The sequence below is a fragment of the Hemicordylus capensis genome, chromosome 7, assembly GCF_027244095.1.
Source record: "Hemicordylus capensis ecotype Gifberg chromosome 7, rHemCap1.1.pri, whole genome shotgun sequence".
In the NCBI taxonomy this organism is placed as follows: domain Eukaryota; kingdom Metazoa; phylum Chordata; class Lepidosauria; order Squamata; family Cordylidae; genus Hemicordylus; species Hemicordylus capensis.
This window is the reverse complement of record NC_069663.1, coordinates 27,159,600-27,229,266: the sequence shown is the minus strand read 5'-3', so window position 1 is coordinate 27,229,266 and position 69,667 is coordinate 27,159,600. Positions and strand designations below refer to the sequence as shown.

Genomic DNA, 69,667 nt, shown 5'->3' with positions numbered 1-69,667 from the left:
TTTAGAGGGCGTCTAATCCAGCCCCCGACTCAGTGCTGGAAATGGTGACCCCCCTCTCTTCGTCCACTGCACTTGCAGCCCACGTGGTCAGGTGTTGCTTTAGGAGCTTGACAAAAGGGCGGTGATGTTTTCAAGGCACCTGCGTGTTCATGCTTTCATGCGCTTCCAGAGGGGTGGGGGGTTGCAGGTGCCCAGCTTAGAACAGAGTGTGCTTTCTTTCCTCCTCCCTGCTCTTAAAAAGAGAGAGAGACTATTTTATTGTATTGTGCCAATTCCTAAAAGCTGATCTCAAAGCTTCAGGTCGGGATGCAGCTGTTGTGGAGCTAATAATAATTATATATATATTTATTTTTTTAAAAAAATGCAAATATCTTCTGTAATTAAGAAATTTTAAAAGACACACTGAGGAGGAGGTGGGGAGCTTTGTGGGAGATGCTTGAGTGCTCAGGGGAAGCTGACTTTAAATGCAGCCAGGGCAAGAAGGGGAACAAAAAACCCTGTCTCTGGTGTGTAACGGTCTGACTAGCAACTGGGTTTTATCTGCCTCTGGATGACGGTTAGTCCAAGGGATGGGGATGGCTCCGTGCCAGGAGAACAGCTTAGAGGTCCTGCTGCAGCCGCGCTTTTCTTAAATGGTATTTATTTAGAATTCTCCAGCAGTAAAGAACAGGAAGTGTGTTTGGATTCCAAAACATTTGACAAAGGGAAAATGTCCTGAGCGCAGCCTCTAGCTTCTCCCTTCCCCCAGTAGCCTTATAGGAATGTAGTGCATCTAATATTGACATGGAAGTCAGCCCCCCCCCGCCGCGCCCCTTTTCACAATAGGTGCCTTATCGAGTCTTACTGGAGGGGTGTGAGTGGCCCAGTGGCACAGCCCCCCTGCTTTGCAAACACAAGTCTCTGGCTCAGTCCCCCTGGCAGCATCTCCAGGTAGGAAGGCTCCTGCCTGAAACCCTGGAGAAGCTGCTGCCAGTCAGAGTAGACTCTAGTTAGATGGACCAAGGGTCTGACTCAGTGGGAGGCAGCTTTAGATGGGAGCATCCATTGCTCAGCAGTAGAACATCCACGTTGCATGCAGAAGGTCCCAGGTTCAGTCCCTGGCAGCATCTCCAGGCCGGGCTGAGAGAGACTCCTGCCTATAACCTTGGAGAGCTGGTGCCAGTCAGGGTAGGCAATACTGTATGTAACCGAATGGAAGATGACTCTGCATTTAAGACGATCCCTTTAAAAAGTAGAGGTTAAAAGCATTTAAGTGGAAAGGACAGGACTCTGAATTTAAGACGAACTCCTGATTCCTGATATCAAAATAACTTGGGCAGGGTGCAGGTAAAGACAGCCCTAGATGGTCCAAGGGTCTGACAGGGCAGAAGGCAGCCTCCGATGCTCCTAGCCCGCTAGGCTGACACCAGGGATCTCATCTTGTAGTAGCACATTCCCTAGAGTCTGCAATGAATTGTGTATTTATTAATTAAAATTTTCTTATATACCTCCTCCTCCAAAGCCTCTAGGTGAACAACAATACCAGTACCAATTAATTTTAAAATATTGTTGTTGTTTCTTGTTTGCACAGTCGAACAGGTGTTATTGACTGGTTTGTTTTATCCAGACATCGAGTCCTTCCCAAGGACCTGGGATGCCAGAATTTTGTTATCAATCTTGTTGTTGTCATAGGTATCGCCGCAAAATGTAGGCTGTTCCCAGCAAAGTTGTTTTTTTGTAGTTGGCTGATGGGGATTTCTGTGGCCCCGATGGTGTTGAGGTTTGCTTCAAGATGTTTTGGAATTTTATTTTATTTGTTTACACAGTCAGACAGGATACAACCAACAGGGAATGTCCTCTGAAATGCACTGGTTCCTTCCAAATAGTCAGAGGAGGGTGTGGGATTTCCAGTCAGCCTTTGGCCATTTGGAAATTCAATGCAGTCAATGGCCATTTGGATGTGGCAGCCTCTCTAGGAGATATAACCTTGGAGAGCTGCTGCCAGTCAGTGCCAACAAATCTGAGCTAGATGGACCAAGGGCCTGACTCAATATAAAGCAACTTCCTATATCCAGAGGAGCACCTCAGTAATTCTGGAGCCCAGAGCTAAAGGCCTTTGGAGGCCCCGCTCCCCTGCAAATCATCATGCTCCGCCGGGTGACCACACCACCCAGGACAGACTAAAGAGGATTTGGGGGCCCCCGGGGGCTGTGGAGGAGGCCTTGGGCTTGGGCCCCGAAGTCCAGGGGTAAGAGCGCCTCTTCCTATATCCCTAGAACTCCCACTCTAACCCACTTGAAAATAGAGGAATGTTGCCTGAGGAGGGGATGGAAAAACCAGCCGGAAAGGATGTGTGTGTGTGTGTGTGCGTGCATGTTTAAACATTTGCTACCTTTCTACACCACCCTGGATTTTTTGGTTCAGGAAACCAGACGTAACCAATGTTCAAGCAGCACTTCCCTCCAGAAACACAGGAGCCAAGCTTCCAACGGACAAGACGTTACAGACTTTTCTTCTCTCCCCACACCCACCTCTTGGCAGCGGGTCGAGGAGCATGGCAGCCTCAGCAGCCGGGACGCCAATACATAGGCCCTTTCATGAAGTGCAACCAGCGTCGTTGTGGGGATTGTGTGAGTGCGTCGAAATCTCTGCTGCTGCCAGAGCTCTGTGCTTGCTGGGTGTTCTCTTGTGGAGCAAAGCACCATTTAATGGCCTGGAAAAGGAAAAGAAAAATCACGTTTGGATGGATGGATGATGATTTAAAAGCAAAATCATAAGTCTCTCTCCCTCCTGACTACCGCGAAATGTTTCAGAAAGGTGTGGGGAGTTAGGTTGCCAGGTCTTGATCTGAAAAACAGTGATCCAAGCCAGGGTGAAAATGGGCAGGCTAGCAGAACAAAGACTAGATGTTGGTAGAATCGGGGACAAGACATGGTATTGTGGATGGAGCCAGCATTTGATACCTGGTTCTGCAAGTCTGTAGCAGAAGCTGACTGCGCACAGCACTGATTGGCTAGTGCCTGGACCATCAATCCCCACCCATTTGCAGAGTAGCTTTGCAACTCTTCCCCCCCCTCCACTTTAAAAATGCCACCTAATGGCGCAGTGGGGAAATAACTTGCCTAGGGAGCAAGAGGTTGCTGGTTCGAATGCTGCTGGGCAGCAGCGAGGAAGATGCTGAAAGGCATCATATCATACTGCGCGGGAGATGGCAATGGCTTTTTAAAAGAGTACTATAATTTATATGAATCTTATATGTGGCCCTTGGAGTTGTTAGGACTGGCAGTAACCATGAGGTGGGCATTTCTGAGCTGGGTAGAGGTTGCTTCCTCTCATCTTTTCCAGATTCGATTAGCTTACTTGCTAATTACTGAAAATACTGGAGAAGGAGGTTGAGGATTTTCCTCCTGACCTTAAGTCCTGCCGCCTTATCTCCACTTCTCCTGTAATGAAAGCACGTGGAGAAAGCCAGCTATACTGACCTCCAGTAAGACTGTAAGGAGCCCTGCTGGATCAGACCCAAGTCGGCCCATCTAGTCTGGTATCCTGCTTTCCACTGTGGCCCACCAGATGCCTCTGGGAAGCCTGCGAGCAGGACAAGAAAGTAACAGAGCCAGTGGGGTGTAGTGGTTAGAGTGTTGGACGAGACGACAACCGGGGGGACCTGTTCAAATCTCCACTCAGCCAAGAAACTCACTAGGTGACTCTGAGCCAGTCACACACCTCAGCCTAACCTACCTCACAGGGTTGTTGTGAGGATGAACACAACCCTATACAATGCTCTGGGCTCCTTGGAAGAGTGGGATAAAAATTGTAAAAAAATAAATCAATAAAATAAACAGCCCTCCTCTGCTGCTGCTCCTCAGCAACTGGTATTCAGAGGTAGACTGCCACCAAACATGGAAGTTCCATTTAGCCAGCATGACAGACAGCCCATTGATAGAACTCTCCTCCTCCATGGATAAATCCAATTCCTCTTTAAAGTCATTTAAGTTCATGCCCGTCACCATATCATGTGGCAGCACATTCTATAAATTAAGTACACCTTATGCAAAGAAGGGCTTCTCCTTATCTGTCCTGTAATGCATTTGCCTGATCCAAATGGGTCTTACACTCCCACTCCCCACCCCGGTCCCATATTGGAGCCCTTTGGGCCCACCTTCGTGATTCAGATATGCAGAGGCTTGCCAAAGTGGAGTGGACTCTTGCCACAGACAAGCAGCTCCTGTAACATTCTGTTGGGCCTCTGACATTGGTCTACGACCTTGCTATGGGGAGAAGAGGGCCCGCTTAGGAACGGGTCAGAAAAAGACCAGTCTAATCCAGCCTATAAAGAAGAATAAATCACAGTGGCTCACATGGGCTTTTTTCTTTCTTTTTAAAAAGTCTCTGGCTTTGAAGTTATCCAGTTGATTCCCTTGAGGGATGCTTGCCTGATTAGCATAGCTGCAGCTGGAATAATTTCAAGTGCTATGCTAGGTGAAAAGTAGGTTAGGTTTAAATTTGACAGGTGGGCAGTGTTGTGGGGTGGAAGGGGGTTGCAATGTTGTGCATCACCTCCCCTGTGCATGTGTGTCTGTGTGTGTGTTTCTCTCTCTCTCTCTCTCCCCCTCCAGACATGCAAACAATGGGATCACACTTTACATTTCTTTGTTTGTTTTCCAGTATGCTTATACTTTGCTCTTCTGCACAATGGTTTCTAGGGTGGCTGACTAATAATTATGATCATAATGAAACAGTGAAATCCAGAAAAAGCCTTTTAAAACCTGCAATGATCGGCATAAGCAGACCGCACAAAACAATATCGGTAAAGGATTTAAAAGTTCAGAAGGTTTGAAAGTTCTGGGAGAGTCGGAAAGTGATTTGCCTGGCACCAAAAAGACACCAAAGGGGGTGCCAAGTGCGCTTCGATGGGGAGCAGTGTCCCCTCTAAGGCATGCGCATGTGCGTGCTCTCACACATGTTTAAAATGTCCATTCAGTTCATTTTAGATCCCGCGGCTCAGGTCGAATCGGGAAGGCCCCACCCTGAATGCCTGTGTGCGCACACTGCCTTGAGACTGCAGCCCAGAACAAATCTACTTCCACACACAGATGAAAAGAATTAGAGCGAACACTGCTGGGGAGAGCATGAAACAAACGGGGCCACCACCCAGGAGGTCTTTTCTCTGTCCAAGGACAGCCACTGCCTCTCCCGCCTCCAAAGGTGATCTCGTTGCATAGGCCATGTGAGAGGAGTCGATCCTTGGACCACAGGCTGTGCAGGGGTTTATGAGCAAGCACCAGCACTTTGAATTCTGCCAGGAAATGAACTGGTGAAGCTGCTTAAGCACTGATGAGATGTGAAATCTGGCAGAGACGCATCTCTGTATTCCCGAAATCTCCCTCTCTTCTAGAGCTTCGATACATTTTTGAGACAGGTCAATATATTTTTGCCTCTTCCTTGACTGCTTGGCTGTTTTGCATCCTTACAGTGCAGTCTTGTGCCCATCCCACTTGGTGCTGAATATGTTCCCTGGCACTTATTCCCAGGAAAGCATTTCACAGGGGTTGCAGCTTCAGATACGCAAGAAAAGAGAAAAAGAAAAATGGACATAAATGGCAAGCTGGGTCAGGAATGGTGGTCCAAACAACGATGGCGCCAAAGATCCAGTGCTGGTGGGTTGTTCAGTTGATCAAATGGATCCAGTGATGGGACGGGATTTTACAAATTTGTATTCTGATGGAACCCAGCTAGCAATTGGCTTTTGTGAATCTCATTTGCATGGATTTTAAATGTTTGCGAGTATTGTCGGTTCTTAGCAAGCAGATAGCTTTAGGCTTAACGGGATTCCAAAAAGGATTAGACATTTATAGGCATTAGAACACTAGCTACAGCGGGCGAGAGAGGATCAGAAGAAAAGGGAAATTTACATGGATAGAAATCCATTTGCTATGGGGAATAAGGCAAGCGGTGACTGATGGGGCGGGAGCTTCAGATGCTTTCTTCTCCCTCCGCCTCTGGACACGAAAGTAGTCATCTTGCAGCAGATGATAGGGGCTGGTGGGAGGAGGCCAAGATTAACAAGCGTGGCCCAAGAGGCCACCCCCCCCCAAGCGTGGCCACAGAGATTGGTTCCACTTTCTGTGGCCACTTTGCCAAAACGGTAGGTCTGCAGCATTAGATTAATTAGTGAGATCCTGCAATAAAATGGGCATCAGATTTAAATAAATATAAAGATAAACACACACACACGTACATGCTGGACTAGGACCGGGGAGACCCGAGTTCAAATCTCTATTCAGCCATGTGACTTGCAGGGTGACTCTGGGCCAGTCACTTCTCTTTGCCCAGTGAGCAGGGGTTGGCATAAAACTAATCACTGGCCACTGCCACCGTGAAATTACCAGGGCTTTTCCCAAGAAAAGAGTGTCTCCTTATCATTCCTTGTACTAGGTTTTTCCTTGAACTTTTCAAGCTCTCTTATCCCACATGGTCAAGGGGCGGCGGGGGGACCACATTCCTCATGGGGGTGGGAAAGTAAAATGTTGGTAGGCTGGCTGGCATGAGGAGAGAAGTCTGCACGCCCTGAGCAGTCAGAGAGAGAGCAGAACAGGGTTTCAGGTTCAGGGAAGCATTGGGACTTCATGGCTCCACATAATTTCTTGCTATCCCTACGACTAGCAAAAGCAAAATTCAATGTTGAAAAATAAGGTGGTTCAAAAAGGTGACAGCCAAATAACTGTTTGGTTAGTTCGTGATGGTACATGAAAGTCAGCTCCCATTGGCCCTTGCCCTTTTTCTCAAGCCCCCTTCTCCTCCTTCAGTTTCCTGTTCCCAGTCTCCTGCCTACTCTGAATCTTTCTTCAGCCCCTGAGCTTCCTTGTCCCCTACCTTCCTAGTTCTCTTTCCAGTTTTCACTCTGGTCCGTCAAACTGTTCCTGAGTCTAGGGCCTATGTGAGGTTTCAGTTCAAATCCAAACCAATAACTTCCCCTTCCCTCATAGGTACTGCATCGCAGGCATTCCATCAGCTTTGTTCTCCAAGCACTTGGAATATTCGTGATGTAAACGTTCTGTACCAGTACATCAATTTGGCCCATTGCTGCTTAGATTCCCTGAAGCAAGGACAAGATAGTTCAGATATGCATCATTCCTTCACGTGCATAGTTGGTTGTTTTGTTTTGTTTTTTTGCAGATCACAGAATTCATTTTTGTGTGGTGCAGAATTTGGGCTACAGGGGCACAAAATGTTTACTTTAAATAAGGCAATATTGTCCACAATTTGAAGGCAGACACAAGCATTAAAGGCTGTTGCTAAAAGTGTTACAGACCACTTCACCTGCAATGCACGGGTAGAGCACAAGCTTTTTCTGTGGCGGGTGGGGGGGGGGGAGAAATTTCCAAATATATCTGATGCTGGTGGGGGGGGGAGGTAAAGAACATAATAACAGCCTTGCTGGATCAGGCCCAAGGCCTATCTAGTCTAGTTAATTTAGAGAAAGGTTTTTCACCACCTCTTTCTTTTGCAAAATCTCAGCTGAGGTGACCCATTTCATCCATATTCATCAGCGGCAGGGTGAAGGTTGACCCTTCCTTGTTCTCATGTGCTAACTCATTTAGATGCATGCAGGCTGAATATTGGCCTTTTACCTGCCACAGCCACAACCTCTTCCAATTTACATCCATGCTAATTTGCACCGCATCTAAAGTGGATGCCCTAATCATGCAAATTGTATGTGCCACATTTACCTTTTTGCCAACTGGAGCTGCAAAGAGTGCAGAAGGGCCACTTTGCTGTGGCCCCCCTTACTCTCCACTTCCTCTTCACCTATATATGGGTGAGTTATATCTTGGTACATGGGAGTGGGGTGGTTGGGGGGCGGGGGGTAGAGACTTGAGGATGTGACAGTTGCATATCCTCCAGTGTTTTGCTGGTATAAAACATAGAGACCTGATTGTAACAGATGTTGCCCCAAGGATCACGGCCTAAGGCCTCCCCACAACTAGGAATTGGTTGATCTCTTGTTTTACTTGTGAACTACCCTGAGCTGTTTAGGATTGGGCAGTAGAAAAATTGAACAAAGGCCTGCCATCTGTTAATTTAGCATCTTAATTTATTATTAATTTATTAATTAATCATCATCATCTAAGTGTTCTGTCTTTTGCATGAAAGATAGACTAGAAAGGCCATTGTGTCTGGGGGTGACTTGTAGTACAACAACATTTGGGGACTCTAGCTTGGGGACCCCTGGACTAGGCAAACACCATTTGCCAGGATGCTCTCAGTAGGTCAGAATGTGCCTCGGCCATTGATGGCTTGCCATGATTTAGGGTCCGTGCTCATGGGCTTCCCTGCATGTGCCCTAGAAACGTTGCAACCCCCCTCTCCACTCAGAGGGCTGACTGTGAGAGAACAGGGAGGGGGCTGAGCACTGAAGAATAACAATCTCGGTGACGGATATTAACACCATTTTAGCAAAGGGCCCCCAATATGCAAAAACGTGACCAGTGGTTTGCCAAGGCCTAGAAGTTCGAAACGCTCCCCTGGTCAGTGCGGACAATCGGAGTGCATGCCCATAGGAACATGGGAAGCTGCCTTGTGCTTCCTGGTTAGCGTTGTCTACACTGACTGGCAGCATCTCTCTCCAATGCTTCCAGCAGAAGTCTTTCCCAGCCCTAACTGGAGATGCTGCCAGGGACTGAACTTGCGTGCAGAGCAGATCCTTTGCCACTGAACTGATGCCCTCAGAGATTATCCCCATAGGGGAGAGGAGCCCCAGTGGGGGTGCTCCTTTGCTGCTCTCCCAGGAAAGGAAGCTGTGGGTCGCGCTCTTTCCCACAATCCCTTGCATTCTCCCTTGACGTGGGCTTGTGTGTGGGGTGGCCTGGCAAGAGGAAACCATCATGGCTTCGGTGATGGAGGCTACACTTGGAAGCCGTGGGCTTCATTCCCCCCCACACTTTCTTTTGGTGAGGTGAGAATTCTACCCTTTTGTTTCCAGGCGGGAGTTTGAGTGACGCTCCTAAATGACCCCCTTTTGTCCACCCTGCACCCATCTGTCTGGAGGCCAGAGGTCATCCCGCAGACATGGTTTCCTTCTCCTCCCAGCCTCCGCTCCCACACACGCACCCCCTCCTGGTGCTGAGGGTTCAAGTTCCAGCTGGACCCCGCCAAGGTTGGCGCCTGTGTGTGTGGGGCTGGACTTGTGAGACCCATCTCTTGGCAAGCGGGGGGGGGTCCCTTCTTTGCTTCTCCGTTGCGGTATCACTTCGGCGGAGGGTCCCTTTCGGAGGAGGGAGCACGTACTCTCGTTCTGTGTCTGATCTTGGAAAGAAAGACGCAGGGGTGGTGGGGAAGGAGACCCCCCCAAATAGGGGTTCATTTGCTTCTTTCCTGAAATAAAGGGGGGGGGATTCCTAAGCCTAGTGCATTGGTCAAAGGATGCAGGGCAGAAAGAACCTTGCCCAGTTGCCCCCCTTAACTCTTGTGCCATCCCCCCCAACACAGCTTCTATTTTTAGACAGCTATGGGGCCCAGTCGCGCAGCCGGGAAATGACTTGACTAGCAAGCCAGAGGTTGCAGGTTCGAATCCCTGCTGGTCTGTTTCCCGGACTATGGGCAGCAGCTATATAGGAAGATGCTGAAAGGCATCATCTCATACTGCGCGGGAGGAGGCCATGGTCAACCCCTCCTGTATTCTACCAAAGACAACCACAGGGCTCTGTGGGCGCCAGTTATCGAAATTGACTCGACAGCACACTTTACTTTATGGGGATCTGGTTTCGCTAAAATTGAGGGGTCTCGGAGGTCGGGGCCTGTGGGTTTCATTAAGCCTCTTCCCCAATCACTGCCCTGATGTGGGTGGGGTGGGAGACACCAAGGTTCTGCCTTTATACCAAGGTCGTTCTAGTTAAGAGTGTCTGCTCTGATTGGCAGCATCTCTCCACGGTCTCTCTCAGCCCTGCAGTTGGCGTTTCCTTTGAGCTCGAGATATCTAGGATACGACCTGGGACCTCCTGCATATGCCAAGCAGGTGTTCTGCCCCTGAGCTCTATGCATAGGCTTTCAGTGGTGAGGGGAATGCACTTTGCACCTGCTCAGGGGGGTCTGTCCTTTCCTCACAAGTTCTGGGTTTTCGTCCTGCCCCTCAAATTTAATTTTAATATCTTAAGGAGACAATCGGATGTATTCTTCTTGGTTTCTAGGATGCCCTGCCTGGCTTGATGTGGGAGTTGGAACAGCAGCTGGGATTACTGCGGATGCACCCCGAGAAGAGCTGTGGGGAGACAGCAGAGACAGAGAGCTGGCCCAGCTCAGGTAGGGAAGGCAGCCCCAAGCCTGGGGGCAGGCCGCCCCCTCCCCCACCCCGAAGGAAATGCCCCATTCTTGTCTTTGGACTGCAGCCTACTTTTCGGGAAGCACCCCGTTCCCACTCTGCCTGTTCTTCTCTCCCTGGCACGTCAGGGGTCGGCTCCACATCCTGACCCCACTGCCAAGTGCAAAATGAGGAACCGGGTCAGATCTCTCCCCCCCCCCATCTCCCTAATAGATGCCGATTTCCCCCATCAGGTTTCTACGAGGGACAGCTCTCCGCGGTGGCCTCGGATTCCCCAGCATCTGGCTTTGGAGACTCTTCCTCCAGTTTCCCGTCCGCATCGGGGTCTTACTCTCGCATCGGCCGTGTGGAGTCCCGCCTTGGCTATGCCAGCGAGCGGCCCAAGTCTGTAGGTGAGTGGGTGGGAGGAGTGGGGGGGGGATAGAGAGCAGGGAGGTCTTTGTCCTCATTGGGGGTGTGGGGGTGACCCCTCATGGAGGCTTTGATGGCTCTGGGGTGTGTGTGTGCGTGTGTTGTGGGAGCACTGCCCTTAAAGGAGGGTGTACGGTTCGGATGATACCTTACCACCCCACGCAGTTAGAGAAGGGACATCTACTGCCCTGGTGCCCTCCTGGCACGACCCTCTATCACCTGGGGTGGGGATTTTCAGCTGGAGGTGATGGGAGTTGTAGTCTTGGCCACCCCTGCTCTCTAGTCAGCCATGAGAGTCAAGAGGCATGTTATGCTGGGAGCCGGCGACTGGCCCTGAATCATTCAGTGAGCTTCCGGCTGAGCAGGGATTTGAACCTGGGTCTCCCCAGGCCTAGTCAAACACTCTAACCCAGGGGTTCCCAAAATGCAGTACGCCAGACGTTGCTGGACTACCACTCCCATCACCCCCAGCCCTAATAAATTGTGCCTGGGGGATGATGGGAGTTGCAGTCCAACGACATCTGGAGTAACCCCGGATGGGAGTCACTACTCTAAGCACTCGGCCAGGCTGGCTGGCTGTCTTCCCCACCTGTCTAGAAAGTGTCTCAATCCGCCCCCCCTTTCTCTCCCCCCCCTTCACAGGTGACGTAGCCAACAGCGGCAAGGAGGGGGCCAGTCGGAGTACCGTGCCCCGCTCCTTCTCGGCTCCTTATTCCAGCTCCCCGGATTACCCGGCCGAAGCAGCGTTGCCTGCCTGCTACCCGCCCGACCCTTTTCTGTACCCCAGCCCGCTCCACGCGGTGGCCCTGCAGAACCCCCTCCTCCTCCGGAGCCACCTCTACGAGGACCCCGCCTTCTCCTCGGCTGCCTCCCAGGGGCTGGCCTACCCCCCAGGTCAGGAGGGGGGCCTGGAGGCCTACGGCAGTGAGTTCCAGTACTACTCGGAGGCGGCCTCGCATTGCCACAAGGTGGAGAGCTACATCTCCCGCCTCATCCGTCGGCGGAGCCAGCTGGTGAGAGGCAGCAAGCCCCGGACCAGCCTCGGCGGCTCGGAACCGGCGGCCAAGAGCAGCCTGGCGAGGCAGAGCAGCTTGTGCAAGAGGCCCGGGGAGCTGCTCCCCCCGCCGGCCGAGCGCAAGCCCCCTCCCGCCATGGAGAGAGGCAGCAGCACCCCCTCGCCCTGCGGCCACGAGGCAGGCGGGGCCCCGGCAGCCACGCGCATCTGGTCCTCGTGGGATGCCGCTGCCGAGAGGACGTTGGCCGCCCAGGGGGCCGCGGAGGACTTTAGCCCCCCCCACTCCAGCCTCAAGAAGCCCCCCAAGCTGCAGGCTCTAGCCCACCTGAGGCCCACCTCCGTGGATCAATATGAGGCGGGGTACCCCTCGTCCCCGCTGCTGGACGGGGAGGACGGGGCCTCCCGGGGGAATGGCCAAGACCCCACCTCTTACGAGGCGGAGGACGCGGCCTGCCTCATGGTGCAAGCCCAGTATATTCCTGCTCAGCAGCCCCCGAGGGCCCAGCAGTCTCACCGGGCTGGCAAAAAGAAGCCCCCGCCCCTCACCAAGGGCCGCTCCGTGGAGCTCTCGCCAGAACGGCTCCCTCTGATCCCCCGGGAACGGCCGCGGGTGTTGGCGCCCCCCAAGAAATGCCGCTTCACTGAGGAGGGGGGCGAGGGGGCGGGGAGGAAGGGGGCGGGGAGGAAAAGCTCCCCCCGCTCCAGAAAGGCTGCCCGCTCGCAGTCCGAGAACAGCCTCCTCAACAAGCCGGGGGTGAAATGCGGCACAACCGAACGGGAGGAAACCGCCCTGAAACCGGCCCGGCCCCGGCGGCCTCACGGCGGCGCGGCCGGTGGCTACCGCAAGTGGCGCTCCACGGCCGAGATCTGCCAAGAGGAGCCGTCGACGGGAGGCGCCGTCGAGCCACGCCGGAGCCGTCGGGGGGCTGGCCCGGCAGGGTATGGTTATGCCGGCAGCGATTCGGAGTGCTCCGCTGAGCCGGCCCGGCAGGCTCCCATGTGCCGCTTGGAGGAAGGCCTGGTCTACGGAGACAGCGAGTCCAGCCTGAGCGACGGGGAGTCGCCCCCACCCTACAGCAGCGGGGCCTCCAGTGACACGGACGAGAGCGGCGGGCTGGTGTGGCCCCAGCAGCTCTCCCCGCAACTGGTCTCGGCCTCCGGGCCTGGGAAGGCCACCAGTGGGCAACCCAAGGTCTTCGTCAAGATCAAGGCCTCCCACGCCCTGAAGAAGAAGATCATGCGCTTCCGCTCCGGCTCCCTCAAAGTCATGACCACCGTGTGAGGGTCCCCAGTGGCCGCTTCCGTTGCCTGCCGTTGCCCCTCTTTCAGCCGGAACCCCCCTTGGGTCCTTCCCGGCCTCCCGTCTTCCTGTCCTGAGCCTCCACATCCCATTTGGCTCCTCCGCTCGGCTCACCCTGCGATGACCACCTCGGAAGTGGGATGACGCCGGGGCACCGCTGGGCAACCTGCTCCCCCTTCCCCAGCTGCACGCGAATTGCCCCGGCGGACGGGGGCTCTCCGTCTCCCTCCCACCCACCCACCCGCTATCTACTCCAGTCCAGTTTAAAAGGGAAAGTATTTATTGGGTTTTGTACTGTTAAGACGTCTCAGGTGCCAAGTTTGGGTGCAAAACTCTGGACCCAAAACCCACACGGCCAATGTTGCATTTCTGTACAGACATTCTCCCCCCCCCTCCCCTGCTCTCCCCACATTGTAAATAAAATCCAGTGGATCTTTTTGGTGGTTATCTTGCTTCTTTGTCTTGGAGGAGGGGAGTGAGTCCAGCTTCTCTCGCCCTTCTGAACCATGGCATCTCCAGTCAAAGGCCCTCGAGTAACAGGAGACAGGAGAGGCGCTTCGTTGCTTGAAGCTCTAGAAACCAACTGGAGCAGACAAAACTGAGCTTCCTTATATATAAGGAATCGATGGAGCTGCCTCCTACTGAGTCAGCAGACCCTTGGTCCATCTAGCTTGTTGGAACTGTCTACATGGACTGGCAGCGGCTCTCCAGGGTTTCAGGCCTACTTGAAGAGGCTGCCAGCAGGGGTCGAACCGGGAACCTTCTGTATGCAAAGCAGAGTCTCTGCCACTGTGCTGCAGCCCCGCTGGTGGTCTTGGGGTGGAGAGGGTGGCTTTGGTTCCTAGGGCTTCCGCTTGCTGATCTCTGCTTGATGGGTTTTGGTGTTCCTCTTCTTCCTTTTGCATTTTGTATGTTTACTGAAGCAGACCCTGGCCAGATCTTGATGCAACCAAGTATGGACCAGCTGCACAATGTTAAAGCACGACGGTAGCGATCTGGATATAAGATTGGGAAGTCAATGAGGCTCAAAGGCTTGGGGGTGTCCACTTTGCTTTTCTGTGAGAGGGCAGTGCAAAGCATGCTGGGTTTTCTTTGGGTTCCATCTGTTGAGCAGGCAGGAGACACTTTTCTCCAGAGAACTGGAGATGGTTTGGAACTTGAAGAGCAGCTTTGTGTGTTGTGTATGCTCGTCCCAGTTGGTCAAACAGATTCTGCAGGTTTTGCTGCTGTTTCAAAACCTGCAGCACCTGTTTGACTGGAGGTGACCTGAGACAAATGGTGTGTGTGTGTGTGTGTGTGTGTGTGTGTGTACACGTACACACACACACCATGAACTTCTCTTGAACCACTTTCAGCTCTCTCATAAACTATCGTCTGTCTGCAACTCCAGTTTGTGCCTCTCTCATCAAAACAGTACATGTGTTTTGGCAGGGAGTTGCACAGAGGGAGTTTGGCAGTGAAGGGTGTGATGTGATGGGAAAGCTGGGGGAGGGGGGAGCTGAGAGAGGGAGCACAGTTCTTATTTCCTTCAGGGGGAAAGAAGCAATCAGAACTGGAGGAAGGATCAAAGCTGGTTGAGAAGTTTGAGGGCAATATTTTGTTTTGACAATTGAATCTGTTTGGAAAATAATATCTTCTCTCCTGGAAATATTTACTCCTCATCCTTCATCCTGAGTTACACAGCAGTGTGTGGTGGTGGGGAGGAATTCTGCACATGCTCATAGTAAATCTTACTACTTAGATGTCTGAGCTCAGCTGTGCTGACATGACCCTTCTTTAAAAAAACCAAACATGGCTATATATATATTTCCCCCCCCCCCTTTCCCCTTCCTAGTACATGGAGTTGCCTCGTCAGACTTAAGCTATTCCTGGAGATCTCCCCCCCCCCCCGCCCAGTATTGTTCCCCAAGATCGAGCCATGAAAATCTCCCGGGGGTTCCAGGCCACTCCTGGAGGCTGGCGACCCTGTTAATACACCGCGGAGTCCCCTTCATGCAAGCCGGAGAACCCAGAATGCTGGCTGGCGGCCTGCTAGTTCTCTTGCCGCTGAATTGCTCAGGCGATCGGCTCTGCTGCTGCTCTGTGCCTGGCTAGGGTGCCCCCACCTCTCTCTCTCTCTCTCGCTCGCTCCGTGCTCCAGCTCCGCCCAGCCCAGAGCCCCTTATGAAAACCAGATGCTCGCCAGGAAAGTGGCTGTGCTTTCCAAATTCCTTCCCCAGGAACGCAGGGCACTTCTCCCCTCCCCCCAATACAGGGAAGCCTGGATGCGAGGCCGCCTCCTCGGGTCCCCTTTCCCCGCCCGCCTTCCCAAGCCCTCCTGGCCCAGCGGAATTGCTGCAGCCACTTCGGCAAGCTGCACAGTCCCCTTTTCTGAGCCATGGATGCTGGAGCCCCTTAGCGGGCTGCCTGGGGGGCCAGAATCCCTTCTCCAAGGTCCAAAAGGGGGAGCTGGCTGGGGCTGTGGGCAGACGATTGCTCGCACTCCCAAAGTTTCCCAGGTGCAGATTCGGAAATACGAATACAACGGATATTTATATACCGCTTTTCAACAGGTTCCCAAAGCGGTTGACATAGAAATAAATAAGATGGCTACCCTGTCCCCAAAGGGCTCGCCGTCTAAAAAAGAAACAGAAGACAGAGGCCAGCAACAGCCACTGGAGGGATGCTGCCAGTCTGTGAAGGCAATACGGAGCTAGATAGGCCAATGGTCTGACTCGGCATATGGCAGCTTCCTATGTATGCCCCACTGCTTCTCCCATTTTAGAGAGGAGAGCTGGTCTTGCGGTAGCAAGCATGACTTGTGCCCTTAGCTAAGCAAGGTCCACCCTGGTTGCATTTGAATGGGAGACTTGATCTGTGAGCCCTGTAAGATCTTCCCCTCGGGATGGAGCCGCTCTGGGAAGAGGAGAAGAAGGTTCCAAGTTCCCTCCCTGGCAGCATCTCTAAGATAGGGCTGAGAGAGACTCCTGCCTGCAACCTTGGAGAAGCCGCTGCCAGTCTGTGAAGACAATACTGAGTTAGATAGACCAGTGGCCTGACTCAGTATATGGCAGCTTCCTATGACTTCCATCCACCTTGGTGTGACTCGCAGATCCAGGGCCTGCAGCCTTTTGAAGACCAGCGTGGAGCAGTCACTCACGCAGAGACACAACAGGGTTGCCTCTCTGCATTGGGGATGAGCAAGTGGTCCCGTTTCACCGGATCCAGAGAGGCGGTGAGACTACCTGCCCCCCCTCGGCAGAAGCTGTCTGGAAAGAGACAGACCAGTAAGGCTTACTGGAGACTTCCTCGACTGGCGAGGACTCTGGTCCACGAGAGCCTCTAATGACGGACTTCTTTCGCCAGACATGTACGCAGCCCGGGGAGCGGAGAGGGCTCTTTCCCAAAGCCTGTGTCTAATTGGTACCATCTGACTCTCTTTTGCCAGGTCGCTGCAATCGAAACCTGAGCAGGGGGGGAAGTGTGTGTGTGTGTGTGTGTGTGGAGGGGGAGAGTCTTTGGCATCCCTCTGGCCTGGGAGGTGGCTGGCTCTTTAAAAGATGAACATGGCAAGCAGACAGGGCCTCTGCTAATGTTTTCCAGATGGGAGACAGGCAGCCCCACCACCCCCTTTTTTTCCTGCTGCACAAGGCCTCCGCAGCCCTGGTGGCGGCTCAGTATTCGGAGAATGTGGGATTGGAGCGGGATGTGCGAGTGGGGGCGGGGGGGATGAAATGCATATGCGGCTCGGGAGAGGAGAGCTGGCCTGGCGGTAGCGAGCAGGACTGGTCCCCTTTGCTAAGCAGGACTCGCCCTGGTTTGCATTTGGATGGGACACTACAGGTGGGAGCACTGTAGGAGAGTCCCCTTTGGGCAGGGCAACACCCACAGCCACCATTCAGTGGGGCTGGAGGTGATGGGAGTGGTAGTTCAACAGCAGCTGGAGGGCCAAATTTGCCCACCCATGCCTTAGGGGGATGGGTGCTTGGCTTGTTCCAAGTTCCTTCCCTGGCAGCATCTCCAGATAGGGCGCTGAGAGAGACCTTGGAGAAGCTGCTGCCAGTCTGGGTAGACAATCCTGAGCTAGATTGACCAAGGGTCTGACTCGGTAGAAGGCAGCTTCCTATGTTCATGTGACCTTCACAACAACCACTGCCTCGTTGCCCCACACTCCCAAAGGAACAAACTAAATCACAAAAGAAGGTGATTCCAATCATCTCCCTACTTGTGGGAGGGGGGGAGGGAGGGAGGGAGGGGGGAAGCCCAGACCCCACCAATCCTGGGTTCAGTGAATATTGAAGGGTGGTATATAAATCCAATCAATCAATCAATCAATCAATATTTGCTTGTTAGATTCATAAAGTCTACATTGCAGCTGTTCAGGGTTGCCAACTTTCTTTTCTGGAAGGACTCCTCTGCCTTTAACACTGTGCATCAGGCCAAAAGAATTGGGTGAGACTTTTCCCATCAAGACCCCTGGAGGCAGGTAAGAGGTTCCACTTTTTCATTTCTGCCTGGTGGCACTTTGCTGTTAAAAGCACAGGAGCTGGCGGGGAGGGTGTGTGTGGAAGGTGTCAACCTTACTCAGGTGCTGGCTAGTTGCTGTTTAAAATCTCTGGTCCTGTTTCCCAAGGCATGGGAGGAGGAGGAGGAGGCTGGGTCAGACCTGGGTCATGCTGCCCTCTGCAGAGAGGGGGAAGAGAATGTTTCAGGGTGGGGTTGGCTTCCTGTTTGCCACCTGCACAGTATTTTTAGTCCTCTTTGTGGGGGAGAACCGTCTTGGCTCCTAAAGGGCATTTTTGCCGATTCACAGCTCCCCAGCTGGGCTCATCTTGGCAGGCGGAGGTGGGTGGTATTATGCATCTTCTGCTGGAAAGGAAGCAGTAGCTAGCCAGGGAGAGGAGATGTCTGCGCCTTCCATCTCACACAGAGGTGCTTGGCAGCTCCCAATCCCAGCGCATGGTGCCGTCACCTTCTCTGCTTGGGAGCCCCACAGCCTACCTGGAGTCCCAGGGGGGAGGAAAGGTGGTGTGTATACGTTAGAGAAACAAATGCCTGAGAGCCGTCCCTCTTTAAGGGGTGGGGACGGACTGCATTGCTCAGTAGTGAGGGAAAGGAACTCTGCATATGCTCAGAAGTACCGTGTCCTCAGTGCATATATTCCAGAACGGGTGGTGAGGGGAAAGGGAGGGCCTCTTCCCTCTAGGAGCCTCTCTGCCCATCCTGCTTCCCGTGGTGGTGGTGGGGGGACAGGAATCCAGACACACCTGCACTGGTCCAGCACAAGCCCCCGTGGCCTGCAGGGCTACCCAGGGACCAGAAGCAAGACAGCATAGAACACAGGAAGCTGCCATACACTGAGTCAGACCCTTGGTCCAGCTCGTTCAGTATTGTCTACACTGACTGGCAGCGGCTTCTCCAAGGCTTGAGGCAGGGGTCTCTCCCAGCCCTACCTGGAGATGCTGCCGGGACTGAACCGGAGGCCTTCTGCATTCCAAGCTGCTGCTCTGCCGCTGAGCTCCATCCCCAAAAGGACCATCCTCCGGCCTTAAGAAGCCTCCCTGCAGGAATGTTCCAGGAGCACTGCCCTCCAGAGAGCCATGTTGGTGTGGGGCGGGCCTGCTGTCGGCAACCTGGGGGTCATATTTTGCAGTTCAGGGGTGTCACGAGGATGCCGGATGCTCTTGTCCAGGCTGCCACCGCCAGCCCCCACCACCCCAGCCATGCCCCCCATGCCTGATGTCAGACGCTCCTGCGCAGCTCAGTTTTTGAGAGGTTTCAACGAGCACCGAGTGCCCAGCCTGGCCGGGAAACCCCTCTCCCTGCCTTTCCAAGCAGGGAGAAGCCATCCCAGACACACGGGGAGCCCAGCGCTTGCCGAACTTTACTTCACAAGTGGGGGGTGCAGTCCCCTTTGCTATTGTTGCCATGCCCCCCGCCTCTGAAGTCTGACACAGGGGCATGGCTGGGGCGCCAGGTGCGGCCCCTGGAGTGTGGTGGCCCGGGTTCTTCGAACCCGTTCGCACAATGGACGCTACGCCCCTGTTGTGGTTGTGCCATCAGTGGCACTTGACAGAGCAGAAGAGGAGAGGGTCTGCCTCAGTGTTCCCTCTAACAGGGATGCCCGGATGTTGCTGACCACAACTCCCAGAATCCCCAGCTGCAATGGCTTTTGCTAGGGGATTCTGGGAGTTGTAGTCAACATCATTGGGGAATCCCTGTTAGAGGTCTGCCCCGAGGAGCTTACAATCTAAAGTTCAACCCAAGGGAGACAACAACCCAGGAACGGCAGGCAGGCAAGGAAGGGGAAATGCACACGGGTTATTTATTTCAGTCCCACCTGGGCACGGTGGTTAGAGTCGAGGATGGAGGCTATGGAGTTTCGCCCAAAGTTTCACACTGGAGGGGTTCGGAAGATGAGAGAGAGAGGCAGGGAAGGTGCTGTGGATGCCGGCTGCAGAAAGTTCCAGAACATGGGGGGGGGTTTGTTCCCCTCCCCCCGTGCCCTGCACACCCAGCGGGGGAGACGGCTGGTTGCAAGCAGGGGTTAAGGCCCTCGTCCTCTTCACCCACTCCTGGAGATGCAGGAGCTATTTAGCGCTGTTGCTGTGGCAACGGCACCAGCCAGTCCCGATACCGGCAGCGTGAGCGAGGAGAGGAGAGCCGGGTGTCTCGGAGCGCCCAAGAGTGGGTTAATTATGAGCTGAGTAACGGCGATTGTGGGAGAGATGCTAGCGGGGGGGGGGGGACGGGCGTAGGAAGGAGCCGCCTTGTTATACTGAGTCAGACCCTTGGTCCATCTAGCTCAGTATTGTCTCCTCTGACAGGCAGAGGCTTTCTGGCTAAGGATGACTTCCCAGCTTGCCTGGAGAGGTTGCTCAGGAATTGACCACCTGGGACAGGGATTTTGGCACCCCAGGTGAAGTTTATTTTTGACACACACACACACCTCGCCCAGAAGTGCAGGACCCTGGCTAGGGGTGTCTCTATAACCGAGCGGGTGGGTTCAAAGAACCCGGGCCGCCAAGCTGCTGAGGCCCCCTCCCAGCTCCACTCCTCCCTATCTTCTTCATTATCTTTCTCACTCCAAGGGGCCACTGGGGAGGGGGGCGAACACAGGCCCCTTCTCCCCTCGCTATGCCCCTGACCCTGGCTTTCACTGGAGGCATACAGGCTGCTCATTTGTGAGGTCGAATGACCACCTCGTGGATGGGCCGGCCTGGGACTCTCTGCATGCCAAGCCATTGCTCTGCCTATGTTGTGGTCTCATCCCCTTCTACTGAGTTGGGCTACTGATCCATTTCGCTTGCTCTCTGCAGCTCCCCAGAGTTTGAGGCAGGGGTCTTTCCCAGCCCTACCTGCAGATGCTCCCTGGGATTGAACCTGGGACCTTCTGTGTGCAAAACTGAGGTTATGGTGATAACTGAACACAGAGAGCATTGCATGGATAAAGCACATAAGCGGTGAGCCAAGGAATCCAGCCCGTCCCGCCCCCCCCCCAAATCCAATCTCACCACCTCCATCAACTCACGGGGTGTTCCCATTCTTCTCCCGACATTTCCCCTGGCCGCTTAGCCTTAAAGGTCAGGATAATCCAATTGGACTCCCTGACAAAGTTGTTGTAAAGACATCTGAGGTAATGTCTATGAAGCACTTTTGGACACAACAGCCGTAATATACATGCAAGGGATGCATAAAGTATGATTCAGGGGAATGCTTTTAATTTCCTGCAGGGCCAGAGGTGAGTTGCATCTGACTCTGGAATAGAACGTAATGGCTGTCTCTTTACAGAGAGGAATTCCTTCCCCGTGTCAGAGTGGAGTGGGCTGTGCTGAGCTATGGGGTCTCTCCAGCCGCTCTTAAAACCTCCATGCTTTTTTCATGCGAACATGGAAGATCATCAGCATCCCTTGTGGGACAGCATGTTCTCATGCCTGTGGGCTTCCCAGGAGCATCTGGTGGGCCACTGTGTGAAACAGGATGCTGGACTAGATGGGCATTGAGCTTGATCCAGCAGGGACGTTCTTATGTTCTTCGGGGTTAGCTGGATTCTGGATTCTTAGAACAATCACGGCGCAACACATAATTAACTTATGGGGATGCAAAATGAGGTGATGTGGCCACAAGTTTAGTTGTCTTGAAGAGGGGAGTTGAACAAAATCATGGAAGGGGGAGATGTCTGTCAGTGGCTATTAATGATTGTGGTTAAAAGAGCCTCCCTGGCCAGAGGCAGTCTATCCTCTGCAGCGGAGGGTAGGAGAGGAGGGGGATCTGGTGCCTTTCCGCGGAAGCCTCTGGTTGGCCCCTGTGGGGAGCTGGACAGTGAACCAGATGGGCCTTGGGTCGGACCCAGCAGGGTGCTTCTGATGTCTTCCCGCTTGCTGAATTCTTTTGAGTTTTCTTCCATAGCAATGCCAAGCGATCACAAGACTGTCAGACTGCTACAATTTTCTGCATCCCGTGTTGGATAAATTCAACACTGACCACATTGATTTGTTTGGCTTTACGTCATCTTTTCTGGCAGACTTCCCAGGGGATGCAATTCTCTCTGGCCCAGGAAGGTGCTTGCTGACTGGGAGTGTGACTGAAGGCAGTGCAATGTGGAGCATGTGCAGAGTTCTCCTGGGCGTCTGACCTGGCGCGCACGTGCCTTCTTCCATGATGCTCTCTCTTTCTCTCCCACTTCTCGCAACGTGGTGGCACTTGAACCTCCTCTTCTCTTCCCGCGGGCGGAGCCTGGAAGTCCGTCCCCCCCGGCCGTCTCTTCCCAAGCCTTGGACTGTTTCCTGGCCAGTGGATCTTTTTCGACTTCCTTGCCTGCTCCAGCACGGCAGGCCCTCCCTCCTTGCCTCCCTCCCGCCAGACGCCTTTCTCCGGTGTCTGGAAGAACTCTGATCAATTCCAGACAGCAGCCCGAAATTTTCCTGGGGTTAATTTTAGCTCCTTGGTCTCCTTATCGCAGCTGCCACACAGGGGCAAGGGGAGCTGGAGTTGCGGGTGACACGTGTGTGTGTGTGTGTGTGCTCTCTCTCTCTCTCTCTCTCTCTCTCTTCCCCCCCGACTCCTGCAAGCATGACATCAGGTCAAAGGAACTAGAATTCCATCTGGGTTTGATCAGCTGCCACATCAGACGGTGCGGCTGCTCTGACACAGGCCACGGCCTCGTGCTCTGTACCAGGCGCTCCGAAGTGGTAGTTAAGACGACGTTTAATTTCCAAAATGGAGTCACATCTGCCAGGGCTGGGCGTGTGTTTTATTCCTCTCCACCTCCTTCCTCAAGGAGCCTCTGGAGGAGACAGAGTGGGACATAGGGAGCTGCCTTCTGCTGAGCCAGACCCTTGGTCCATCTAGCTCAGCATTGTCTACACAGACTGGCAGCGGCTTCTCCAAGGTTGCAGGCAGGATTCCTTCCCAGCCCTACCTGGAGATGCTGCCAGGGACTGAATCTGGGGCCCTCTGCAGGCAGATGCTCTTTTCCCCAGAGTGGCCCCATCCCCTCAGGGGGATATCCTGCAGCATTTAGACGCCTCTCCAAATGCGAATCAAGGCAGACTCTGCTTAGCAAGGGTCCATTATTAAGCCAAATCCATGTTTGCTGCCACAAGACCAGCCCTCCTCCCTAACATTCTTACGATATTTGTGCCTGATGTTTTTAAGAGGTCTTTGAAAAGAAAACCCAGAAGTCTATTTATTAACACATTTGCTGGCTGGGAAGGAATTCTAAAGGTGCTGAAGAAACTGCTGGAAAGGGCAGGACCCAGTAAGAAGGCCACAGGAAACCTTGTGGGTCATAGTGGCTTCTCCCAGGTTGCAGGCAGAAGTCTCTCCCAGCCCTATCTTGGAGAGGCTAGAGAGGGAACTTGGAACCTTCTGCGCAAGCAGGCAGACGCTCTCCCTAGAGTGCCCCCCGATATCCCTTTGCCAAGGGGACATTTCACACTTGCTACCACAAGCATTGAGTGGCACAGCGGGGAAATGCTTGACTAACAAGCAGAAGGTTGCCAGTTCGAATCCCCACTGGTACTATATCGGGCAGCAGCGATATAGGAAGAGGCTGGAAGGCATCATCGCGGGAGGAGGCCATGGTCAACCCCTCCTGTATTCCACCAAAGGCAACCACAGGACTCTGTGGGCGCCAGGAGTCGAAATAGACTTGACAGCACACTTTACCACAAGACCAGCTCTCTTCCCCTAATGGACTTGAGCATGCCTTTCACAGGTAACAATGCCTGTTTAGACGGGATGATGAACAGAGAGAGGAGAGAGAAAGAGAGAGAATCCACAGCCTCTCTGCTCTCTGACAGCCCGGCAGTAATTAACTGGCTAGCAATCTGGGTGGGCTGAGGAAACCCAATCAAGAGTATCATCCGTCCTTTTATGAGTTAGCCACCAGTGGATATTCCTGCCTTGAAACAGTTTTGACAGCTTAGCTCATGTAAGCATGGACAACAAGGAGGAGCGAAAGGTTTTAATAGCAGGCAAGAGAACCTCCATGGAATGGCAAGGAAAGAAGGAAACTCTTCCAGTTGCCCCCCCCCCCCCCCCCGCAGGAGGTCCCTTTACAAATGTCCCAGTGATTCACTCCATGACACTATTTTCTTGCTTCAAGTGTCCCCCTGTGGACATTGACGGCATTGCATGCAGGGATGCACGAATTGACATGCAGGTAATTTGCTAGCCTTATTATATTTACAGTTCGGACCACGGCTTTTTTCCCGTGTGATACTCTATGGCTGCGAAAGCTGGACTCTGAAGAAGCAAAGTAGAAAAAGCATTGATGCTTTTGATCCTGCTACCTGTACTATAATAGCACGCTAGTTTTTCCCACGACACTCTATGGATGCAAGAGCTGGACTATGAAGAAGCAAGACAGAAAAAGTATTGATGCTTTAGAACCTTGGTGCTGGAGAAGACTCTCGAGGATACCATGGACAGCCAGGAAAACAAACAAATGGATCCTAGAACAAATCAATCCAGAATTTTCACTCGAGGCACAAATGACCAGGCTCAAACTCTCATACTTTGGACACATTATGCGAAGACCCAGCTCCCTTGAGAAGTCCATAATGCTGGGAGAGGTTGAAGGAAAGAGAAGAAGAGGACTTGATTATGACAGCAATGACTTGATTATGACAGCAATGAATGCACCACTGAAAGACCTTCAAGGCCAAGTGGAAAGCAGATCATCCTGGAGAGAATCTATCTACGTGTACCTGTGTCCATTGTACACTAGTTGACTGAGTGTTAAACATAAAGTGTGAATGGGCCTTAGTCATTCCTACAAAGCATGTACATGTGTACATGCATCTGCACACACACATATAACACAATAGAGCCGTTCACATGACCTTAAACTGGATAGGAGATAAGTCCTACTTGGTTTTGGGAGCTGGACGCACTCCCAGCTTTTGATTGCACGTTAGCTAAAAACAAGGTCCGAGGTAGGGAGCTTGATCATCTGTCAAGGCCCAGCATAGGACTAACCACCTACCCAGGTTATGGTTGTGTGAACTGCTCTGAATATGTCTGAATAGGGCTTAGGACCGATGAGATTCTGGAAATTTGTGTTGTCAGAAAATACTCTGACAGCTGAGCCGGTTCAGGCTGGAAGGTTCCAACTCTTGTGACCCCTCCCTTTCTACAGACTCCCCTCCTGTGAAGCTGGGTCCCCCCAGAGTCTAATGGGAGGTGGCTTCTTTTCTCTCCTCCTTGCCTGGCTTCTCCGTCCCAAGAGCCTGCAGCTGCTCATTCCAGCCAGAGAGTATGAGAAACAACAGATCTTCCAAGTGACACACGCCGGCAACAGGTAGGAGCAAATCTTTTTTCTGCTTCTTGCCATCTCTTTGGTCTTGGAGCTATCCCAGCGTTGGGGGAAAATGCTCTAGGTGAGCAGGCATTATATGAGCTCAATTTCACTTCCTAACATTCATTTTAGAGCTGCCTTGATAGCTCAGACTTTGGAAAGGTCTGTCAAGATCTGTTAGCCGTAATAAATACATTTCTGTGCATGGAGGTTTGAAAAATCGATAAATATATGAACAATTGCTTCACAGGGGAGAAAAATCCAGCTCCCTTTTTATTTTTTATTAAATTATTTCTTTTTATTTTATTTGCCTTGGAACACTAGCAATAGACAGTGTACACCTGAAAGCGTGAGAAGGCAGGTATAATTCAGAAATTAAAGTCACATCAGCTGCATTTATACAATCCAAAACAAAATTAACCAGCAGTTGCAAAGCCCTAGATTGCTTCTCACTATAATCCAATAAACGAGCATCATTTAGCATAAAAAACTTTCCGTTTTTGCGAATCGTTCAGAGAGATATATGAAAATGTTGATTCTAATCCCTGAAATAAGCCATCTAGGGCTTCAGACAGGGATTTTCCGTGGGGCTGGGACACAGGAGAACAGAATCGCATTCCTTCTACCTATTTAAGAGAAGCGCTGCTATTGTCGTATAGTGACTGTGATTGTGAGCACTAAATATAACTTCTGAAATGCAAAGCACAGCACAGTGTATTGAAGTCACATCTCTTTTAACAGACAGGGATCTGTAGCTGAGAGAGTATGACTGGGACAAGGCTTATGGTGAATGGCTGCTGCCCCCTTCGTAACAGCCGTGTGATGGTTTTCTTCTTGGTTGCAGGCAGTGTGCTGAATTTGAACCCAGTCCTGGAGGTTTGCTAACTGGTGCAATCTCTGTGCATCTTCCTTGCAAACCAGGTCTCACCACTGTCTGCCCTCCTTAAATCCTAAAGGTTTGCATCTGGGGAATGAGAAATTATGGCACACTCTGCCTGTCCTCGCCCCCCCCCCGCCATCACACACACACACCAGTAGCTCATCCCCTCTGATATTTACCTGCTTAGAGTCGAGACGAGGGACTTTCTCATCCCTTGGCATCAGCTGCCAGGTTTAGAAGGGCCTTGGGCACAGCTGGCAGGATAGGCACCTTGGAGAGCTGGCTCCTCCACTGGGGGAGGAGGAAAAGAGAGAAAATATCACTTACCTGTGCACGCTGCCCTTTGTAGGGCCATGCACAGGTGTGCACTCTGCATGTGCTTGCTTTGGTTTTTGTTGTTGCTGCAGAGGGTCCTAGCTAGGACAGCTGGTTTGGGAGAGGAGAGCTGGTCTTGTGGTAGCCAGCATGACTTGTCCCCTTAGCTAAGCAGGGTCCACCCTGGTTGCATTTGAATGGGAGACTGGAAGTGTAAGCACTGTAAGATATTCCCCTCGGGATGGAGCTGCTCTAGGAAGAGCAGAAGGTTCCAAGATCCCTCCCTGGCAGCATCTCCAAGAGAGGGCTGAGAGAGATTCCTGCCTGCCACCTTGGAGAAGCCGCTGCCAGTCTGTGAAGACAATACTGGGCGAGATAGACCAATGGTCTGACTCAGTATATGGCAGCTTCCTATGTCCCTAGTCACTGGCCCCGAAACCATCCAGACAAGGAAAGCATATTTTCTTAGCATCTTCTAACACAGGGGTTCCCAACCTGTGGTACTCCAGAAGTCAATGAACTACAGCTCCCATCATCCCCAGCCAGAATAAATTGGAGTTGAGGATGATGGGAGTTGTAGTTCAGCAACCTCTGGAGTACTAAAGGTTGTGCCCTGAGAGTTGAGAACACTTGATAAAGCTGAAACGTGTTGAGCCCAACATAAGACTTATCCCAGATGCATTTGGGATTTTTTTCTGGGGGGGCGGGAATCTCCAGGAATAGAGTGGGCAGCAGAATGACTCTGCATATGCTCAGAGGAACTCTTGACCTTCTATCCTTTCTTGCAAGGTAGCAGTGCTGACTCAGAAGGAGCATACCCTCCCCGTGCTGACCCAGAGATGTTGCTTCCTGAAGGCCCCTCCTTTCCCTCCCCAACACACGTAGGGGGCTAGGTGCTGGACGGAACACAGAAGTCTTGCCTGGAGAACTTTCAGTCAACTCCAAAGCTCACCCCTTTCTCTCAAGAGCCTTTTAAACAGAGGCGCTCTTAGCCCTGGACTTTGGGGCGGAAGTCCAGGGCCTCCACACCCCCTGCCCCCTGAATCCTCTTTATTCTGTCCCGGGTGGTGTGGTCACCGTGCCACACCACCGGCCTGCACAATCAGGCGGCTGAGTGTGGTTGTGACCAGCGCCGGGTGCTTTAGAGACAGAGCGGGAAGTGGGGAAAGAAATATGTGGGATGGGAATATGCTAAGCTGCGTGTTGCAGTGTGTCTGCGAATGCATTGATTGATTGATTGATTAAGTGCCGTCAAGTCAGTGTCAACTCTTAGTGACCCCATAGATAGATTCTCTCCAGGATGATCTGTCTTCCGCTTGGCCTTGAAGGTCTCTCATTGCTGTTGTAATCGAGTCCATCTGCCTTGTCCATCAAGTCCATCCACCTGCTAATGCACATTTGCATCAATTTACCTGTTTTATAGTCTTACATTCTTGTGCGTTCAGTGCTTGTTTGTGCCCTCAAAAACCCATGTGTTAAAAATACTGTGCACGTGTGTGTGTGTGTGTGTGTGTGTGTGTAGGGGGATTATCTTGCAGCAGGGCCTCTAGGTCCGGGCTCCCAAATGCCCTCTGCGTCTTCATCCACCACTTCCCCTTCCCACCTCCCTGGATCTCTCCCCCGAGTGAGCTCCTGCACCCGCCCAGAGTGGCAAAGTGGAAAGAGAGGAGAGCAAAAGGCGGCTGTTGTGGAGATGAAGGGCGCCCTGAGCAGCTTGGCACGGCCCCCAGGCGGACAGTGGGGTGCCCAGAAGCTGTGCTGTGAATCCAAGAGGAAAGGGGCTTAGCAGCAGCCCAGTGGGGGAGGCCGCAGGGGGCCGATGCAGCTAATGAGCCTCCCCTTCCCCCTCCAGGATGCTCCATCCGCTCCTGGCCCTCATCAGCCGTGTTCAAAGCTGGCAGCTAATTGGCCCTCCTGCGGGGGAGAAGAAGGGCTCAGCTTATGGCACACCCAGAGGATAAAAGTGCAGCAGCAGCAGTGTGGGGGCTCCATTGTGTGGGGGTGGTGGGGGGGTGAAGAGTGTCTCTGTGGGGAGGGGGCAGGGGCAGTTTGGAGGGGGGAGACGCCTCCCCCAGGACCTGTTAGGGTGCTCCGAGTGTTGCCTGTGTGTGGCCACGGCCCCCAGTTCAGAGGGGGCAAGAGCTGGCGCTGCGTTAGAGCATCTGCTTGAAGTACCAGTTCTGTTGGGGAGGAGCACACACACACACACCCCCGAGGAGAGCCCTCCCTTTCCTGCCCTGCTTGTGGCGGGCTGCTGTCGGGAACGGGAGCGATGATTGGTCTGAAGCCAGCCTGCGTCAGACCAGCTGGCTTGAGATTGGTTTCAGATTTTTGGTCCGAAGCAGGCCTGCTCAACTTCCCCCCCCCAGCTGTTTTTGAACTACAGTTCCCATAATTCCCAGCCACAGTGGCCAGTCACCAGGAATTATGGGAATTGTAGGCCAACATCTGCAGGAGGGCCGAAGTTGAGCAGCCCTGGTATACAGTCTCCAGCTGTGGCTGGAATACAACACCCATCATCTCCAGCCTTGTGGCTGGGATGATGGAAGCTGTTGTCCAGCAACAGCTGAAGATGGTAGATGATGACAAGGTCTCTCAATGGCTACTAGTCTGGTGGCTATAGGGCACCTCCGGCCTCAGAGACAAGATGCCTCTCAATACCTGTTGCAGGGGAGCAACAGCAGGAGAAAGGGCATGTCTTCAGCTCTCGCCTGTGGGCTTCCCAGAGGCATCTGGTGGGCCATTGTGGGGAACAGGAGGCTGGACTAGATGGGCTTCCTTGGGCCTGATCCAGCAGGGCTGTTCTGCTGCTGTTATATTCTTAAGATGGGAGTTCAGCCACAACTTTGGCCATGCCTAGTCTGAGTGGTCAGTTGGTTCTTTTCTCTCTCTCCCCCCCCCCCGCCCTGCCACCAGGTCCATCATCTCAGCTGGTAAAGGGGTAAGAATGTCTAACAACATGGCCAAGATCGCAGAAGCCCGCAAGACAGTGGAGCAGCTTAAACTGGAAGTGAACATCGACCGCATGAAAGTGAGCTTTCCGCCAGACCCCCCACGACAGTATCTGCTCCCCACCCAAAAACACCACGTGCAGGTTCACCTCTGGCATTCCAGCTCATCAGGAGGAGGGTGGCTGCCTTGGATTTTGCATGATGGAGCAACCGGACAAGGGCGGCCCAATGTGCCTCCAGCGTAGTAGTCCATGCTTTGAGGTGGCCAAGGCAGGGGTGCATGGATGCTTGCTAGCTCTAACTTGGGGACCTTCTCTACTCTCTTTTTTCTTTCTCTGTGGCAGGTATCCAAGGCAGCAGCTGACTTGCTAGCTTACTGCGAAGCCCATGCCAAGGAGGACCCACTGGTGACGCCGGTGCCCTCTGCAGAAAACCCCTTCCGGGAGAAACGGCTCTTTTGCATAGTGCTGTGAGCCTGGGAGTGGGCGGGGACACAGCAAGCCCCTCCTACTTCCGGGCCATAGGTGGCAGTGGGCAGGGCTGCCTTGTGTGTCCATTTGAAAAGGTTTTCAGCACTGAGCAGCAGATGGTAGAATTTGGGGTTAAATGTGAGTGTCGGTGTGAACAAGCTTTATGTGTGTTGTACAGAAGCTTCTATTAGTAGTTCTGCCTGGTTTTGATGGGGGAGAGAGAGAGAACCATTTTAACACTGATACACACACCCCCATCCCAAAATCCTGGGAATTCCCAAGCTTGAGTCCCCAGATGTTAGACTACAGCTCCCATCACCCCTTCAGTCACTGCAGCTCAGGATGATGGGAGTTGTAGTCCAACATCATCATCACTACAGCCCCATTCTAACTTCTCTTTCCACACACCCCTCTCTCTGCGTCTGTCCATCCTACACACAACCTGGACAGTGTGTGTTCTATTCAGAATTCAGCAGCTAGAATATCTCAGCGTTCATTAATTCAAAATTTTTTAAAAAGGAAGTTACTAGCCCTCATTGTTGTAGAGGTAAGCTTGAACTGGTAGTAGTGAAATTTCACAAGCCAGAACAGAAGGACCCACCATTTCACCCTCTGTCTTAATGGCTGGCCATTGGAGCAAGGATGCCGTGTGGGGCAGAAGAGGGCAGCCGCCATACAGAGTTTCCCAACCAACTGTAGCAGTGCAGCAGGAAACTGTCGTTTTTGACACCCTCTCCTTCCCCAGGAAGCCCTCTGTGCCACCCCAAAATATGTCCCCAAGGGCTGTGCAGCCATTAGGGACCTATTTGGAGGTGTCACAGGCTTCCTAAGGAAGGGCATAAAAAATTGCAGCTCGTGCAGTTAGTCAGGAGGTTCTGTTGAGCGGCTTCGTAGCTTGCACTGAATGCCAGCCACGCTTGTGCTGTTGTAACAAAATGCGAATAGACATGGTAATGCTTGTTCAAATTGGCTGCTTAACATTCCTAACATGTCTCCAGCTTCCTTTCTGTGCCCGGGGAAGGCGCCTAGCTTTGTGCCATGTCAGGAGGAATCGCTCTTCGGGTGTGATGAATAGAGGAGCTGAGTTGCTTTTCTGCTCCTCTAGAAGCATAATTCAGTGGTGAATCTGGTGAAGCTGCAGTTCCCAGGCCAATGCTAAACGATGCCAGTGCTATTCTCTGCCTGACCTGCTGCCCTCACTAAGCCCCCAAACAAACTGGTTTCTGGCTGAACATTTCCCACCCTGGAAACATTGCTAATTATTCTGAAAATAAAACAGAACATAATGTTGTTTGAATAAGTGTCCGTATGATACATACATAACCTGTGCCAGCTCTGTGTCCTTGTTCAGGCTTCTCCAACCGGCTGGAGGGATATGGAGGTGGGGAGAAAAAGTGGGCATGGGAACAACATACAGAAGGAAACCCACTCCAGACTTCTTTGCATTGACGGTTTCAATAAATGTTTTGTGATTCTTTCTGTGTGTCTTTCCTGTGTTCAGAACCTCCAGAAATCTCTTGCATTAGCTCATATGGGGCAGCCCCCAAGGAGCAAGCTGTGGGGTGATGAGAGGGACTTCTAGCTTGCTTTTCTGGCTAATTGCATAATTTGCACCGCTAATTCTCCCTGAAGCCATTCTTGGAGACTCCCCTCCCTACCTGCCCAAATATTTTTTGCATTATTAGCATAGGGAGCTGCCCTATACTTAGTCAGACCATCGGTCCATCTAGCTCAGTCTTGGTCCACACAGACTGGCAGCGCCTCTCCAGGGTTTCAGGCAGGAGTCTTTCCCAGCCCTACCTGAAGATGCTGCAAAGCAGATGCTCTGCCTCGGAGCCCTCTCCTCTGCTCAAGGCACCACGAACATCTTCAGGATTTCTTTCAATTGTCATCTGGAGAGGCATGCTGCTGAATCCTGGGGACACCAGGCCAGGTGGCTTGACACAGACAGCCCTGCTTTGCTCAGGAGTGTGGGCAGGAGAGAGGTCAGATCTCTGCTGATTTGCAGTGAAACTGACAAGTGGACTTCCAATGCAAAAACAACAAAGAAAATATTTATATACTGCTTTTCAACCAAAGTTCCCAAAGCGTTTCCATAGACATAAATAAATAAGATGGCTCCCTGCCCCCCAAGGGCTCACAATCTAAAAAGAAACATAAGACAGACACCAGCAAAAGCCACTGGAGGGATGCTGTGCTGGGGGTGGATAGGGCCAGTTGCTCTCCCCCTGCGAAATAAAGAGAACCACCACATTAAAAAGGCGCCTCTTTGCCCAGTTAGCCGGGGAGAACAATACAGACAAACCCGGCTACCCCACCCTGACCCTTGATCCACACTCGCCTCTTCCTGGCCCCCCCAGGACTACTGTAAGCCCAGTGCTTAATTTATGTCCCTCAGGAAGGCCAAAGAGCTCTCGGTGCTCTCTGCTAACCTGTCATCTCTGGCCTAAGACTCAGTTAGCGTCTGCTAATTGCTCATTGCTCTTGATCGTCAGGCCAGTAACTGCATTGCTGGCTCCGTCTGAGCCTTGAAAATTTCATCACAGTCTTCGCATCTTCAGCCGAAGAGCCCTCTCTGCAAGGGGACTCTGCTTTGGGGCGGGAGGGGGGCCTTAGCTCACCAAGTGGAGAAGCACACCCACAAAACCTCCTCTCCTTTCCTGGTGCGTCACGACACACTCACGCCCAACACCAGTGAGAAATGGTTCTCCCCAATGTGTGCTGAGGATTCTGCACCAGGGATTTCTTCTATAGCTGATATTGATGCATGTTCCAAGCGACCATCTGTCGGCTAAAGGCAAAGGTGTATCATTCTAACAGGGAGTTGAACCAAACTTGTACCCACAGCTCAAAACCACTTCAGAGGGGCCTTTTCAGTGAACCAGGATGGACCCCAATTCCCAGACTTAAGATCTGTCGGTTTGTCTCGAACCTGAATCAGAACCAAACTCCTAAACAAAAGAAGCAGTAACCAGTTCACAATAAGGAGTTCAATAATCACGCACTCACCTATGAGAGACATTCTCTGTGTGTGTGTGTGTGCAACGTGTGCATCACCAATTATTATTTATTTTTAAAATAATTTTTTATTTTTAGATGAACAGTTTACATTCTCCACTTCAATAAATATATTCTCAAGCTCATTGTCGTCATAGAATACGAACATTATTCTTCGTGAACTTTATATGAACCGGTGGAGAGAAGTGGCTGACCCAATTATCAACCCGCTTTTTAAAGTGAGCAACATCTGAACCGGGCCTGAAATGGAAAGATAAAAAGACGAAGCCACTGCCTTAACCCTGCAACTTCCTGATTTCTTATCTGATGTTCTTGTCCTCATTTTTTTGATTGTGTTTTGTTTCCCAATCTACGGAGACCTCGCCGGTTTGATAAAGCATCAATGCAAGAGACACTTTTCCCTTTTGGGGTTTCTATATACACGTCTGCCATCCCCCCCCCCCCCCATATACTTTGTCTTTAGCTATAATAATAATTTATCTTCCTTTTGGAAAAACAAGCATGTACTTAATACAGATGATGGACAACCACCATCTAATCAGTCACCATGAAGATGCAAGCCCAACCTTGTGGCTAACTCCCCCCATCTCCACTCAGCTGTTCCCAAACTTGGGTCTCTTGATGCCATTGGACTGCAGCTCCCAAGGCCATTGTGGCTGAAGGTGATGGGAGTTGTAGTCCATCAGCAGTTGGGGACCCAAGTTGGATAACCTTTGAACTAACCACTAGACTCTGCCCTTTTTTCAGAGGTGGGGACAAAATCTAGGATATTGACTTCACGGGTCTTATGCCCCCGCTGCTGCTCCTCCAGGATCTGAGAGGGAACAGGAAGCCATATGACTAGTAGTGGCTGCTGGTCCTAACCAGCTGGTTACCCTCACAGCTCTACCTGATGAATGGCCAGCCTGCAGGCAGCATGGCTCTTGGGTGGGGCAGGAGAGAAAGAGGAGCAATGCCAGCTGACTCCTTTGGTGCCCACCTGGGCCTGGCTCATTCAGATGACCCGCCTGCTACTGAGTCACAGCACTGGTCCATCTCACCTCCGATGGCTTGCTCGGGCTGGCAGCCGCTGCGCTCCCTTTTCCGAACGACAACTTTTCCGATGCTTTCTCATGGCCCCAGTGGAATCCCAGCCTCGTGTCTCTCTCCTCCCCACCAGTGACTAAGCTACCATTTTCCTGTGGGGAGCCAAATTCTACCAGGGATCTCCCACACTGATTCACCTTGCCCCCTAGCAAACATCATTTCTTGGCAAGGATGACCTAAGCTGTCTCTAAAAATCCCCAAGAGCTCTAGAATTATGGGGAAATTGTGTTTTCTGCCTTCTCCAGCATTAAATGCCAACTTTCTTTTAAAAAAAAATGAATCGGGGACTGTCCCAGATCTAGTGAGAAAGCATCTTGGGATTCAAAATATACGTTTTATAGAAATATTTCACAAGCCAGTCAGGGCTTGCCCTTTGGAACTCTAGGCTTCTGAGGCAGCCTCGTCTTGGCCAAAAGGAGAGAGGAACAGTAAGAAGTCACAAGTCAGGAAGCTGAGAAAGGATGTGCCTGAATCATGAACACAGATGGGAGTCATTACGAGGACACTCACAGACATTTATGTACGAAACAGCCAACTGGACCCCAGGCAGAGCATCATGACTCAGGAGTGAGGGAGATGCACTCTGCACATGCCCATCCCCTAATCCCAGCTGAAACAAAGCTTATGCATGGTAACCGGAATGACTTCCCTGGATATCGGATGCCTTTCCTCTGTTCTCACATGAAAGCAACTCCTTAGGACCCATGGTCCCTCCTTCGTTCTGTGCCTTCCTCCTTCACATGCCTCAGCCTGCTCTTGAACTTGCAGCTTGCAGGAAGATCTTCCTTTGGGTTTCCCAGAAACATTCGGCTTTCATCTAGCGACTGTGCGGTTCACAACAACAAATACTACACCACGGATAGGCAGGACTTCAAGAGAAAATGGCACTATGGTGTTCTGGGGTATTGGATTTCTTCTCCAGAAACCCCTTCAAAACCTGACATTGTTCCCAACAAATGCAAAAGGTTTCTATTCCAGTAGCAGCTCCTCCTAAGGCGCCAGGGGGTCGCCACACGAGGGAGGCACATCTGCCTCCTCTCACTCCCGCCTTGCCCTGGCGTTAACAAGAGCTGTGCGGCCTGCAGGCTGGTCATTCATCAGGTAGAGCTGTGTGGGCTGAGCAGAGAGTGAGAGCGAGCGAGAGCGTGTGCCACTGCAGGTGCCAGGAAAAACCAGAGTCAGCTGCACCTCATCTGGCAACCCTCGGCTTCCTTAGGGCGAGCTGCTACTACAACTACTACAACAAATATTTATATACTGCTCTCCAACCAAAATTCTCAAAGCAGTTTATATAGAAAAATAAATAATACATACATAAGACGGTCCCCTAACCCCCCAAAGGTCTACAAAGAAGACAATCTACAAAGAATCTACACTCTGCAAAGAAACTTCAGGTAGACACCAGCCACAGCCAGTGGAGGGAGGCTGTGCTGGGGATGGATAGGGCCAGTTGCTCTCCCCCTGCTACGTTGAAGAGAACCACCACTTTAAAAAGGTGTCTCTTTGCTCAGTTAGCAGGGGTTGCTGCTACTAACATACTCTTTCTTCTGCTTTCCTGCCGTGGCTGCCCTTTCCAAGGGGACAAACCAAAACATAGGACAGTGCTTGCCAATAAGAAAGTGATGCTTGCCCAGAGGGATGAACTGGGACAATACTAGAAGCACCCCGTGGAGCACATCATGCCAATCAGGAAACCTCCCATGGCCAAGACAGAGCAATAGGGAAAACACCCTCAGGAAGCAGAGGCACACCACACATGCCAGGGGGAACCGCTGGAATCGTCTCCCTGGCCAACGGTGAATCACAGGACACCTACATTTGCCAGAAGGGAATCTCATAGTAATCGCACATTTGTCCACGGAGAGCAACAGGAAAACCACGCATCCCAATATGGAGCCAATCAGAAGAACACCAAGCTTGCCAATCAGGAGGGACGGAATGGACACTAGCCAATAGGGAGAAACTGGAAATCTACTTGAGGGTAGGCACACTTGCGGGGCATGTGGGACTGGAGTGTCAGAGCCCATACAAATTGCACCCATATACTGTGGGGCGGCGGGGGGGGCACGTGGCCATTTTGAGCCTGCAGCTGTTTGGGGGAGGTCCACCAGTATACCCAAGGGCAATTTTACTGGAAACTGATTGCCCACCCCCACCTCAGATCCTCCTGGTGACCCTGAGCCTCACCCTGGAGTTGGGTGACACAGGCAGTTGGGGATGATGGGTTTTGTAGTCCAATAACTGGTGGCCCACCCCTGTTCTATCATCTCACTTCCTTTGTTGTCTTTTTAATCTAATTGAAAAAGCCCCAAACTCTTTCCTCTAGGGGAACTGAAATCCATTAACGGTTTTTATTGTATACAGCCTGTATTGCAAGCTTTTTAAAATTGATACTTTTATTCAGTTGTTGTTCTGACTTTTAATGGATGCCATAAGCTTCCTTAAATACTTTCTCTAGCAGAAAGGCAGGGCAGAATTTAATTTTAAAAAACAAACAAACCCAAACACACACACACACACCAAAAGTAAGCTCCGGCATAATTTGCTAGCTTCTCTGATCTGTATTAAGTGCAATTTTAGAAATTGGATGCCTCTAACAACCACATCTTTAATGGTTCAATGCCCAACTTCCTGGTCCCAACCCAGAAACCTAACCACTACTTCACACAGCTATAATCCCAGTGATGACTTATCTTGAGGCGGTGCAGAGAAAATGTGCACTCCCATGATCCAAGTCATGAGGAAAGTGGTGGAACGGAACCAGGTTTTTAAAAGCTGGATCTTTTCTGATGCCATAACTGCACTCTTGGGACCGTCGTCTGAGATCTGAAATCTGGCTGCTGCCCCAACAACATCCAGAATGGTTTTGGATCTCATCCCGGCTTGCCTGGATTGCTCACGATTCAAAAGATATCCTTAGGTCTCTCATCAACATGGTTCTTTGAATCTTTCCTTTCAAGACAGCCTCTCCTCCCACTCTCAGCTTCCAGCCATGGCTTGGATTTCCCAGACATTGGCACCCAGCTTCTGACATCTCCACTGGCTCTTTTGGGTCTTGCCAGGGCTGACTCATTCTCACTTTTAGCCCAAGGCAAAATGTTCTGCCTTGGTCTGGAATGGAGAAAGTTTTCAGAAAAATGTTATTCCATCAACTTCCTTCCTAAATTAAGAAGAAAACCTGTTTAAAATCCCCCTAATGCAGCTGTGATCAACCTTGGCTTCCCAAATGTCACTGGACTACTACAACTTCCATCATCCTCAGGCCAGTGTGTGGCTGGGAATGATGGAAGTTGTAGTCCAACCACTTCTGAGGACACAAGGCTGAGATATTTAGAAAACTGGACTGGTTTGGTAGAGAAAAGACCTCTCCCTTTATCTGCTCCATCAAATCAGTGAAGCAAGCTTTTGCAAGGTGAAGTGTTGAGGTTTCCAACATTCTGTTCTGCGGGGGCATCACCCTGGCTCTGGTTTATAAATGAAGCAGCGGATAAGACGGTCCAGAACTCTTCTGGAAACTCAATAGATCGCATCCGTAGGCACCTCCTCTCAGACACCAGCCTGTTGTAGAAGTGGGCTACCCTGAAGGGTTGTCGCAAGGCCCACAAAAAAGGGAATGGGCCATGAATGCCAATGCATTTACTTTGCACTCTTTTGGTGTTTTTAAGTGTGCCTAGAAGGGGTGGCCTCTCCATGGTCTCCAGTAATGTATCCTCCCCCCCAACCCAGGATGGCAAAGTTGCAGGGGATTGGAACCTGAGTTGACTGGCAAGGAAACCACAAGGTGGTTGGACTCTATTTCACCCCAGTTCTGCAGAACAAAAAAGGAAGTCGCGCACGGTGTGTTTGGAAGAGGCAACCATGGAGAACTGTCTAAGCATCGCAAGGGAGAAGGACCACAGGCCCCCAGCTCTTCCCAGATGATGACCCGCCTTCCCATAAAAGCTCCCCTCCGGCTTCCTAATAAGTTAAGGATGAAGACTCTGCCAGAGTCGATGGGAACGCAGATTAGACAAACTTCACAGCCTAGGTAGCTGGCAAGCCGTGCCAAGCATCCCACTGGCAAGGAGAAGGCAATCTGTCATAAAAGCAGCTGTGCCTACTCATCGCCCTCTGCAAGGGGGGAGGGGTGGGCAGAAGGCTTGGAGCGTGGCCCAGCAAGACCCTGAGAAGAACTTGGATGCTGCCGCCTTCTTCTCCAAAAGCAAGGAGAGATCTCCTGGTTCTTTCCCATCACAAGCATTCTCGTCTTGGACACGTGTGTTTTGACATTCAAGAAAAGGTCCAGCTCTGCATGCTGTTGCATCACTTGGTCGGAGGGAAGGCCAAAGAGCTAGCCAGGAGTACTGAAACCTGGCCGAGGGTTGCCACCTTTTAAAATCTGCTTTGCTCCTGTGCCTTTAATGGCAGCCAGAGGTGAAGCTTGTGCTTCCTGCTTAGCTCCAGGCCCGCAGAAAAACTTGAGAAAATCAGAGATAGGAAGCTGCCTTCTACTGAGTCAGACCCTTGGTCCATCTAGCTCAGTATCGTCTGCACTGACTGGCAGCAGCTCTCCAAGGTTGCAGGCAGGAGTCTCGCCCAGCCCTACCTGGAGATGCTGCCAGAGATCGAACCTGGAACCTACTGCGTACAAAGCAGATGCTCTACCACGGAGCAATGGTCGCACCCCAAAGGGGGCGCATGTCGGTCTCCCACCCAGGCACGGACCACACCAAGATCTGTACCATGTGCCTTTAGACCATGTTCTGGGACTTTGGGTCTGACTTAGGCTAGCATCTTGCTTCCCACAGAGGCAAGCCAGATGTCTTAGAACATCAGAACAGCCCTGCTGGACCAGGCCCAAGAAGGCCTCTTTAGTCCAGCCTCCTGTTTCTCACAGTGGCCCACCAGATGCCTCTGGGGAGCCCACAGGCAAGAGATATGTGCATGCCCTCTCTCCTGCTGTTGCTCCCCTGCAACTGGGATTCAGAGGCATTGTGCCTCTGAGGCTGGAGGTGGCCCACAGCCACCAGACTAGTAGCCATCGATAGACCTCCTCCCCCCCCCCGCCGCTGTGAATTTGTCTAAGCCCCTTTTAAAGCCATCCAAGCTGGTGGCCATCACCACATCCCATGGCAGAGAATTCCAGAGATGAATTAAGTGCGGTGTGAAAAAGTTCTTCCTTTGGTTGTTCCTAAGTTTCCTGGCCTTCAGTTTCATGGGATGGCCCCTGGTTCTAACGTTGTGAGAGAGGGAGGGGAATTCCTCTCTGTCCACTCTCGCCACTGCAGGCATAATTTTATGAGCCTCAGTCATGCCTCTCTGTAGTAGTTGCCGCTTTCCCAAACTCAAAAGCCTTCAGGACAGAAGCAGACAAGCGGGGACTGTTCTTTGCTCCCAGCAACTGGTGTTCCAAGATAGACTGCCTCTGAAGAAGGAGGCCACAGATAGCCCTAAAAACTCATTATAATCAATGGACCTCTCTTCTTCTATGACTTTGTTTCCCAAGAGAGGGAGAAGTCTCCCAATTACGGTTCAAAGCCATTTAAGCCAGTGGTCATCAACACAGCGCTGTGGCAGCATGTTCCATAGCTCCGAATCTTGTGCCCATCCGCTTAAATGGATAACCTTGAGCTTCACTCACTATTGATGTGGATTGCAGTAGCAGTCAGAGGGGCGCCAACGGAGTCAGCTCGGGTTGCTCCTCCTCTCTCTCCTGCCCTGCCCATGAGCCGCGCTGCCAGCAGGCTGGCCATTCGTCAGGTAGAGTTGCTCCGTTACTGCGCAGCTCTCCCTGATGAATGGCCAGCCTGCAGGCAGCAAGGCTCTCGGGTGCGGTGGGACAGAGGAGAGCGATCTGAGCTGCTGCGGGGAAGCAGAGGCAGCTGTGCCTCTTTTGGTACTGGGGGTGGGTCGGGCTGCTGTTAAAGGCACAAGCGCAGCAGGGCCCTTTAAAAAGGCGATGGCCACACTGAGCCCTCTTGAGCAGCCGGGGGGGGGGGGGGTGTGCCTTGGCACACTTGTAAGACGACGCACAAGGACCCCTTGGCTGAACTCCGTGAGGCCTTGCGCAACCGTCCAACCTCGCAGGGTCCCTGTGATGACGATAACCAAATGCCGGAAACGACTGTCTGGCATTTAATCACTGGACAGCAACGGTGGACGCTGCAGGGAGACGCCTGGGGAAGAGGGCGAGCGCGCGCCAGACTGCTGAATAATGCATGCTCCTTTCTCAGCCATGTTAAGACAGAACATTATCAGCTGCAAGCCACCTCAGGGCCTGGAAAGGGCAAGCCAATTAAGCGGGGGTCGATCTCCAGCTTGGATGGGGGGTGGGGGGGCAGGCGGAAGGACAGCTCCGACCTGTTGCTGCATCCAGCAGAACTGAGTCTGCGCCCAAAGAGCAAGCGTGGGCCGAACAGCACAAGGCCAGACCGAGGGTCTGATTCGTCTAGGGTCCGGCTGGCTTCCCACTGTGAACAGCCGGGATGGCCTTCAGGATGGACGTCCACAAACAGGGCACAGGCAGCAGTTCTCTCCCACTGTTGCTCCTCGGCATGGTATTCAGGGATAGACTGCCCCTGAGCATGGAGGCTCCGTTTATCAATAACTGATAGACCATTCCGTGAATTTGTCGAATCCCCTTTTAAAAGCCATCACTGCATCTTGTGGCGTTGAGTTCCATCAGTTATGAGTCCTGTATCCCCCCGCCCTCTATACAGCCAGGCAGTAGAGGCACATCCTAAGGAGCGGGGGGGGGGCCAGGGGGACACCAAAGGAAGTGCAGCTGCCTCTGCTTCCTGGCAGTTTGAATTGCTCCTCTCTCTCTCCCGCCTGAGAGCCGTGCTGCCTTCAGGCTGGCCATTTGTCAGGTAAAGAACCACAAAGCTTTACCTGAAGAATGGCCAGCCTTCAGGCAGTGTAGCTCCTGGGCAGAGTGGGAGAGAGAGGAGAGACCCAAGCTGCCTCCTACCCTGGATATTAACAGTGATAGTGGGTACATTTTCGCTGCATAGACAGATCCGTTTAATCCCCAGGATTTCCTCACAAAGGACTAGGAATGAGGGTTGCCAACCTTAGTTTTTAACTGCTTTTGTGGGTTGCCATCTGACCAGAAAGGAAAAAAGCTTGCCTGGCCTGCTCTTGTGCCAACCATCGTAGCTTCATCGGTGCAAATGGACAGGTGACTTTTTTTCACAGCATGAGGAAGGGAAGCAGCATGATCACCTTTAGTGGTCTCAGGTCACGCGGTTGCTATTAAAGGCAGACTATGTCATAGTTTCCTGGTCAGTTGGCAGCTCACCCTGCTGCATGGTAGGGCCCCTAAACCAGGTTGCTTAGGCTGGTTTTTAGGTGTGCAGCGTAGATGCGTCCAGTCTTCATTCCAGCCGACAACCTGCAGTTGTCCAGCAGGGGGAGCCCAAACTTCCCCTTCTGACCAAGTTAACACAGTTCAAGGGAATAAATTCTGTTGAACTCCGTGGGCTTTACTGCTGCCAAAACATGCTTCGGGTGCTGCTGTCGAGTAGTCCCATTAAAATCACATTTGTGCTACACAAGCCCCCTCCAGGTATTATTCCTACAAGTCAAAGTTATTCCTGTGCCTTTGATCAGCCTGGGGTGGGCAGGCATTCAACAGGTACTGCTTCCCTCCTCCCTGCACTTCCAGGTCAGAAAACGCTGTGCCTGTTGAATGTTTGCCCACCTGGGGGGCGGAATCAGAGGGCAGCTCAGGTGTGAAACAGAGTCCCAAAGGAAGCATGGGCAGAGATGGAGGACTGGTAAGAAAGAAGCAGCAGACCATAAAGGTGGTTTCTGTGGAAACCCCACCAGCTGAACCAACAGCTGGACTGTACAGCAACCTGTACAGAAATGCTAATAATGCTATTTTAGGTGTGCACGATCCATCTTTTACAATAGCTTTGAGGTGTCATGCCAAAAATTAAAAATCACACTTCAGTAACATATAAGAGACAGGGCAATAAAGAAACAAATAACCCACAGAGTAAAAGAGCCATGGAGTGTGTGGGCAATTAAACATCCACAGTAGCTCAGTCCTAAACATAAGCTTTTAGTCTGACAATTTTACGGCACCTTATATCTGGTCTGGTGGTAGCATGAATGGTCCCCTTGGTTAAGCAGGGTCTGCCCTGGCTTGGATTTGAATGGGAGACTGCATGTGATGGGAGCACTGGAAGAGATTCCCCTTAGGGAAGTTGTCCCTTAGGGGCCGCTCTGGGAAGAGCATCTGAAGTTCCCCGTTCCCTCCCCGGCAGCATGTCCAAGAGAGGGCTGAGAGAGATTCCTGCCTGCAAGCTTGGAGAAGCCGCTGCCAGTCTGTGCAGATGATACTACGCGAGATGAGGCCCCAAGGGTCTGACTCAGTAGGAGGCCGCTTCCGGTGTGCCTCCTTCCAAATGGCCATGGAATGCCTCGAGTTTCCCACGGGCCAATGGGAAATTCCATGTCTTCCTAAGGCTCTTTGGAGGGAGGCAGGGCTTTTCAGTGGATGTTCCCTGCATTCCCCACTTCCCAGAGCATCTGCTTTGCATGCAGAAGGTTCCGAGTTCCCTCCCCGGCAGCATCTCCAGACAGATCTGAGGAAGACTCTTGCCTGGGAGAAGCCGCTGCCCGTCTGGGAAGACAATACTGAGCTAGATGGACCAAGTGTCTGACTCGGCACAAGGCATATTTCCAGGGGGTGTCGCTGTAATTGAGCGAATGGGTTCAAAGGACCCAGCCCCCCCCCTCCTGAGGGCCCCCCAGCGCCACTGTCTTCCTCATCTCCCTCACTCCGAGGCGCCCCCCCCCGCAAGATCCCTGCATCTTTCCTATGCTGGTCACTCATTTGCGCAGTTTCTTCACAGTTCGCCTCCGGGTTTCCAACATCTCCCGCAGAGAAGAGGCGCGCCACTGACCCCCCCCGCCCCGCCTTGCCGCCCAGTGCCCCAGTTCCCGCCGCCCACTAGAGATGGCCGCTTTCTAAACTGGCCCTGCTGCTCCCTCGCAGCCGGGATGTAGCAGTTGCCAATTCAGAAGAGCCGAAGCCGGCGCCCTCCAGGACAGCAGCCCCCACCCACCCCCGCCCCGGTCATGCCCACCCCCGCGCACCGCAACAGCCAGAGAACGAGCCGCGAGGAGCTCGGTGCCTGCTGCTGCGCGTCCCCGCGCCACCTCCACGGCCCCCTGTGCTGCTGCCTGTTGCCCCTGAACAGAAATGGAACCGGATCCATCCCCATCACCTCTGCTAGGAGGAGGCGGGGGGGAGCCACGTGGGGGCGGCAACTTGACCGCTGCCAGCCGAGCTTCCCGACGGAGGGGCGCCCCGCGCGGCCAGCAGCTGCTTCCTCCTGCTCCGGCTGGCTGTGGGCGAGGGAAAGGCTCTTGCGCAAGGGCCCTGCTGCTGCTGCTGCTGCCTGCCGCCTCCGCGTGGGCCGCTGGCGTGGGGGGCAGGTGGGGCTTGGGCGTGGCGTGGCGAGTCGGCGGGGCCTTTGATGCGGAGCTGGGCTGGCCGGCCAGGTCCCGCCCGCCTGCCGGAGCCGTCGAGGCGGCTGCTCCCTCCCTCTCGCGCACAGCCCCGGTCGGCTCAGAGGCTCGCCCACGCGCCGGAGGGAGCAGGCAGGCCGTGGGACGCGGCGCGCCGCCGCCGCTGCTGCTCTCCCTCCTTGCCGTCTGGGCTGGCCGACTCCCCCGCGGGCAGCAGCTAGAGCCAGGCGGCAGGTCCGTGGCCACGACGGGGAAGCCCGGACGCCGCCGCCGCCGCCTAGCCGCGCCGGAGGGCTGTCTCGGGAGGAAGAGCCCCGCGCACACTCGGGGCGCCCCTTTCTCCTTCTTCTCGGGCTCCGCCACCGCGGCCGCTCCCCTCCCGCTGCCGCAGACCGACCCAAGCATCAGCCCGCTGCCGTCGGAGCCCCGCGCCCCCAGCAGGCTCCGGCCCCCGGCTGCCCGCCTTTGGGTCCTCGCTCGCAGGCAGCCGCTAGACCTCCGCCTCCTCCTCCGCCTCCCGCTGGCGAGAGGACCGGCCGGCGACTCCCGGCAGACAGTCTCCACCCTCCACTTTTGGCGGCGCTTCGGGGCCGCGTCCCAACCTCAGCTGCGAGAGGACGAGACTAGAGTGCGGCCGGGAACCTCGCGGCGGGGGCTCCCGCGCAGCCTGCCGGCTCTTCCTGGCTGCCAGTGCCTCCGGCCCGGGCTCGCCTCCCCTCCAGCAGCAGCGAGCAGCAGCTTCGCCCCGTCCCGTCGCCGCCAGCCAGCCAGCCAGCCTCCTCCAGGGGCCAGTCGGGGCCCCCCGATGCCCAACCAGAGCGCCACCCCGGGGCCAGGCTCGCTGAGCAGCAACTGCGGCGACATCCTCCAGCTGCAGAAGGACGGCAACCCCGCCACCAGCTCCCTGATGTTCCTGGCCGGCGTGGTGGGCAACCTGGCCGCGCTGGTCATCCTGTGGTTCCGCCGGAAGGAGCTGCGTGCCCAGATCTCCTCCTTCTACATCCTGGTGACCGGCCTGGCCCTCACCGACCTCCTGGGCACCTGCGTCCTCAGCCCCGTGGTCTTCGTGGCCTACTCGCAGAACGCCACCCTGCTGGGCCTGGCGGAGGGCAAGCCCTGGCTGTGCCACCTCTTTGCCTTTGCCTTGATGTTCTTCAACCTGGCCGCCATGCTGATCCTCTGCGCCATGGCAGTGGAGCGCTGCCTGGCCATCAGCTACCCCTTCGTCTACTCCCACCACAACATCCGCCGGTGGGCCAAGCTCTCATTGCCCACCATCTATGCCGTCAGCACCGGCTTCTGCGCCCTGCCTTTCCTGGGCATTGGGAAGTACAAGCAGTACTGCCCAGGGACCTGGTGCTTCGTCCAGATGGACAAGGACGTGGACGGGATTCCGTCGCGCGAGGCGGCTTTCTCGTTGTCCTACGCCACCCTCATGGCCCTCCTCATCCTGGCGGTCTTCGTGTGCAACGTGTTGGTCTTCGCCAGCCTGTGCCAGATGTACCACAAGCAGAAGGCCCGCCGGCGCGGCTCCGTCAGCCTGGCCCAGCAACGGCGCAAAAGTTGGTTCAGGCACGGGGAGGAGGAGGTGGACCACCTGGTCCTGTTGGTCATCATGACGATCATTTTTGGCATCTGCTCCTTGCCTCTCTCGGTAAGTCCCTCGGCCTCTTTGCGCAGGAGAGCTGGTCTTGCGGTGGCGAGCATGCATCGCCTCCTTTGCTAAGCAGGGTCTGCCCTGGTTTGCATTTGGAGGAGTGACCACATGGCGTGCCTGCTGTAAGAAATGTCCCTGAGGGCGGGGAGTGATGTGGCTGAACGACAACTCCCATAAACAGCATCCCCAATGAATGGTCGCTGGGGCACTCCTCCCACAGGTTGGGAACCCCTGCCTAAGGGGACGGGGCTGCAGCTGAGTGGTAGCGCATCGGCTTTGCATGCAGAAGGCCCCAGGTTCAATCCCTGGCAGTCTCTTCAGGTAGGGCTGGGAGAGGCAGCTGCCTGAAACCTCAGAGAGCCGCTGCCAGTCAGTGTGGACAATACTGAATTAGAGGGACCAAGGGTCTGACTCAGTATAAAGCAGCTTCCTATGTTTCTGTGGCTCTGGAAGGAAATTGGGGTAGGCTGCATGGATGGGAAAGTCACAGAGGCAACTAAGAAACATGGTGAGAACAAGGGAGATTACAACATGGCCCGTCAACATTTTGCAGGAGTCAAACCATTAGAAATGCGGGCTCTCTTCTGGTCGAGGCTTATCAGTATTTTCTTTTTAACTCTCCTCCAGTCCACATACAGATTTCAGAAAGTAGCCTGATAACCTGTTCAGTCATTTGGAACCAGATTTGATAGGTTTCCTGCAGCATAACATCAAACACTTTCGCTTGCAATGGAACCCTAGAGAACGAATATAGGAACTGTTTAGCTTGGGAAACTATTTTTTAAACTACTTACTTCTGCATGTTTAAAGGGTTTTAAAAAACCAAAAAAACCCACAAAACACCAAAGTAAAAACAGGGTGAAAAAACAGGAACGTAAACCATGACTCAGACATTTGAAAGTGAATCTCGAAAAGGATTTCTCCAAACTGGGTGAGATTGTGACAAAATGGCAAATGCAGTTCAGTGTAAGCAAGTGTAAACAGATGCATACTGGGGCAAAAAATCCCAACTTCACATATACACTGATGGGGTCTGAGCTGTCAGTGATGGACCAGGAGAGAGATTTTGGGGTCCTGGTGGACAGCTCCTTGGTGTGTGGCAGCTGTGAATAAGGCAGATTCCTACTAAGGATCATTAGGAAGGGGATGAAAAGAAAAATTCTAAAATTATAATGCCCTTATACAAATCTATGGTATGGCCATATTTGGAGTACTGCGTATAGTTCTGGTCACTGTATCTTAAGAAGGACATTGTAGAACTGGAGAAGGTGCAGAAGAGGGCAGCCAAGATGATCAGGGGCCAGGAGCACCTTCCTCACGAGACAAGGCTACAGCATCTGGGGTTCTCCAGTTCAGGCTCAAAGCAACTCAGAGATGTTAGATGCTTAGATTCGCTTCCAGAAATAAACCTGTCTGGAACTGAACCTCTGGATTTTTCAGCCAGCGGCCTGGAGAAAGCTTCATTGGTGGCAAGCAGACCTCTTTCACTGTGCCGAGTTATTTCTTTTCGGCACTGAACAGGGGCGGGTGGCAGATAGAAAGCGCATCTGGAAGGTGCTGAGCACTCCAGGTAGAATTGGCCCAGTGTGAGGCAAGGGGCCGCTGCCCTGGAAGCCAGGCAAATGCACTTTGGTCTCCTGAGTCCACGTGTACGACTCTAACTCCATCTCCAACGTTGCATACTGCAATACAGTCCTTCTTAGTTCTTCCTTTGCCTTTTGTCTTTATCACTATTTCCTCTTGTCTCCACGAATCAAGAGAAGTTGGCATCTTGCCTCTGAGGCTGGAGGTGGCCTATAGCCCTCCGACTGGTAGCCATTGATCGACCTAAGCCCCTTTTAAAGCCATCCAAGCTGGTGGCCATCACCACATCCAGTGGCAAAGAATTCCATAGGTTAATTATATGCGGTGTGAAAAAGTCTTTCCTTTTGTCGGTCCTAAATTCCCTGGCCCTCAGTTTCATGGACAGAGATATTTTTCTCCCTCTGTCATAACACGAGAACCAGGGGTCATCCCATGAAACGAAAGGCCAGGAAATATAGGGCCAACAAAAGGAAGCGCCCGGTGCATCTGTGCACTAGAAAAAAAGTAGGGGATCATGTGAGCATTCAAGTTCTCTGTGGGCCCGGCAGTGAAAGACAGGCATTGCTGAACCTCATAAGGGAGGACCCTTCTGCCACTTCCTTTCTTTTCAGGTTAGGCAACCGCAGAGTTCCCAAATGCACAGAAAGGTGCCTGGTCTGCTCTTGGTGTTTTTAACAGCAGCTCAGTCTGTGGCAATCAGTAAGCAGCATTTTTCACAGCATAGAGATAAACATCATTATTGCTGTGCTGGAGAGCTGATCTTGGGGTAGCACTCACGAATTGTCCCCTTTGCTAAGCAGGGTCCACCCTGGTTTGAATTTGGATGGGAGACTACATGTATGAGCACTGTTAAGATATTCCCCTTAGGGGGGCGGCTCTTCTGGGCTGCTTGTGCATCTAGAAGGTTCCAAATTCTCTCCCTCACATCTCCAGATAAGGCCGAGAGAGGCTCCTGCATGAAACCTTGGAGAAGCTGCTGCCAGTCTGTGTAGACAGTACTGAGCTAGATGGAGCAATGACCTGACTCAGTATAAGGCAGCTTCCTCTGTTCCTATCATCCCCTGCTAAGGGCTGCAGATCATTAAGGGACAGGAGCACTGGCTGATAAAACATCTGGCAACCCTAGGCAATGGACAATTTATGCATTCTATTTCTATCCTGTTTCCTGCTACCACAACAAATATTTATCTACCGCTTTTCAACAAAAGTTCCCAAAGCGGTTTACATAGAGAAATAAAAATAAGCAAATAAAAATGGCTCCCTGTCCCCAAAGGGCTCACAGTCTAAAAAGAAACCTGAGTTAAACACCAGCAACAGCCACGGGAGGGATGCTGTGCTGGGGTTGGAGAGGGCTAACCCTACCCTTTTCCCTCCCCCTGAGGAAAACAGGGGTGATAAACATACGGGATTAGCCCCCTTTGCCTCACAACAACCCTGTATGGTAGGCTGAGTGGGAGTGCTGCTGAGTGAGAGTGAGGCTGCGTGGGAATCACGAAGGGAGCTTCACTACCCAAGCAGAGAGGCAAACTGGCTCTTGCCAGTCATAGGAACATAGCAAGCTGCCTGGTACTGCGTCAGACAGACCCTTGCTTCATTTAGCTCCACTGACTTCCTTCCCTACCCAGCAACCGGACACCTGAAATTGCCTTATACTGAGTTGGGCCTTTGGTCTCTGTAACTCAGCAATGCCTGCTCTGACTGGTAGCAGCGCCCAAAGGTTTCAAGCAGAGGTCTTCCATATTGCCTGACCCTTTAACTCGGGGGCTCTTAACCTTGGATCCCCAGATGTTGAACTACAACTCCCAGCATCCACAGTCACAGAAGGCTTTCAGCCATTGTGGCTGGGGATGACGGGAGTTGTAGTCCAGCAACATCTGGGGGCCCAGGTTTAACTTTAACTGGATATGCTGGAGAAGGGACTTGCAATCCTTGGCACGGGTTCTACCGCTGAATATCATACCTTCCCCAGGGATTTTCCTAGGCTAAAGATCCCCTGAGACTGAGTGTCGTCAGGACCTGGTGAGATGTTTCCTGGGGGTTTGTCAGACACACTCAGGCACAGATCTGCCTCCCTGGAAGAGACAACCTCAAGGAGGGCCTTGAGACTTCCCTACCCAGCCAACTCACTTTGCAAAGGTGATTAAATTTTCATCACAGGGATTGCAATGGGAAATGGGCAGCCTCCCAGAGGTGGCGCAGATTTCCTGGATCCCGTCTCCCCCAGGGCAGCCGTGGCGAGCAAAGACAATCTCCGCTGTATCCAACTGACAGTGCCAGCCTTTTCTGGGACTGCTTTGCCAAGAAATCAGAGACCTCATAATCTCAAAGCACGAGTTTCTCAGAGCTTATCCAAAGGGCCTGTAATTCATGGGGAGTTTTCTTCAGGATCTACTGGTCAGAAGGTAATTGGGGATCTACTGGTGGATCTCTGCAGGATTTGCAGCAGCCTGACAACCTGATCTTCAGATCAAGTAAAATTCCAAGTAAATTTGTCATGGCTTTTTGACCTGATGAGGAAGGACTGTAGCTCAGAGAAAGAGTATCTGCTTTGTGTGCAGAAGGTCTCTGCGTCGATCCCTGGCGGGATCTCCAGGTAGACCTGGGAAGATCTGCCTCCAAATCTTTGGAGAGCTGCTGCCACTTAGTGCAGTCAATACTGAGCTAGACAGAGCAATGGTGTGACTCAGTATATGGCAGCTACCTACGTAATGGCTTCTTTCTCGGCCTCAGTGTTCCTCGCGTGTAAAATGGGAGCACTCATTGGTTGTTTCGATCAGTTCTTTGTGCTGCTCTGCCTGACGGTTGTGGAGTTCTGTGTTCAAATCTCTGCTCCACATCCTGGATGCAGATTTGTATTTGTACATGCAGCCCACCCCAGTGTATGGCTCGTGCGGAGCAGTGGGGTCCTTGGCTCTGCCCAGTGAGGCACCATTTTGCACTTGGTTCTGGTTAGTGAACCATCCGGATTCTAGTAAAAAACCAAGCCTTAAGTCTGCCCACCTATGGAAGGCTCAAGAGCAGGCCAGACCATTTCCTCTTGGTCAGTTGGCAACCCTATTGTGCGCTCTAGAGCATGGCCCAGGATTGTCGAGAAGGCACACAAGTTCCACAGCAGACGCGGGTAGGCGGTTCATTTGGAAGTGACTGCAAGAGAGAGAGGGCAGGACTCTTGGATCAGAGTCTTTTGCAGGGCTGGCTGCACAATTTCGGCCCTCCTGCAGATGCTGGACTACAACTCCCATCATCCCTGACTCTTGGCCATGGTGATGGGAGTTGTAGTTCAGAAACAGCGTAGAGGGCTGAAGTGGCCTGGTCTATAGGCAAGGGGCTGTGGCAGATGTGGGAGGGAATGGATATTTGCGGGAAAGGCGTCTCGTGGTGCTGCCCAGATCAAGGGGTGGCTGCTTGATGGGCCTTTTGTGCTCTGCTCCATGCACCTCTCTTTCTGCTCCGGTAAGGACGGCCAGAGAGCTTCTGCGGTGGATCCTGTTACCTTTCCCCCAGGTGTGTCTGCAGGGCATGCAGCAAAGCAGGGGTTAGGTCAATAAAAGAAAATGAGCCGGAACAAACAGCTGTATGGCAGCAGGTGCTGGCTTTTTTTCAGCCTCGTGCGTGTCAGCTCAGGCCCTACTTCCCACGGACGTGAACCCTTCGGTTCCCTCTTCTGGGCTTTTCAGTGATCTAAGGATCTAAGGCCCCCTGGTCTCAAGTTGGGTCTCCCGGTGTCGTCGGACTACAGCTCCCATTATCCCCAACCACAACATGGCAGGGGGCGATGGGAGTGGTCGCCCCACAGTGTTCCATGCTCAGAGGCAGGATTGCTCCAAATAAGCGTTGTGGGGGAGCAGCGCAGAAGAGCAGGTGTCCCTTCATCTCCTGGTGATGTGGCTTCCCAGAGGCATCTGGTGGGCCATTGTGGGAAACAGGGTGCTGGTCTAACGAGGCCTCCTTGGGCCTGATCCAGCAGGGCTGTTCTTGTGTTCACAACATCTGGGGACCCAAAGTGGGGGAAATGTGTGAACACCAGGAACCTTTTAAGAAAATCATAATATAAAGGATTGCTTTGCTGAATCAGGCCCATCAGATCTCCCGCTGCAGTCAGTTATGAGGTTCTGGGAATTCATTTACAAAGCATCTCTATTTTAAAATAAAAACTACAATGACACGCCGTGATCATCAGCTGCAGTGTTTCATTATATATATACGCTGCTTTGGGGCCATGCCCCCGAAGTGGAATACAAACATATTTTTAAAATTACAATAAACTAGCCACAGTGATGAGACCGGTTTACAGAGTGGTCGCTGGCGGAAGGGTAGGTGGGTGAGTGGGTGAGGGCTTGTGTGGTTATAAAGCTTCTGCATTGCGGATGTGAGATCCAGCACTGTGGATATCTCAGAATAGATTGAAAGTCATGCTGCTAGCCCTCATGGCTGAGAACATAAGCTTGGAAATGTTTAGGCAGTGCTCAGAGGAATCGCAGAAGCCGGTGGGTAGAGTAGGGCTGAAGATATCCACAGGTTTATGTGATGGCGTTTTAAGTAGCATTTTCTGTAGCATTGTTTGGGACCCTTTCTGGAGTGGACCACGCACAGAGCTTTTTCTTCACCATCAATAAACAGGGTGGGGGCCATTGCTTTAAATCTCATCTCCCCCCCACCCCCTGATAATCCCTCCCTCCCTCTATAAATTTTCCTGGAAATACACAAGGTCCGCAAATGAAGTCAAAGGTCTGATTCTCGTTTACAAACATCAGAGCAAAGGCAAAGCAGGGAGGGGAAACAGTGAATCCCCTTTTGAACGTGAGCTGGTGGTTAGCTGCTCATTGCAGGGAATGTGGCGTGCCCTGGAGTTTGGGGCATAAATGCACACACGGGATGGGGATTGCTGTGGGGAAGCCACCCTCCAAATTCAGTGGGAGTAAATGAACGCAGCGCGGCATAGGACCCATGTTTGATTCCATCAAACGAGGAATCATCTGCTGTGCATTAGGAGGCTAACTTTAGACCTGGCTTTCCAGGTTCCTGCATTTTCCATCTGTAAACATCATTCTTATGAAACACAGGATGCTGCCTTCTGCTGAGTCAGACTCTTGGTCCATCTAGCTCAGTAGAGTCTGCACTGACTGGCAGCAGCTCTCCAGAATGACTCAGGGGCCTGTTCTTGTCCTACCTGGAAAGGCTGCTAGAGACTGAACCTGAGGCTTCTGGCATGCAAAGCAAGTGCTCTGCCACTGGGCTCCAACCCCTGTCCAGGAGCAGATCACACTGCTTCCGCCTGAGTCAGACCATTGCTCTATCTAGACCAGTATTGCCTACTCTGACTGGCAGCAGCAGCAGCTCTCCAGGAGCTTGGGCAGTGGTCTTTCCCATCACTGCCTACTTGATCCTTTAACTAAAGAGGCTGCCAGGATCAGACCTGGGACCTCCAGGGTGCCGCAAAGCAAGGCGGTGCAACAACGGCCAGGCCGTTCCAGTCCCCTCCCTGCCGTGGGGTATCCAGCCCCACCAGCGTGCTGTGGGAAGGCTGTCTGGCATGACGGCCACAGAAAGGGCCAGAGAGCGGTAAGTTTCCTGGGAAGGGCACTATTGAAACAGGCGGTGCCACGTATAGGTAGAGGGCATGTGAAAGGGGTGGGGAGGATGATAAGGGGAGCTGCCGGAGGACGCAGGCTTTGGTCTCCTGCCAGCTGCGATTGCAAAGTTTGCTTGCGATTGCCACGTGGCCCAGAGTGGAGGGAAGTTGCATTCAGGCCCTGCACAGGGAGGGAAGCTGGAAGGTGAGCTAGGGACCTCCCGCCCGCAGGAGTGGGTTGCTGCAGACCTTGAGACCCCAGACCTGTTTCTGAAGCCAGCTTGCTTGCTTGCTTATTTGTTTGTTTGTTTGATTCGATTCCTATACCACCCTTCCAAAAAATGGCTCAGGGTGGTTTACATTACAATACAAACAATTAAAACCAATTAAAACCAAAAACAATAAAAGCCATAGAAGACCAATTAGCCGTTAAAACTTTTTAGACAGTTTTAAAACCCTGGAAAACCAGGCCACACATTTACAGATTCAACACAGTTTAATGGTGAGCTCATGGCATGCCCACAGGCAGTTGTGGAGAGCATCTCTGAGCATGCAAAAAGTGCATTTTCCCTTGCCAGGGACGCACCACAAACTTGAAATGATGGAAGAGCGGGATATAAATGTAATCATCATCATCATCATCATCATCATCTGGTGGGCCACTGTGTGAAACAGGATGCTGGACTAGATGGGCCTTGGGCCTGATCCAGCAGGGCTGCTCTTATGTTCTCATGTAAAGGCAGCTAAAAAATTTTAAAGGGCAAGGCAGAGCTCATTGTCCAAGAGCCTGAATAAAAAGGGCAGTTCTCACTCTCCTCCTCAAGGCTGGGAGAGAGGGAACTATGTGGGTCTCAGCTGAGAGCCCCAGCCTGGAGGCCATCACTGGAAAGGTCCTGTCCCACACACACTCGCAAACGGGCCTCAGCAGGTGTCGGCATGCGGAGCAGAGCCCTCCCAGCTGATCTAGGCAGGTGGGTAGATTCAGCTGGGCATGGACGGCCCCTAAGGTCCCCAGGGCCCAAGGTCTTTAGGGCTTTAAAGGTAATATTAGCAAGAGGAAGCAAAAGGTTGCGCCATAGAGTTGGACCAGCACGTGAGAAAGTGGGCAAGTGTCATTCTGTCCCCATTACAGCCCTCCATCATCAGATTAGAAAGGCTAGCACAGCTTTTCATGATGCATTTCCTCTTTCGTCATCTTTCGCATGCAAGCCTCCGCACTCGTTCACATGTGAATCACGGCCTGCCTTCCTTAAAATAACCCAGAGTGGGGCAAAGATCAAGAGCTGAGAAGGTACCATATAAGCTTTGCCCTCAAACGAGAACTGAAATGCAGAATGAGTTTTGGGCGGGGGTCAGTAGAATTTACTCCTATCCACATTTGTGCGGATTTTATCGGTTTAATTGATTCCTTTCAGAGGGCTAAAATGCCTGCGATTAACTGACTCACCTCCGTGCCTAGGTGACAGCCTTGCTGCTTCAAAGTCTGCAGAGCTCCAAAGCAAATCCGACGCTCGTTCACATGAGCAGTAACCCGGGTAGGACAGGAGTCCAACGCAGTTTCGGGAGCTAGGCATGCTCACGATATTTGATCATCTGAGAGAGAAAGACAAGGTAAGAGGTGCCGGCCATGATCCTCAGCTAGCCCCCCCCCCCACTAGGTAGGAAGGCTCCGTCCTGGGCTGCAGCGCTACCCAGCTGCTGAATGAAGAAGGCGGAAAAGCCGTCCTCCCCACTGATTATCACTGCCGGCACTTCCCACCTTCCTTCCCTTGCAGATGATCAAATATCAGGAGTGGGCACAGAGCCTCCTGCCCCACCCAGTTACTGCTTGTGTGAACAAGCCTTTGATGTGCTGTGGGAAGTCTGTTAATGAATCTCTTGGCATCTTTTGACTGTGCCAGCCATGTGCATGTGGGGTGGTGGTGGTTTGGATTTAGCTTATTAATCTCTCTCTCACCCCGCCCCCCCCCACACTTCTGCACAGATGAGAGTGCTGAGAAGTTCCCAAGGGTCCCTGAGAAGTTCTCAGGAGCCTCCAGGAGGAGGGCATGGCCACCGACCTGGTTGCTTTTTCACTCCAGACACATTGGAGGGGACATGAGGCTAAGCGTAGGGTGGAAGTGAGGATAAGAAGAGCCCTGCGGGATCAGGCCCAGGAAGCCCATCCAGTCCAGCGTCCTGCTGGGGCCCACCAGATGCCTCTGGAGAGCCCACTTGCAAGAGCTGAGGGCATGTCCCCCTCTGACTGTAGCTAACCCCTGCAGTGGGTATTGAGTGGCATCTTGCTTCTGAGACTGGAGGTGGCCCACAGCCACCAGACTAGTCGCCACTGATAGGCCTGCCCTGTCATAGGAAACTGTCTTGAAACCTGTCATAACGAGGTCTCTGTCTGATCCTTAAAGGAGCTATTGTCTGAGGGCGACTTGTGGTAACAAGACTCATCCTAAAGCTGCTTCCTGTGTCTGGTCTTGTCGGTTTCGCTTCAGTTCAGATCCTCACCTGTATCCAAGCGAAGGTGGCAAAATATTCAATGGCTTACGTGCAGCTGGGCTGCCTTTTCAAGGCGCTAGTTTTGCTAACTAAAAGATTCTATCTGCCCTCACGGCCTCAACAGAAGGAAGGCGAGTGAGGCAGGCACTGGGCTGCATTTAATGAGTAGGTTAGCTAAACCAGAGCATAGCATGATCCAAGTATGTGGTTACTCTCGGTTTTTAATGTGTGAGGCTTGTGGGTTCCATGTTCCACTGCCAAACAATGTATATTGGCAGGACCGTTTGAATTTGGGCGTCTCTCTCTTGCATTTGCCCACACACTCCCCCAAGGAACATGGCATGAAGGGAAGGATTTGGATGCATGAAAAGCTCCACACACACACACACACAAAATCGAGTGTCTAGTCCACCTGATTTTGAAGACAGAACTGGAAAAAATAGAGGTAACATCTGCAGAATAATCCCATAAGCTTTCCCTCACCCCAAGAACTCATAATGCTCTGCAGGGTGTATGTCATGTTGAGATAATGTCAGTGCTTCCATGTCTTGTCCATGGTGGATAAGGGAGTGTGTCTACATTATGAATTTAAACCAGTTTGAAACCAGTTTTGAAACTCCAGTTTATTTACTCCATTATGAATTTAAACCAGTTTGAAACTCCCATGGCTCCCCCCCACCCCCCCAAAGAAGCCTGAGAACTGGGGTTTTGTAAAGACACTATGAATTAGCTCCTTAACAGGACTACAGCTTCCAAATCTTTAACTGCAGCAGTTAAGTTGGTCTGAAATTGGCTGGATGCAGCAGACACCCCTGAGAGGGGAAGCAGACCCCTCCTTGGCCTTTATGTTTAGCCACAAGCCGAAAAAAACAAAGCCAACAAATGAATATAAGTTCTGTTCTGAAGTACGCGAGACAGAAATACAAAACAGCATTCATAAAAGCAACCCACTTTTTGACAAGCTCCGTTTAAAAAGTAAGCTGTGCTTATTCATCAGTCCTTTGTTTCTGCTATGAAGATGTGATTGCTCTTCAGTCTGCCAACAGAGCTGACAAGGAAGGGAAACGGTCCCAGCCCAGCTGAAAAGGCAGACTCCATTGCTGCCGGCTTCCCTCTCCCTTTGCCAAAGGGGACATGACCTCTGCGGACACCTGCCCAGCTCAGGGGTTGTCCGGTAAATCTGCCTGCTTCTTGACCCACCCACCCACCCCTTGTCAGAAACAGGGAGCCCTTTTTCTGAAGCGCCTGCATCAGAAATGACTGAGAGCCATCAACCTTTATTCGTGCCATAAAATTATGATGTTGTTTGCAATTACATTGAAATCTCATTAACTCTCGAGTAATAAAACCTTGGCGGGATCATTTCTGGTACGATTACGATCATGCCAGCGGAAGGTCCTGGCTTTTCCTGCCTGATAAAACATCCAGGGTGCAAAGAATCATTAAATCATTAGACTCCCTCTAGGATCTGGATTCTGCTGATTAGATTAGATGCAGGAAGGTTGGGACTCAGCTGAAGAATAAAGGCGCCCCCACCCAGTGCTGGAAGGACAGAGCAGCAAGCAAGGGGCTGCCTCTTTCTTCTGCGTCCACACGCCTTGCTCTGCCTGGACAGCTTTTCTGCCACTGCTCAAGGAGGTTGCTTCCAGATCCTCCTTGGAGCCGGCAGTGGCCAACTGATCAGGCAAAACAACACCAGCACCCTCACCCTGGTCTGCTCTTGTGTCTTTCACAGCAGCTTCAGGTGCAGGAATGAACAAAGGAAGCTTTTGGAGAGAGAACCAGGATCACTCACAAGGCCTGGGCCGCGACTTGCAGTTACAGAGAAGGGCTGAAAAGTCGACAGCCTTATTTGGGCCACTCCTCCTCTTTCCCGTTGGACACGACTGGCCACATCGGAAGCAAAGTCGTTTCAAAAAGGGAAGAAGTGTGCCCTTAATTCAGGGGGCAGCCAACCTGAGGCTCTCCAGCTGTCCTTGGACTACAACTCCCATCATCCGCAATTGTGGCTGTGGATGATGGGAGCTGTCATCTAACAACAGTTCGAGAGCCTCAGGTTGGCCACCTCGGCCTTAACTCATAGCACCTGCAACTGAAAATTGCCCTCATTTGTTAATCAAATGAAGTTTGAGTTGATTAACTCACTGATTCTGCCAGCTCAAGCTTGAGGTCCTAGATTCTTGGCTGCAATGCCTTCTGTTCTCTCCATCTAATGAAGTGGAGTTGTTATTAATTATTAATTATTATTATTATTATTTACATTTATATCCCGCTCTTCCTCCAAGGAGCCCAGAGCGGTGTACTACATACTTGAGTTTCTCTTTCACAACAACCCTGTGAAGTAGGCTAGGCTGAGAGAGAAGTGACTGGCCCAGAGTCACCCAGCAAGTCTCATGGCTGGATGGGGATTTGAACTCAGGTCTCCCCGGTCCTAGTCCAGCACTCTAACCACTACACCACGCTGGCTCTCCTGAGTTGCGTAGGAAGAAAAGGGACAGGCTGCAGTTGCTGAGCGAAGCGATTCCTACAGATTGTTTCTCCTCAATATTTTGCACAATATCAATCCACCCAACTCTCCAGTCGTCACCTGGAGAGTCACATGCTGATCCCTGTCTGTCCTAATGGCAATCCTCAGTCACAGTGCATAGGAGGCTGCCTTCTACAGAGTCAGACCCTTGGTCCATCTAGCTCAGTATTGTCTACCCAGACTGGCAGCGGCTTCTCCCAGGTTGCAGGCGGGAGTCTCTCCCAGCCTATCTTGGACGTAACCCCCCCCATTACCTGTTGTGCCTTGAAATCCCCCACCCCCGAGTTACAGTACTACCTGCATATACTTCATAATCTTGTGGGTTTCCAAATCCTTGTGTGTAAATCTTTGTAGAAATATCATGTACAAACAACTACTTTGTATATCATTGTGCTTTGGCAACATACTGTATGCTTTGGTAGTTTGTTGGTTCAATTAAAAAAATCTTGTCCTATTAAAAAAAAATCTTGTCCTATTAAAAAAAAATCTTGTCCTATCTTGGAGATGCTGCCAGGGAGGGGACTGGGAACCTTCTGCATGCAAGCAGGCAGGTGGTCTTCCCAGGGCGGCCCCATTATCCCCTGAGGGGAATATCTGACAGTGCTCACACCTGCAGTCTCCCATTCAAGTGCAACCCAGGGTGGGTGGACCCTGCTTAGTCAAGGGTCATGCTTGCTTCCACAAGACCGGCTCTCCTGCATGTTCTACAGCCGACATGGTGGCCACAGAGAAAGAGCTCTAGCTGGTGTCCTCGGGCTGTCTGCAGGCCAAGAAGTCTCTTGCAGCTCACGCCGCTGGGCGAATTGGGAGAGGAAGCAAGAAGCCTGCGGCTTCAATTGCACTTCCCTCTCGAAACAATTGCACAACCCTCAGCCGTACCCTTTGGCCATAACAAAGGATGCCAGCTTATGATGTCAAAAATACAGAGGGCCAAGGAGCGGAGCCAAGCGGTGTTCCCTCTCACAGAAAACTCCAGATGTTCTTGACTACGATTCCCAGCATTCTCAGCCAAAGCCCACTGCCGCTAGGGGTTCTGGAAGCTGTAGTCAACATCGTCTGGGATTTCTTTTTCTTTTTCCAGGGAACACTGGAGCCAGGTGAGAAACATGGACATCTGGGGGGAAGGGGCACAAGGGGGCACCCCCCACTCCCGGATTGAGCCAGTCCCACTGGATTCAATGGAACTGGGATTCTGAGATACTCCCAGATAAGTGGGTTTAGGGTTGCAGCCTTTGCCCCCCACCACTCCCCTGCCAGGAAAAAGTCCTGTGAAGGCCCATGGCTGAGAAACAAGATAGGGAGTGCCCAGGGGGTGGATACCCTGTGGGGATCAGGAATGTTAGGGGTGGAATCAGGGTAGAGACTAGAAGAGAACATGGATGGAAACTGGTTGGTTATAGCCTGATGCTGGCGAAATCTAGCCAGTTTTTGATGGAGGCTGGCTGGGCCTGGAGTTTCCTGGCTTTTCAGAACCCGGCACTGATGATCTGGCAGTGGGTTCGTTACCCAACAGCACTCATGGCCAGTCAACATTGGAAGGAGGTCGAAAATAGAGAGGGGACAGAGGAGTCCTGGAATCTCTCTCCGGGTGCAGGCCACCAAGCTCTTTCAGCTCTGGCCCTGGCATTCTGCAGGCTTGACGGAGGGAGGAAGCCCCTCTGGGGCACTGGACTGAAAGTTGCTAACACTCCCCCCACCCCCACAATTCTCTCTCTTCCCACACAGGTCCGAGCCTACGTTGGCGGCATCAGGCCAGACCACAGAGAGGACAAGGATATGATCGCCTTCCGCTTCAGTGCGTTCAACCCCATTGTGGATCCGTGGCTCTTCATCATTTGCCGCCACGCCGTCTTCCGTGGCCTTAGGAAAATCTTCTGCTGCCACGTGGGATGGCCCTGCTGGCTCAAGACGCAGAAGTCATCGGTCATCCTTGGAATGCAAGATGGCCCCACATTGCAAGACCTGTCCGTCTGTTGACAGCAGAAGCCGCCCAGGGCACAGGGTCTCGTTCGCCATGGCAACCGCTCCCAGGCAAGAGGGCAGGTAGGGCTGGGGCTTCCTTGCTGGGTAGTGGGGAGTCGAGGAGGAGGAGGAGGAGAAGGAATGACCCTATCATTGCCACCGCCACCGCCTTCATAAGGATCCACGACTTGATGGGTGTAGCTTCTCGTGGTAGGAGATGGAAGGTCAATGGGTGTGATTCAGTCACAAGCAACCCTGTGCAAGGGGGTAGGGACCCTCTCCCACACACTGGCGTCTCCAGGAGGAAAGTTCTCAGCAGGAACACTCTGCTCAGCACCATTACCGTCATAAAGGGATGCTAGATACCGTGTTGGGAAGCCGAGCTTGAATGGGATCTCGAATTCCCCCACAGAAGAGGAAGTGAGAACGAAGATGCAGAAGGAGAGAGAGACTGATAGATGACCAGGGCTGTGAAGCAATTGCATGTTAAACAACCTGCATGTTAAACAACCTGTGCTGTCTCGTTAGCTAAAGTACCCCCAATGGCTAACGATTAGCAGCCCTCAGCTGTTTCATGCTTTCGGTGTTGATTCGTGTTAAGAGCATGGGATGCCATTGATGGTGAAACATTACTGTGAATTGTTGAATAAAGGATGAATTGATATCAAGCATACCTGTGTTGATCATTATTTTAAAGCATACTTTAGAACTAGTAAATAAATGTACATGAATCCCCCTATCCGGGGCTGTAGTTGTTCTGCATATATGTGAAAGTTCGTGTTCCTTTCAGGTTGGAGGCAAATGGGTGTTTTTGAGGAAGCTGAAAGCAGTCGGAAGTCTTCTTTTATCTCATCCCCCTTGCCTCTGCTCGAATGGATGTGGTGGGTTTTTGAAAGGCCCAGCCTCAGTTTCCCAGAGGCTTTGGATGTGGGAAAACCAGCTGAGAAAACCCCCTGGAAATTTCTCCTTTGGGGGAACACCAACATTCTCTCCCAATGTCAGTTTGAGAGGAACTCTGATATACTCTCTGAATGTCTTTGCAGATAAATTTCAGTTCTAGTCCAAGGCTGGCAGCAGCAAAATCTCTCAAGTGGCCTTCAACTCTACAAGAAAACGATTGCCTACCTGCCACTTTAACTTCCATTATTTATTTATTTTTTAAAAATCAACTTTCTAGTTCTTAGGTGTGTGTGAAGGTAAGCTTGAAAGTACCTGGGAAATTTGCTTGAACACAATAATTGCACCCTGCTTTCTTGAGAAGTCCAAAGCATGTGGAGCTCTTCAGATTCTGGCTTCATTTGGAGGAAAGGTCACTGGAGGCTTAGAGTGTCTTTGTAATATTTGGTTTATGTACACATAATATATGGTGAGTAGTAGATGGAGTTGATAGCAGAGCAGATCCTCAGAGAGAAAATCCTGCATCCTCAGGAGCTTCAGCAATTTGCCTTCTCTCTTTGCTTCAATTTCAGGTTTTCTGTCTGACTCAAGCTGCCTGAAACTGAAATGTCACTGACCACACACCCCTGGCTGAGGTGGGTGGGGGGGAAGGATGAGTCACAATTTCACACCAGCCCCAGGTGGCACATTTGTGTCACTTCTATGGTTATCCCCAAGGCTACAAGCCACCATTCTGCCATACAAAGGGATGGCCAAGTGACCTTTGCTTAAACCAGGGGTTCTCAAACATGGGTCCCCAGATTTTGTTGGACTACAACTCCCATCATTCCCAGCCACAATGGCCAATGAAAGTTGTAGTCTAACCACATCTGATTATCCTTGTCCGAGAACCCCGCCCTAATCTGTAATGACGACGGCTAGGTAAAATCTGCTAGGGCAGCCTGACTTGCTACAGCCAAAGGTCATCTCTCATGCTCTAACCGTCACCTTAGTTGCAACTCTTTATGCTTTCCTTTCACCCCCTTGGGTCTCCATGTTACCCTTTGCTTTCCACAAGCAAGCTGCCTCCCTTAACTTTCTCCCCCTGTGCAAGCACCTGTAGCTCAGGGTCTCCCTGCCACCCTCCTACTCAGCAAAGGCACCAGAAGCTCCGGAAGGTTCAAGGCATAGAGTAAATATTTCCTTTGCTGACTAATTCCTTGTATGCTCCTCCAAATTTCTCCAACCTCACCCCTCTCTCAGCCAAAGAATAATCCCTTCCTGTCTAAATATTTGGAACCAGAGTCCTCCCAGGACAGAGTACCAGAATTCCCCCCTCCCCACACACACACACTCTGCATCTTCTTCTCCATTGAATAAAGCAGCCACCACCAGTTAGAAGGGAGACTTCAACTTTGGAGCACCCATAGTTATTTTATTTTACATATTTCTATACCGCTCCAAACCTATGTCTCTGGGCGGTCCAATTTATCTTGAAATGGCCAGCCAGCGAATCATATGCAATCCATTGATGGTGCTTCTCCCACCCCTCGCCCTGCATTCCGTGGGTCCTTCCCACATGCCCTGCTTTCCAGATTTCAGGAGAGATGGGCGAGAGGATGGCATATGACTTCCAGGATAAATTATTATGGCTCATGTGCTTGGGACTGCTGCATAGCTCCCCTTCAACTTGGTCACAATTATGGCAAAAGAAAGGAGTCCAAGAGAACAGCGCGTCTGCCATTTTTATCCAGAACAACAGCAATCACCGAACCCTGTGGGCGTCAGCCATCATCAGAAGTTCGGGCAGCACTGTTCTTGATCAATCAATATGATGCCGGAAATTCAGACGGCCCAAAAGATGCAGGAAGCAGCTGGCACTGCTCCCTCAGATAATCCAGGCAAAGTGTCTCCACTTCAGGCCTTAAGGCTGCCCAGAGCCCCTGACATACCTTCCAATTCTGAAACTGTGGAGCTGTCACAAGAGCAGATGCTTTGCATCCTGCACAGGCGCTGGCAAAGTAACATGAAACTGGCCAAATGTTTTGCGAATGCAAGCCCTGTTCTGCTCCTCCAAGAAATGGCAGTCGAAACAAACAAAGCCCATTGAAAAAGGACAAAGTGGGTTTCTCTGCTTGGCAGGAAAGAGCTCACATTGCATCCTTGAGTTGGAAGCCAAGACCCGAGTAGGCTGGGTGGTAAGCTCTGGGGCTCAGACCGGGCAAACCTTTAGCTTTCTCTGGCCCTTTCGCATGGTCTTTATGGACCAGGAGCCTGCCCCCAGCTCCAGATGTGTTGGCCATGGCAAGGGTGCAGGATGCCCTCTGCACATGTTCAGAGTTGTGCTGCCTCGTGTCATTATCTCAGACACAGGCAGTCCTGCAATCCCCTCAACCGCATTTCTTGTTGTGCACATGAACTTCCTCACTTGGGGGTGGGGTGTGTGTTATAAGTCTCGTGGGTGATGAATTCAGAAGAGGCAGCAGGCATTTCCTTCTTCTGCCACCCTGAAGGGCTCAGGGACTGAATTGAGCAATGATAAATTTGCAACCATGCTTGACAAGTCATATCTGGAGGAAACGGCCTCCATGTATGTGGGTAACAGCTGTTTCCCAACAGCCATGTCAGCATGAGGGTAATCCGTCAGCCAGCTAGCCAGTCTTTATTGTGGTCAGAAACCAGCAGAATAAAACAAGGGGGAATTTGTATGAAACAATACAACTCTGACCCAAATAACCTAAACAGAAGCTACTAACTTACAACAAACCCTAAAGGTAAAGTGTGCTGCTGAGTCGGTGTCAACTCCTGGCACCCACAGAGCCCTGTGGTTGTCTTTGGTAGAATACAGGAGGGGTTTGCCATTGCCTCCTCCCGCGCAGTGTGAGATGATGCCTTCCAGCATCTTCCTATATCGCTGCTGCCCAATAGTCTGAGAAACATACCATCGGGGATTTGAACCGGCAACCTCTGACTTGCTAGTCAAGTCATTTCCCTGCTGCGCCAAACCCTAGAAGCTAAATAAAACAAAATTGGGCCTCTTTACAAGTCGCACAAGAATCTTTATCATTTAAAAGAAAACTAACATAAAAAGCATCGGAATGACCTGAGAATTTCATTAATAATGGTAAAATCAGGTCCCACCTCAAGTCACAATAAAAACCACATCAAAGGAGGACTTGAGGTATTGACTCCATCTCACCTGAACTGTCCTTGGTGTTGCAAAAGAGGTAGATGATGGAATCTACCATCCAGTAGAGCCAAGGGACGGGCATTAAAATGGGCCCTGGGGGAAAACCAACAGTCTTTTGAATAAGTACGAGTGTTTGGGACCTCTGTAAGTAGATAGAATATCAGCAAGAGGTAACGTGCATGCAGTTAACCTCGAAGTAAACAGAAGTGGCTTGCACATTCCATTCCTGAATCTAGTCTCCAACTGCTAGAGGAAAAGTGGGGAGAGAAACCCCTGAAAGCCTAGAGAGAGACGCTTTTACACCACCAAGGGTAGAAGAACTGCTAACTACCGTGTTTCCCCGAAAATAAGACAGTGTCTTATATTAATTTTAGCCCCCAAAAATGCACTAGGGCAATTAGCGGTACATCAGAAATTACTGCTAGGTCTTACTTTCGGGGTAGGTCTTACTTTCGGGGAAACAGGGTAACTGAACAAAAGAGGCCCTTTTAAAAGTGGTGATTCTTTTATATTTAGCAGGGGGAGAGCAACTGGCCCTCTCCATCCCCAGCACAGCATCCCTGCAGTGTCTGTTGCTGTTGTCTAGCTCATGTTTCTTTTTTAGATTGTGAGCCCTTTGGGGACAAGGAGCCATCTTGTTTATTTATATCTATGGTAACTGCTTTGGAAACGTTTGTTGAAAAGCGGTATATAAATATTAGTTGTATTTGTATTCATCGTAAGGTGTGATGGATGGATGCTTGCTTAGAAAGCTTTAAAGACAGGTTAGACTACCTCTCCAACAACATACAGGCTCCCAAGCTTGAGAACCCCTGGATTAGACAAATTGATAGATTAGTCTTAAACCTCTGAAAACCAGATGCTAAGGATGAACAAAAGAGAGGGTCTGTCCATGCTCTGTTTGTGGACTTCCAGGAGGAGTCCTGCTGATCACTACTGAAAACAGGATACTGGGCTAAACTGATGTTTGGTCTGATCCCACAGGGCTCTGGATCTGAAGCACCTTTTGCTTCAGTGCTTGGTAGCAGGGTTGCCAGAACCTAAGGGGCAGAGGCGTAACTATAGGGGGGGCAGGGGGGGCACGTGCCCTGGGCGCCATCTTTTCTGGTCACGTGGGGGGCGCCGCCATGACCAATTTTTTAAAAGTTTTTTAAATTTTTTGTTAATACAAATGTTTCCTGCTCAGTGCAGCAGCGCTGCAGCAGTCAAGGGAGCGTGTCGGTGCCCCCTTCCCCACGAGCGGTCCCTTCTGCACCACCTGCGCCCCCCCCAATTGCTTTGCTGGCATCTGGCGGCCAGTCAGTGGCCTGGCGCGGCAGCGGCGGCGGGCGCTTGTGAGGAAAAACCTAAGTATAATGTAGTATGTTGGGGGGGCGGCAGGGGGGCCTGGTGGGGGGGGCGCCATTTCAGTGCTTGCCCCGGGCGCTGTTTTCCCTAGTTACGCCTCTGCTAAGGGGTATACTCGTGGGTCAAATGGGCCGTAAGCCAGAATTTGGCTTTTTTAAAGGCAAATCTGGCCACCTAGCTTGGTAGCCTAAAAGGCATTGTGTGAGCTCTGCAAGGAGACTATGAATAAGGGAGCAACAGCAAGAGAGAAAGAGAGGGCATGCCCTCATGTCTTGCTGTGAGCTTCTCAGGTGCATCTGGTGGGCCACTGTGGGAAACATGATGCTGGACTAGATAGGCCTTGGGTTTGATCCAGCAGGGCTGTTCTTATGTAGGTTTTTTCATTCATCAAATGACCTACGTCTGCCCCTGTTGCAATTTCTTGCAGTGCCATATGTGCAACTCCTAACCCTCCCAAAAAGCAAACTCAAGGAAAACCCCAACCAAAGGGGAAAGTTCCAAACGATGCGCAAAACTGCAAAGGTTTTCAGGAGTGACTGCACACACACAAAACAGGTTGCTTACCGGTAAATGATTATCCTTGAGTGATCCTCTGGATCATACATACATAATGGAGCTCTAGAAAACTAATACAGCAACTGCTGGGCAACTATTTTTTAAATTGCATATTTTCACATGTTTAAAGAGTTTTTACTGAGCAACAACCGGGTGAAAAAAAACAGGAACGTAAACCATGCAAGTGGTGCTCCAAAAGGATCTCTCCAAACTGGATGAGCAGATGACAAAATGTCAAATGTGGTTCAGTGTGAGCAAATGTAAAGTGATGCATATTGGGGCAAAAAAAAAACCCCAATGACACATATACACAGATGTGGTCTGAGCTGTCAGAAGAGGGCTCTTGGGGTTGTGGTGGGCAGCTCATTGAAAGTGCACAGCAGATGCGCAAAAGGCCAATCCAATGCTAAGGATCATTAGGAAGGGGATGGAAAGGAAAAAATCTAATATTATAATGCCCTCATACAAATCTATGGTATGGCTATATTTGGAGTGCTGCGTACAGTTCTGGTCACCGTATCTTAAGAAGGACATTGTAGAACTGGAGAAGGTGCAGAAGAGGGCAGCCAAAATGATCAGGGGCCGGGAGCACCTTCCTCATGAGACAAGGCTACAGCATCTGGGGTTCTTCACCTTGGAAAAGAGGCAACTAAGGGGAGACATGATCGAGGTGTATTAAATTATGCATGGAGTGGACAGAGAGAAATTTTTCTGCCTCTCTCACAACACTAGAACCAGGGGTCACCCCATGAAATGGAAGGCCGGGAAATTTAGGACCAACAAGAGGAAGTACTTTTTCACACAGCGCATCATTAATCTAAGGAATTCTTTTCCATGGGATGTGGTGATGGCCACTAGTTTGGATGGCTTTAAAAGCGGCTTAGACCTGCCCTCTGTGAATTTGTCTATCAATGGCTACTAGTCGGGTGGCTATAGGCTACCTCCAGCCTCAGACCAGAGGCAAGATGCTTCTCAATACCAGTTGCAGAGGAGCCACAGCCAGAGAGTGGGCAGGGGCTCACCTCTTGCCGGCGGGCTTCCCAGAGGCATCTGGTGGGCCACTGTGGGAAACAGGATGCTGGACTAGGTGGGCTTCCTTGGGCCTGATGCAGCAGGGCTGCTCTTATGTTCCAAGGGGGAAGGAGCGTTAGGCACGAAGTTCCCTCCACTCTCCCCTTAATCGTGACATCTCAGTATCGGAGACAGGCAGGCTAATTTCCCCAACCATTACGCTTACAGTTGTGGCTTCTGCAGAACGCTATCAGTTGATTCTGTGAGAAACAGCAAAAGCCACAAGTAGGCTATTAAGTGGAAGGGGAAATGAGGTGGCAACATTATCGTTTGGGAGGGGGTGGAGGAGAAAAGTGCCTTTAATGACAACACAGCCCTTTCTTGATGTATTTGCAACCCTGTCCTTTTGTTTTCAGCAGAAAATCAAGGCAATGAAAGAAATGCAAAGTCCAAGTGAGTCAAGGCAACTAAACAAGCCAGGGGAGGGTCTTGCTCTCTCCTGCTCTGTCATAAAAGCCTAAGCAGCAGCCTTGCTGGATCAGGCCCAAGGCCTATCTAGTCCAGCATTTGGCTTCCCAGTGGCCAGCCATCTGCCTCTGGGAAGCAGGAGATGCAAGTACACCCCTCTCTCCCCTGCAACTGGGATTCAGAGCATCCTGAAATATTGTCACCCCAAATCAGTGCTAACCTTTTGCCTAGGTTAGATTAGCACATGAAGATAATGAACACAACAGTGTACAGTGAGAGATTGCTGAGGAGCAGTCCTGCTGGCCCCCAAAGCTAACAGCTCCCAGTGTCATCTACTGTGAGCCAGGGAGTCTCTCCCTCACAAGGCTGGAACTCAGCATAACCCAGTTAAGTTGAGCAGCAGCCGCAGGTGCAGGCCAGTTCTTCACACAGTTAAGTTGTGGAACTCACTGCCACAAGACATGATGATGGCCCCTGGCTTGGATGGCTTTAAAAAGCACTTAGACAAATTAATGGAGGGAGTTCTGCCACAATAGCTAAACATTAGGAGGAAGAATATCTCTAGTTATCAGGTGTTAAGGATAAACAAGGTCGAAGACCATTGCCTCCACATCCTGTTTGTGAGTTTCCAGAGATCTGACCAGCTACTATTCAGAAGAAATTGTTTGACGTACACGGGACTACAATATGATGACACTGGGCAGTTCTGTTGTTTTTTTATCAGGGCTGAAACCTTTAACCACTTAAAAAAAAAAAGGTAATTGACTTTAAAAAGGTCATTTTGCTCCTCTTGATTAATCAGTTTTTAGAACGTGTGCACTCTTTTGGAAGAAGCCTGCCCATTTCCTTTCCTACTGAAGGAAATGCTTCTTCTGACACATGCATGCACAAAACCATGTGCTTGGGGGGGGGCTTCAGAATGATGGCACTTACAGATTTAACAAGGTGAAGAACTGTAGGGCTTGTGTTCTCACTTCTCCGCTTTGGGGATCTTTATGCTGCTCTCCCCTCCTGCCCCCACAATCAAGTTAGTCTGCTGAAAGAAAGGAAGTTGGTGGAAAAGCCAGGAGTGGGTTTCTACAGCAAAGGACTGGGAGCTCAGTCCCATGCCCACCACCCAGACCTTATTCTGAACCACAGTCCGTTGGGTGGACTTCAGGGTTCTAGTACACAGCAAACTGGCTCTTGCAAGCCTGAAGTTTACCCAGCAGTAGCAAATACAGCATTTCGGCATATGCAGGGGGTAGGCTCTCCCTGCTGTTCTGCAAGCAGATGGATTAAGCTCAGGGATCGCTGCTAAGGGGCTGCAGAAGAGTCGAGACGTGGCCCGTCTTCTGCTCACTGGCATTTCTTCAGTGCCAAGGGAGGCTGCTTGCTCGAGCCAAGGCACCTGGTACAATGGAAAAACTGTGCCCCCGCAGCAGCCATCAACCTGGCTGGCTTTGTATAAACAGGCACATCTGCCTCTCATCAGTTCCAAGGTGGAATGTTGGTGCATAGAGGGGCCGCCCGTGCCCATTTCTTCCCTTTTCAATGCCTGAATCCTCCCCACGGATGCTGGGGGAGGAGGCAGCCCGCATGTTGGAGTATCTGCTCTCAACACAACCATCCCCTTGAATGCACCAGTCAATCCTATGGAGGTGCACAGAGATGGGGGTGGGGAGACAATTAAGAAGTGAATTACTTAAAGAGGTGGAGCAGCTGGTTGTCCTTTCCGTGCTGTTCTGGAGCCCATTTATGAGGCACTGCTGTGGCAGGCAACCACGATGCTAAACTGTCCTGTCATGTGTCCCCCCCCCACAAGATTCTGATAGCCAAAGCTCAATTCTTCTTGAACTGACGTTGGGACAGGCGCATAGAACTCCAGCTCTTACACCCCTAAGGCTTGTAGCTTTCAAAGCACAGGAGAACCACCGCCTGTGCTGGGCAGTGGGCTGCATTTTGCTGTCCAAGGCTCTGCTCCGAGATCAGTGCCTCCCACAATGGAGTGCTGATGACTCACACAGAGACCCCACAGGTAGCCTCCAAAGGGATTAAGCCCACTGAAGATCTGAAGCAGGAATGGCTCACCTCAAGCTACACAGAGGGTAGAATATATCCCATACGCAGCAACGGTTGCTTAGAAAGCCAAATCTGAGTAGTGAATCATTCAGAGACACAGCAGGAACCCTCTTTGGCAGATGCACTAGAACATACTGCATTTCATCCACACTATAGTAGGCTATCACTGGGAAAACAGAGTCTGTATTGACCCCGTCATATGGACAGTTCTGGAGCAGTGGGTAAAAGCACAGGGTGGAAAGAGTGGCCTACCCCCCGCAAGCATTCCTTGGGACCCAGTGCAAGAGAACCTGAGTCCCAACAGCCACCCTTTTCCTTCTCAGCAGAACAGCTGGGAGGATGGCAAAAGCAAAGACAGGCTGTGGGTTGGATCCCAGCTGCACCTAGGAAAGGAAGCTCTCTGCTGTTTAGATTAACCAGGAGCCAATTTACTGCTCTTCTAAAGAGGGAGATGCTGGATGCAGCTGCTTCTGAACTCTGAAGCGCACTGCATTCAAAGTCCTGCCTCCTATCAACCCCCCCCCCCATGTATACAGTAATGTCCCCATAACATATACAAACCAGGCAGGTTGTGAAGGGCTGTGGGAGAAGTTGTGCTTGGGTCTGGGAGGCCAGCTGTCTCTCTCTTGTTCATCACAGGTTTTTCCAGCTGCTGGTTTGGCCCTTTCCCTCCCCCCCCCTTTTAGAAAAAAACTTCAGGGGAAAACAGGAGAGCACAACATGCAGTTTAGGCTGCTGGGTTTTCTGATGGAAGGAAGGAGAGTGGCAGGCCCCACACCTCAGCCTTGTCTTTAGCACTATATAGTACAGCAGAGGAAGGTTTAAGTGGGGTGGGGAAAGGGGGACCCTTTTCTTTCCTCCCTCCTGAAACCTCCCCATCAAGTGAAGGGAAGTTTCTCGGCATATAACACTTTATCCCCTGCTAACTGGGCAAAGAGGCACCTTTTGAATGTGGCGATTCTCTTTATTTAGCAGGGGGAGAGTAACTGGCCCTCTCCACCCCTCCTGTGACTGTTGCCGGTGTCTATCTTATGTTTCTTTTTGTGAGCCCTTTGGGGACAGGGAGCCATCTTATTTATTAGTTCTCTGTGTAAACCGGTTTGGGAACTTTTGCTGAAAAGCGGTATATAAATAGTAGTAGTTGTTGTAGATATGAAGAGTCACAGGAAGCTGCCCTACCCCAAGTCAGTCCCTTGGTCCATCTAGCTCAGTACTGTCTACACCAGGCCTGCTCAACTTCAGCCCTCCTGCAGATGTTGGCCTACAATTCCCATAATCCCTGGCTATTGGCTGCTGTGGCTGAGAATTATAGGAGTTGTAGTCCAAAAACAGCTGGGGGGCCTAAGTTGAGCAGGCCTGGTCTACAGTGACCAACACCAA

General features: G+C 51.8%; 3 protein-coding genes across 11 annotated transcripts in view; all 3 read left to right on the top strand.

Annotated features, from left to right (window-relative positions):
* Positions 1 to 13,460, top strand: part of DACT3 (dishevelled binding antagonist of beta catenin 3) — a 24,082-nt gene extending 10,622 nt beyond the window's left edge. Inside the window, exons 2-4 of the mRNA XM_053266747.1 lie at positions 10,167 to 10,278; positions 10,531 to 10,689; positions 11,351 to 13,460. Coding sequence (XP_053122722.1) covers positions 10,167 to 10,278; positions 10,531 to 10,689; positions 11,351 to 13,005 — 1,926 coding nt within the window. The 3' untranslated portion in view covers positions 13,006 to 13,460. The remainder of the gene's footprint in view (positions 1 to 10,166; positions 10,279 to 10,530; positions 10,690 to 11,350) is intronic.
* Positions 13,461 to 16,207: 2,747 nt separating this feature from the next.
* Positions 16,208 to 30,898, top strand: GNG8 (G protein subunit gamma 8). 9 transcript variants are annotated; one of them, XM_053266849.1, is made up of 5 exons: positions 16,210 to 16,372; positions 17,411 to 17,488; positions 24,647 to 24,808; positions 28,917 to 29,031; positions 29,296 to 30,898. In XM_053266849.1, coding segments are annotated over exons 1-5 (486 nt in total). In that variant the 5' UTR covers positions 16,210 to 16,370; the 3' UTR covers positions 29,425 to 30,898. The 9 variants fall into 9 exon arrangements, with proteins under 9 accessions (XP_053122828.1, XP_053122824.1, XP_053122827.1 ...); XM_053266848.1 differs by lacking the exon at positions 16,210 to 16,372 and adding an exon at positions 16,686 to 16,845; XM_053266850.1 differs by lacking the exon at positions 16,210 to 16,372 and adding an exon at positions 16,703 to 16,845 and having other exon boundaries at positions 17,356 to 17,488.
* Positions 30,899 to 42,802: 11,904 nt separating this feature from the next.
* Positions 42,803 to 59,443, top strand: PTGIR (prostaglandin I2 receptor). Its single transcript, XM_053268062.1, has 2 exons — positions 42,803 to 44,641; positions 58,543 to 59,443. The coding sequence occupies exons 1-2, from the start codon at positions 43,793 to 43,795 to the stop codon at positions 58,792 to 58,794; spliced, it is 1,101 nt and encodes a 366-aa protein (XP_053124037.1). The 5' UTR covers positions 42,803 to 43,792; the 3' UTR covers positions 58,795 to 59,443.
* Positions 59,444 to 69,667: the final 10,224 nt, after the last annotated feature.

What these genes read in the sequence shown, in the direction of transcription:
- GNG8 (XM_053266848.1), top strand. An exon ending in ATCAAGACCCCTGGAGGCAG is followed by an intron (nt 17,489 to 24,646) that starts GTAAGAGGTTCC and finishes CCCTTTCTACAG; the next exon opens with ACTCCCCTCCTGTGAAGCTG. An exon ending in TGAACATCGACCGCATGAAA is followed by an intron (nt 29,032 to 29,295) that starts GTGAGCTTTCCG and finishes TCTCTGTGGCAG; the next exon opens with GTATCCAAGGCAGCAGCTGA.
- PTGIR (XM_053268062.1), top strand. Translation starts at nt 43,793, where the DNA reads ATGCCCAACCAGAGCGCCACCCCGGGGCCAGGCTCGCTGAGCAGCAAC. An exon ending in TCTGCTCCTTGCCTCTCTCG is followed by an intron (nt 44,642 to 58,542) that starts GTAAGTCCCTCG and finishes CTTCCCACACAG; the next exon opens with GTCCGAGCCTACGTTGGCGG.